Below are 60,008 nucleotides of genomic sequence, written 5' to 3'. Positions count from 1 at the left end.
GGATCACATTATATGGACCAAAATCATGACTTTTTCATCATATACATGCTAACCAACTTGAGAGTTTAGCAAGTAGTCTTCAATTTCACATTGCTGCCAACCCTTCATCACCACCCCACGCATCCATATTACCATTCATCATTTATGTAGATCAGAAGGTATGAAGTTCCTTTGTATATAATAGATATTTAAAAATCAAACAACAACAAAAACATCATCTCTGGGTCATTTGGTCCTTTAAAGGGCATGACACCTGCAGAATAACTGGCCAGCAATGTTGAAAACATACATGCTTACCTTTTTCTCTGATTCAGGAAGTTCCCTCCATACCTCCGCGATTTTTTTAATTAGTTCTGAATTTTTCGCTTCTATGGATCGGAATGAGAAAAGAAGTCACAACTTTATGTCTCATGAATAACTCCTAAAGATTTCCAGGAAATCATAACACATCAGCTCTAAAAGTAAGTTTTATTAGACAACTCTATACCACACACAACTTAATACAATGATTTAGCTTTTCTTTAACCAATTTAAGTAACTTTAACCCTAGCCAGTTTGGCTCAGTGGATAAAGCATTGACGCAAGGACTAAAGGGTCTCGGGTTCGATTCTGGTCACGGGCAATACCTCAGTTGCAGACTAGATCCCCATCCCTGACTCTAGGTTGGGGCACCTGCAGGAGGCAAACAATTGATGTTCTCTCTCTCTGTGTCTCTCCCCCTTTCTTCCACTCTTAAAAATCAATGGAAAAATATCCTCAGGTTAAGAATAACAAAAAATAAATATATAACTTTAGTGCTTTATCCAAATTGTTAAAGTCTTATCTAATAACCAAGGAGTACATCACATATCACCAAAACAGTACTCAGAACTTGATTGCTAGTTTAAGCAGTACAGTAATCAATTTCTTCAAGTTCTTTACTTCATATTTCAGTCAAACATTTTTTTCGAGCCTTTTAGGAATTAAGTTCATAACATCTGAGTAAAGAACAAAATACAGTCTTGATTCATATACCACCATCTTGGATTTGAATTACAGAAATACCAGTTGCAAACAAGCTAAACTTTTCTAAAATCAAGTCATTATTCCCCATGTCCTTCCTCATCTTAACTAAAAAGGGTATAAATACTTTAACAAACCACTTACTAATTTCAACTCCTACATTTTAAAAAGGTGTGAGCCCTTAATTATGTCTCATAAACCAATTCTTTATGAGAATTTTTATTATATCTCATTTGATTTTCAGAAGTGCCCTGTGATGTATTGTTTGTGAATGGGCTTTAGAAAGCATAAGCAAAAGTTAGCTATTATTAATTTAGTTATTATCCTGACACTACAACCTCAAATGAAGGCCCTATAGCCTTTCTAGGGAGTCGTCAAACATTCAACCTGGAAATCTTTCAGTACAAAAGCTCTTGCGTTAGCAGTGATTTGTATAGACTTTTACAGTTTACAGAACACTTCCACAGAAGTTATTTCATTGTCACTCCCATTAAAAATTCCCTGTGGCAGAAGGGGCTAGGCAAGAGATAAAATGATTCACGGTGTCCTCTAAGCCAATGGCAACTAGGCCCAAAATTAAGCTTTTTCATAACTTCTTCCCTAGTTGCTTTGTATTCTACATGCTGGTATTTTTAAAATATCTTTCATTAGTTCTTTTTTTAAAAAATATTTTTTTATTGATTTCAGAGAGGAAGAGAGAGGGAAAGAGAGATACAAACATCAACGATGAGAATAGGCTGCCGAAATTCTGGCATGTGCCCTTAACCAAAATCGAACCCGGGACCCTTCAGTCCGCAGCCTGATGCTCTATTTTCTAAGCCAAACCAGCTATGGCATTAGTTCTTAATTATATTTAAAACATTTCTGCCCTGCTGGTTTGGCTCAGTGGATAGAGCGTAGGCCATGGGACTGAAAGGTTGTGGGTTCAATTCCGGTCAAGGGCACAGACCTAGGTTGCAGCCTCCATCCTGGCCCTGGTTGGGGGCGTGTGGGAGGCAACCAACCAATGTGTGTCTGATCTTCCTTCCTCTCTCTCTGTCTCTCCCCCTCCCTTCCACTCTCCCTAAAAAACAACAACAACAAAAAATCAATGGAAAAATATCTTCAGGCGAGGATTAACAACAAAAACATTTCTACTCGGTGAAAAATATGTTAGACCTGCTATTTCACAGACCCTCAAATAGAAGGTTATGTTCCTGCAGTCAAGGGATGGTTGGCAGTGTACATCAAGTTTACGGCTTAACTGCTCAGTGAGCTCTTTATTACATCAGAGAAGGGCACCAGCCCCCCAACTCCTTACCTGGGTTCCGAGCTTTATATATGGCTAGCTGTTCTTTAGAAAATCGAACGTAAGAAGTCATTGGCTTCTTTGGATAACTACTCAAAGTGGATGAAAACCACCTGGGTATATACACAAATCTGCATGTAAGTAAAAAAAGAAAAGAACCAATGTCAAGGATTTAAGCGCCAATCATATTCACATGTATATCAATCAATAGGCCCCAAATAAGAGGTGATCAAAATGCTATGTATCTGACACCTTCGACAAGACCCAGAGAGCTAGTGACACTGACAATCGTGCCCTAACCAGAGGGAAGAGCCTGCAAAACTGAAGCCGCTCCCCTCACCCCCCACCCCGCCACGAAGGGCAGAGAGTGCATAAAACATGTACTTCAGCTCCGGGGCCCCGCCTCCTCAATGCCTAGAAGAAGGCGGGAGACGGCCGGCGCGATTTTACAAAGAGCGGCTGGGGAACCAGGTGCTCGGCCGGGGAACCAGGTGCGCGGAGGCCGCATGGAGGGGAAGGGCGCCGGAAGCAAGGCGCGGGGTACTCCCCTGGAGTCAGGCCTGCAAAGGCACCCTTCCCTTGGGCAAGGTCGAGGTCTGAACCACAGGGTCTGAGCGTCCCTGACCTCCTGGGAGGGACAGAAGGTGGGAGACACCGTCTACATCCCGGCCCCAGGGCGTCGGGCGCCCGGCCGCCGGGTCCAGGCGAGGGTCCTACCTGAAGGGTGCGCACAGCCGAGTCCCGCAGTCCGCGCAGAGGTCTGCTCCGGACTTCCCCAGGGCGCTCAGCACTCCCCACACGCCCCGAAGAAGCGGCATGGCACCCCGCGAGGCCGTAGCCGGACCCAAGCTCGCGGAGCGCCCTGGCACAGCAGATCCCCCCCAACAAAGGCAACCCGCGTCCAACCTTCCCAGTTTGTTATCAAACCCGGACTCGCGAGGCACTATGGGAAGTTTACTCCGGTTGGTAGGTAGGGGACGGGGTGAGGTAGCATCGGCGCAGGCGCCGTAGTGACTTCCGCCGGAGGGCGGGGCTCCAGGAAAGGGGGCGGTGCCCGGGAGCGGAGCGGAGCGGGGAAGCCGCAGCCCGGCGCGCCTGCCGGGGGTCTCGCCTCCAAGGGGCGCCGCTGAGCCGCCTCGGCCCCGGCCCCCGCCTCTGCAGTCGGCTCCGCAGCGGGGCCAGGAGGTGGTGGAGCGACGGCGGCGGCCTCACCCGGACTGGGCACCGCCGTGCGGCCGCCAGCGCCTGCCTAGGCTCGTGCGTAACAGACGGCTCTGCCCAGACTGCACGGCCTGCGCCCACGCTGCTCTGAGGTCAGATGGGCGGGCGTCGAGCGCCCTGCGGAGCCGCTCGGGGCCAGCAGGTGCCAAAAGTGCCGCCGAGGAGTGGAGGGGAGCGTGTTTTCAAACCTAAAAATGCGTGCTTCCGGACCGGACCGCAGCGCCTGACTCAGTGTGGTGCCCATGAATCTGCGTTTCGTTTTGAAGATTATGATTTATTGACCTTAGAAAGTCGGGGGAGAGGGGCATCGATGGGAGAGAGAAACACCGAATGGTTACCTCCCGTTCATCTCGGGGTTGGAACCCGCAACGTAGGCGTGTGCCCTGAGCCGAACTGGCAACCTCTGGTGCAGGGGAACCGCTCCAGCCCACGGAGCCACACCTGCCAGGGCCGAATCTGGGTTTTTAGCCCGCACCTCAAGGTTTGACACGCTCTGGTGCAGTGGTCACGGGACCACATTTGAAGCCCCCGCTGGTCTAGACCGGCGTCCCATGTATGCGGCTAATGCAGACCTAGTCCTCCAGCCTGGCAGGCCACCTGCTGACTCTGTGGGGAGGCGGCTGGCCAGTTGGCTGACCGAAGGAAGATGCGAGTTCTAGCCCCAGCATTGACTCTTGATCCAGGAGTGCCGCACCCCTGCTCTGAGATTCAGTTCCCCCCACTGCAGATGAGGATCTGTACTCGGCCAGTTTTCCCAACCAAAGCCCCGAGAGCTTGGGACAAGGACACTTGGAGATTTTGATGGATGTGCTGTACGATTTCCTGTATAGGCAATGGCATGAAAAAGACTGGGAGGACCTAACTAAAGATATCCAGGGATCCTTACAGCTTTTACTTTATAGTTACTTCGAAGGCAGCCATCTCCTGAGACAGCCTGTCTTTCCTCTATTGGGTAGCTGCGATGTTTAGGAAATTCTTACCTGTGTGATGCTGAGCTGAGAGCCTGCTTTCTCTCCGTGTTAGCTGTGAAACATTGGCCCTTTGGTGCTACAAAGAACTAAGCTCACTACTTTTAAGTGGTGAGGAACTCACAGCTCCCCTATTCATACTCTCAGGGTTGAAAGGGACCTTCCAGATCATCTCTTTTCAAACCTCCCATCCTGTCGTTAAAGAAAGCTCCCCCCCCCCCCAAGTACACACTATTTACAAGGCCCCAAACATACATAAAAGACACAGCATTTCCCTACTCCCAGTAAGATTTAGTGGCAGAGGAAAAGAAACACACAATTACAACCTAGTGCCAAGAGAGAAGTATGTATAGAATTCCTTATAATTACATTTTGGAAATAACTTGTTTTCTCTAGTTTTGAAGAATGTTTTTGTTCTTTCAGATGTTTTATATGTTAATCTTTTGGATTATAAAATATTTCGTTTTAAAGTGTCATTTTGATAAATCTTGTTGTGAAGATCTTATAAATCTGATTTATCACATGCCTGTTTTTATCAAATACCAATATTCTTAAAACTACATTACAGTGATTTTATTCCAAATGCAGTATTTACAAAGAAAATATAATTCTGCCTACTTTCTCAGTCTTTGAACAAAAAGATCTATGGTTTCATTTATATCAGCGGTTCTCAACCTCTGGGTCGCGACCCCTTTGGGGGTTGAACGACCCTTTCACAGGGGTCGCCTAAGACCATCGTAAAACACATATAATTACATATTGTTTTTGTGATTAATCACTATGCTTTAATTATGTTCAATTTGTAACAATGAAATTGGGGGTCACCACAACATGAGGAACTGTATTAAAGGGTCGTGGCATTAGGAAGGTTGAGAACCACTGATTTATATTTACTTTATAAAACATGAAAACTTACCACAGCCCTTCCCAGGGTCTGTCCCTTTATTTTGTGTTAAAAATTCATCTACTTCAATGACTTCAACTATCAGTTATATATGCTCATGTTCCCCATATTTTTAAAATATATTTTTTTATTGATTTCAGAGAGGAAGGGAGAGAGAAACATCAATGATGAGAGAATCATTGATCGGCTGCCTTCTGCACACCCCCTACTGGGGATGAAGTCTGCAACACAGGCACATGCCCTGATCTGGAATTGAACTATGCCCTCCTGGTACATAGGTTGATGCTCAGTCACTGAGCCACACCAGCCGGGCCATGATTCCCATATTTTATATAGACCTCTCCTTTTAGTCCCATCTATACTAATAAAAGGGTAATATGCTAATTAGACCAGGTCTACCGGACATCTTCCAGTCTACCGGACATCTTCCGGTTGTCCTGCCTTCCTTCTGGACAAAGCCACGGTGGTGGGGGCCAAGGCAGAGGTGGTTAGGGGAGATCAGGCCAGCAGAGGAGGGTAGTTAGGGGTGATCAGGCAGGCAGGCAGAGGGGTTAGGGGTGATCAGGCAGGCAGGCAGAGGGGTTAGGGGCGATTAGGCAGGCAGGCAGGTGAGCACTTAGGAGCCAGTGGTCCTGGATTGCGAGAGGGATCCCGGATTGGAGAGGGTGCAGGCTGGGCTGAGGAATGCCCCCCCCCCCCGCCGCCCCCGCACGAATATCATGCACCAGGCCTCTAGTATCTATATAACCACTATCTTCCGGACATCTATACCATCATGTCCCACAGATACTTCTTTTTCCCTGAACAGAATTCACTTTCCCCTATCTTGAACTCCTTCTGTTAAGAGGTACCAGTATCATTTGACTCATCTTAGCCAATCTATATATATAAAAGGCTAATATGCTAAGTGTCCGACCATCCGACTGGTCGCTATGATGTGAACTGACCACCAGAGGGCAGACGCTCAATGCAGGAGCTGCTGAGCTGCAGTGACTTGGCAGCGGCGGTTCTCAGGTGACGCACCCCGAAACCAGAGAGGAGGGAACCCAATTCCTCACAAGGCCATGTGATTCCACCTTCGGCCGTGAGTTATGTTGTTGCTGGGGCACTGTCAGCCCCAAATCTGGTTTACTGCACACTCGCATTTGCGTTCCACACCCTGTATGACAGCAACTTTGCAGAGTGCCTTCTCACACTCCGGGAGATGTCGGAGAGCCAGTTTTGGCCCAATTCTCACAGGCCAGGCCAAGGGACCCCACCTGCTGAAGGGACCCCACTCACTCTGCAAACGTCAGGGAGGGACTGCGGGAGGTTGGCTCCAGGGCGTGTCCGGCCCATTTAGCCCAGTCCTGCCTCACCGGCCACCTTCTAATTAATTTCCTTTCAATGTGCACAAATCTGTGCACCGGGTCACTAGTTTATATATATAAAAGGCTAATATGCTAAGTGTCCATCCAACTGGTTGCTATGATGTGCACTTACCACCAGAGGGCAGACGGTCAGTGCAGGAGCTGCTGTGACGCGCACTGGCCATTTATGGAGAAATGGCACTGTGGACCTGACACCCACAAAGCAATACTCGGCTTCCCCCAAGTGAGACACAGGCCCCACCACCACCCTGAGTAATACCCCACCAAATCACAGCCAATGCTGCCCCCATGGCACAAAATGCGGCCCACAGCCCAGCCCAGCCCAGAAACAGCTGCTGTGTGCGCCAGGTAATGACATAGCAACACCCGGCTTCCTCTCCCTAGTGACTAGCCTCTTTGGAGTTTCTTCAGCCCAGGAACACGGCTTGCTTTATAGCCAGGTGGAAACATATCACACTGTAACTAAATGTCTGTGAAATGTTTTCCCGTGCCTCATCTCATTTGATCCTCACAGAAGTCCTGGAGTAGGTAGATAGGAGACTCGGTGGAATTCTGTTTTCTTTTCATTAGCCAGAAAACAGAGATTTAGAAAGTTTAGAAACTTGACCCGACTGAAAAGAAGAAATGGTGGACCTTGAAAATGACTTCAGGTTTTCTCACTGCGCAGAATATAGTCAAATACTGCTGTAGTTAAATATTTTACCCTTAGTTCTCCCTGCATGATATACAATAATAATCTGCTTCATGTTGATATTTACTGCTGTGTTGCTGACAATTACCTGAAAGAGAAGTTGGGTGCTTCCCTGGGCTGGAAAAAGTTTAGCTAAATCAGAAAGCAGGTCTAATTAAGCACGTTTTTCTCTCTGTATAAAAGGCTAAGTTGACTCGTGCATGCGTGATACATATAGAGCTCTGGCTGGCGCCAATCACACATTTCAATCTGTCATTGTCGATCGTGAATTTGGTTGACACTTCTATTATAGAGAAAGGGCGAATAGCGATATTAAAATATTTCTTCTAATTAATTTCCTTTCAATGTGCACAAATTTGTGTACCAGGCCTCTGGTAACTTGATAAATCATAACCCCCCTTGACACTCCTCCCCCAAACCAACTGATGCTAGGTATTGCTGATTCCGCATGAACCCCTCCAGTAAATATTTCCTCCTTTCCAACCTTTTCTTCAGGCCAAATGTGTTGGTAAATCAGCTCTCAAAAAAAAAAAAAAAAAAAAAAAAAAAAAAAAAAAAAGACCTACTTTGTAGTGTTTGCCAATATCTGTGGCTTAAATACTCCCACCATGGCTGATTTCAAACTATCACCTTGATGTCACTGAACCCGAAGTTGGGCAGATACACATAATTGGTTCTCCAACCCAGTACCAGCCAGCTCCTGTATGCCACCAGTTCAGGCTCTGCCATCTTTACCCAAACTCTTAACAGTTGTCCTACTTTCAGTCTTACTTCCCTCCAAACCATATTCCACATTGTCTCCAGGTCACTCTTTCTAAAAGACAAATCCCATTGTTCATTAGGTATGTATGGAACTCACCTCTGTGCCAGGCAGGCGATGATTACATTTCTGTACCTGAAGCCTTCAGTGGCTCCTGATTACCCACAGAAGCAGTTTAAATTCTCAGACATGGCACAAAAGTCTTCCAGGAACTGGTCTTTCTGTTTCCTCTATAACTTCATTCCTTACCTTTGCTTAAAAAAAAATTATTATTTAAAGACCTACTTCTGATTTAATAAACACATTGAACCACTTCATTTGGCTCAGAGTTTACCATTGCATTTTGTGTGATATTCCCAAGTCATGGGAATTACTGGTTTAGAAGTTAGGCAGATTTAGGTTCAAATCCTGCCTTGCTACTGACTAGCTGTGTGACCTTGCCAAATGACAACCTCTCTGACCCAAGTTTTCCCCTCTGTGAAATGGGAACAATAATAGTTGATTCTTAGGATTGTTGTGAAGATGAAATTAGAAAATGCATAAAAATCTCTTAGCAGAGTCCCTGGCATATAGTAAAGGCTCAATAAATAGTGGCTATAATTATCCTTACATCATTCATAACAATTATTATTAGCTTCTAAATAATTATAGGTATAGTATGAATTGTCCCCAAACAAAAAAGTCAGATTTGTATCACAGCCCTGTCATTAATTTCCTCTCCCTATTAAATAATATGTATCCATGCATACTATATGTCAGCATTGCTCCTCTCTTCCTATTGTATTTTCAACATTTCTTAGTGTTTCAGCATAAATACTATGGTATTGTATTGGCCTGTGTTGCTCAGTGGTTAGAGTGTTGGCCCATGCACCAAAGGGTCTCAGGTTCGAATCCTAGTTAAGGGCATGTACTTGGGTTGCAGGTTTGATCCCCGGCCCAGATTGGAGCACATGCAGAAGGCAACCAATCAATGTTTCTCTCTCTCTCCCTCCCTTCCTCCCTAAAAAAAAAAAAAAATCAATGGAAAAAATATCCTCGGTTGAGGATTAACAAAATAAAAATAAATACTATGGCACCCTAACTGGTTTGGCTCAGTGGGTAGAGCGTCAGCCTGTGGACTCAAGGGTCCCAGGTTCGATTCCCGTCAAGGGCATGTACCTTAGTTGTGGGCACATCCCCAGTAGGGGGTGTGCAGGAGGCAGCTGATCAAAGTTACTCTCTCGCCCTGGCTGGTTTGGCTCAGTGGGTAGAGCGTCAACCTGCAGACCAAAAGGTCCCAGGTTCGATTCCGGTCAAGGGCACATGCCCGGGTTGCGGGCTCGATCCCCAGTGGGGAGCGTGCAGGAGGCAGCCAATCAATGATTCTCTCTCATCTTTGATGTTTCTATCTCTCTCTCCCTCTTCCATCCTCTCTGAAATTAATAAAAAAATATTAAAAAAAAAAGTTACTCTCTCATCGATGTTTCTAAATCTCTATCCCTCTCCCTTCCTCTCTGTAAAAAATCAATAAAATATATTTTTAAAAAAAATAAATACTATGGTATGTAATGAAAAATTAAAACAACACATCCGCCGGAACCGGTTTGGCTCAGTGGATGGAGCGTCGGCCTGCGGACTGAAGGGTCCCGGGTTCGATTCCGGTCAAGGGCATGTGCCTGGGTTGCGGGCACCTCCCCAGTGGGAGATGTGCAGGAGGCGGCTGATCGATGTTTCTCTCTCATCGATGTTTCTAACTCTCTATCTCTCTCCCTTCCTCTCTGTAAAAAATCAATAAAATATATTTAAAAAATAAAATAAAACAACACATCCTTAGGTTGTAATCATATTTTAATGTTTTCAAAAGATTTTATATCATTTTATTTTATGATTTACATATTGAAGTAAAGCAGAAAAGATATCATCATCATGGTTCCCAATTTACATCCGAGAAAAATTAACTTCAGAAAGCCCAAGTCATAAGGTTACAATAGTTAGCATGGGGTGGTACTGAAAACCTGGTCTTCCAATTCATTGTCTTGCACTTTCCCCATTATATCAAACTATCCCTCAGGCTCAGTCAAGAAACCACATAATTCCAGTCCATAATATCTTCCTTGGATCTTCTATAGTGTATAAGCGTGTATTATTTACTTGTGATATATCATATACCACTCTGGGTTGTAATGCTTTTTTAAAAATAGAGTTTTATTGATTTCAGAGAGGAAGGGAGAGGGAGAGATAGAAACATCAATGTGAAAGAGAATCATTGATCAGCTGCCTCCTGCATGCCCCTTACTGGGAATCGATCCCACAACCGGGCATGTGCCCTTGACTGGAATCGAACCTGGGACTCTTCAGTCCGCAGGCTGATGCTTTATGCACTGAGCCAGACCGGCTAGGGCTGTAATGCTTTTTATGTGTACATATTTTTTTCTCAATAGATGGTAAACTACTTGAGGACAAGACCGAGTGTTTTATTTCTTTCATTCTCCTATAATACCTATCATGCTACATTGAGCATGACAGATGGAGAGAGGGAGGGAGGGAAAGAAAATATGAAAAACTAGTGGCCCAGTGCACGAAATTCATGCACATTAAAAGGGAATTAATTAGAGGAAGTATTTTAATATTGCTATTTGCCTTTTCTCTATAATAGAAGTGTCAGAGATGAAAGAAAATTAGTAAAATGTATATGAAAATCTCCCTCCTGTTAGAGTCTGGGGTGTGCCGTGGGACCCAGAGTCAAGTCCCCGCCTACCCACGCGCACCTAGAAATTGCATGAGACCCAGACCCAGCCAGTCCCACCCCCTTTAAGCCCTGCAGGGTGGGGAGCACAGCCTTAGGTCCCCCGTCAAGCCCTGTTGGGCAGGGGGCACAGCTTCAGGTCCCCCAGTGCAGTCTCAGGTCCCCCGGCCCTGGTGCTGGGGCGGGGGTTGCAGCCTCAGGTCCCCTGGCCCCGGTGCAAGGGCGTGAGGACCATTTGCATATTAGGTCTTCATTATATAGGATTGGTTTCTGCACAAATTAGTTATGTACAAATTTGACCCCACAGAAAATAGCAACTATCTATTAAAAGTGTTATTTGCCCATAGAAAGCACAGTTATGTATAAAGATGGGAACCATGTGAATTTTTGGAATATACATATGAAAGTAATGAGCATGGTTTATTGATACTTGCACATTAGTAAAGCCGAAGGTAGCACCAATACATAGCAGCAGTAGTCAGAGACCAAGGTAATTCCCTGCTGAACAAACGAGTTAGGTACATAGATGCATAGCTATCACTGGGAGAAAAAACATTCCTAAAAGAAACCAGTAATGCTTTTGTAATTACAATGGATAAATAATTCAGCTATAATTGAAGCAATCACCTAATAGGTTTAATAAGAGGAATATATGTAATTATGAACTCCTAAGTAAAATATATTTCTAGAAATAAGATTATACTGAAAACACCATATTTAAAGACAATTTACACATCAGCAATTAAGTAGTACTGTGATAGGCATTGATTGAATAAGCACAAAAAAGTAAGACATTGTTCCTGTGGGAACAAAGAATAAACATACAAAAAATTACGAAAGTATAATAATTTATTGCAGCAATAGAGGGAAAAATTTATAATCTGAATATTTCCTACCTGATCTTTCCTGTAAATTTTACTAAAATGTATGATTTTTCCCCTTCACTTAAGGTCTGTTATCACTTCATTGGAGTTTGCCTTTTAAATAAGTATACAAAATAGAGGGGAGGGGGGGGAGAAAAGAAATAAAATCCGTATACAAAAGGATGGAAGGGAGAGAAAAATTAGAAAGAGCTATCAGATGTTAATAGTCCCCAGATATTCAAATTAGTTTGAGTGATTTCTCAATTAGAACAAGTCTGCATGCAGCCTTAATTATTAAGAGCATGTCAGTTATTTTTAGACATTGCTGGAGCAGCATTATGCAAAATAAATATAGCTCTCTATTTTAAAGCTGATTCTATGAGTCAGCAGGAGGTAGGACAAGCAAAAAGGGTAGCTATAATTTTATGCAAATTTATAAAACCCAAATTCATGTTGCTGGATATTCCTGAAAGCTGACTTAAAGAATGGAGAAATCCAGAATTATATTGATGGAATAATGCTATTAATAAACAGTATAACCTACAGCGTTTGCCCTCATGTTACTGTAAAACACCCGATCAATACAAATAATAAACTATATTTTATTGCTCAATTGCATGCCAAACATTTTAGTACATTATCTTTAATCCTTTACACATCCTATGAGGATAAATTATTTCTATTGTAGAGATATGAAAACTGATATTCAGAGAGATGTAGAGGAAGAAGTAACTTTGTTGCACCTTGTTAAAAATGTTTACCTATGAATCCAGTTTGCAGCCTTGAAATTATATTTAACTCTATGTAAGCATAGCATAGAGAAATCAGCCATGAAGTTGCAGTTTTGTTTTTCTAACACTTGCTCACATTATATTATTACTTTTCTATTCCCATAAACACTCTTTCTTGACTTTAATGAGTAGATTGTTTAAATAACATCTTAAGTTCCTTCATTCATTCATTCAAACACTTAGGCTTGAGTTTTTAAAAATTACACTCACATATGCATGGGTGTGCTTGCATAAAAAGTGGGCAAGGTAATATACACAAAATTAGGTTTAATGGTGATTATACCTGAGTATTTCAGGAGTGATAGATGGTATTCATCTTTTACTTTATATAGATCTGTATTGTTTTAATTTTTTTCTAAAATAAAACAATAATATTCATCTTTTGTCATGAATTTTAAAAACTCAGTTCCTAGTAGAAGCCAGCACCATAATAGATACTGTAATACTGTTCTAAAAATACAGGAATGACTAAGGTCTGATCCATCTGCTTGAACCTGCCTAGGAGAGTAGAGGGTGGCTTCATAGAGTAGGTAACATTTGTACTGGTTTGTGGTTTTTCTCAAATGGGGAAGGGTGGAGGTGCTTTTCAGAAAAAGGAAACAATATGTGCAAGTCATAGATATATATATAAGAACAAGGTGTACATATACATATATGTACATATTCATGTGAAAAGGAGTGATACAAGACAAATCCAAACAGGTTGGGTGGCATTAGGTTGTGAAAGGCCTTGTATAACATGCCAAGGAGTTAGCCAAGACCAGTAACTTTTTAGGCAGGCTAAACTTGTTTTCAGAAAAATCTTTGGTAGGAGCACAAAGAGTGGGGGCGGAGGAGACTGTTGAGAAGATGAGTTAGGAGGCTACTGCTATAATACAGGGAAGAGAGGCTGAAAATCTGAACTAAGATACTGGTTCACACTCCAAAAGCCTTTCTAATTTTAATCAGCAGAATTTCATTGACCAGTTCAGCATATGGAAGCCAAGAATGACTCTGAGGATTTCTAGCATGACAGGTTATTTCAATACAAATTCTCTGCTGAACAAATATCCCTAAACAAATGCTGTCCTCTCATCACTTTGCTGGTTAAAAATGTACTCTGAGAAAGTAGAGGCTATCAAATCAAGATTTCACACCCAGTAGATCTGCCTTTTCCACCTAATCTTTTCTTTCATTAATTGCACACAGACCTACCAAGGCTATTTTTACTTTTCTTCGACTTTATTATCTTTGTGTGGTTTCTCTCATTTTAATTAATGTCTTCCCACTTCAGATCCTTTTTTTCCAAGGCCTAGATCATTCATTTATTTATTCAATAAATACTTGAGTTCTTATGTGCCAAATACTGTGCTAGGTCCTAGGGAGTCAAAAACGGGAAATGCAAAGGATCTCACAATTAACGATACTGACAATACAGCATGGAAAGGGCAATTACACACACGGGGGGTAGAGTGACATCAGTGTTATGAGAGAATAAGCTACCCCTCGTTCATGCTCCACTCCCAACAACCTGGCATCCATCCTCAGACACAAATGCCTCTGTGAGAGCCATGGAATCCAGCACCAGCTGCCAAGGACCCAGGAGTCTTGCCCACCCACACATCTGGTCATAGGCATACAGGTTTTGGTCCTGCAGTGGCCCGTAAACCAGTTCCAGTCCCTCTTGTCCAAAGTCCAGGAACCCCTGCAAAACACTCACTGTCTTAGACAATCATTTACAGATGAAAGAGCCGTTGTGGAAGTCCATGTTTCCAGCAGAGAACTCCAGGACAATGCTGAAGCAAACTTAAGTTTAGACTCACTGGAGAAGTAAGATGAACAGTTTGACTTTACCCATGTCACCCATCTGCCCAAATGGCACAGCTTAAGGCCGAGAGATCTTCTGAGGCTGTGATTTCTCCAGTGAGGAAAAGCGAGAGGGTGGGAGTGAGCACCCAGCTTCCCCAGCTGTGTGGGACACTGCAAAAGGGGCCCATTTCTCTCTCAGCCCATCCAGAATGTCAGGAAACGGCTCGAAGAGGGAATCTTATAGTGATAAATGCATATATTAAGACGACAGAAAGACTTCAAATAAACAGCCTCTCTCAGGGAACTACAAAAAGAGGAACAAACTAAGGCCAATCAAGATACACTGTCAACACTCAATGAGAATCGAGAGAAGGCATACTAGCTTAAGAATTCTGCCACGAGAGGGAGCAAGAAGCATGGAGCAGGTGTGCCCAGAAGGTGGGAGAAAGCCTCAGAATCCCTAGCAGAGCTGATGAAGTTTCCTCTCTCCTGAAGGCAACTAGTCAAGACTAGAGGAGGTGCTACTTTAAATCAACGAAACATGATGCCATCAAGGATCACATCCTTCCAGGAACCCATCTCCAAACATAGAGATCTGAAATTTACCTGATTTCAAAATAGCTGTTTTAAGAGAACTCAGTGTGCTACAAGACAATTCAATAGAGAAGCAGCGATAAGACTGTCAAACCTCAGAGGGAAAGTAGGGGAGGGTTGGGGTAAGGGGAAGAGATCAACCAAAGGACTTGTATGCACGCATATAAGGCCAACCAATGGACACGAACAACAGGGGGGCGAGGGCATGAGTGAGGGAGGGGGTTTTGGGGGGAATGAGGTCACATATGTAATACCTTAATCAATAAAGAAATTAAAGATTGAAAAAAAAGACAACTCAATAAAACCAAAAAAACAATACATTTTCAAAACAAACAGCTTAATATAGAAATACAAATATTAAAAAAGACTAAAACGAATTCGGAGCTAAAGAACTCAACAAATAAAATACAAAATGCAATAGAGAACATCAAGACAATGGAACAAGCAGAAAAAAGAATCTGTGAGTTAGAAGACAAGAACTTTGATATTACCCAATCAGAAGAGAATAAAAAAAGAGAATGAAAAAAGGAGTGAAGAAAGCCTATGTGATCTACAGGATAACACAAAAGAAACCATATTAAATTATTAAGTTCTCTCCCCCTGCCTCCCACTCTCTCAAAAATAAATGGAAAAAAAAATATCCTCAGGTGAGGATTAAAAATAAATAAATACTCTAAATATAAATGGATTACATCCAATTACAAGTAAAAGACATAGAGTGGCTCAGCCAGTGTGGCTCAAAGGTTGAGCATTGACCTATGCACCAAGAGATTGCTGGTTTGATTTTGGGTCAGGGCACATGCCCAGGTTGCAGACTCGATCACCAATAGGGGTTGTGCAGGAGGCAGCCAATTGATGATTCTCTCATAATTGATGTTTCCATCTCTCTCTCTCTCTCCCTTCCCTTCTGAAATCAATAAACATTTTAAAAATAAAATACATAGAATGGTTAGATGAATTTTTTTTTAAAAGACCCTACTATATGCTGCCTAAAGAGACTCACTTCAGCCATAAGGATATACATAGGCTCAAAGTGAAGGGATCAAAAAAGATATTCTGTGCAAGTAGAAACCAAAAGAAAGCAGGGTAGCTAGTTATATCAGAGAGAAACTTTAAGCCAAAAACTGTAACAAGCGACAAAGTCATTGTATAATGATAAAGGGGTAAATTCATCAAGAATATATAACAATCTGAAATACATATGCTCCCAACACTGGAGTATATAAATATATTAAGCAAACACTAACAGATCTGAAGGGAGAAATGGACAATACAAAGATGGTAGAGGAATTCAAAACACCACTTTCAACATAATAAATAGATCTTCCAGACAGAACATCGTCCAGAATAGATCACATGATAGGTCACAAGATAAATCTTAGCAGATTTCAGAAGACTGAAATTTTACCCAGGATCTTAGACCACAATAGTATGAAACTAGAAATCAATAACAGGAAGAAAGCTAGAAAATTCACAAAGATTTATAAATAAACAACACACTCCTGAAAAACCAAGGGTCAAAAGAAAACAAACGTGAAAATTTAAAATATCTGAAGTTAACAAAAATGGAAACAGTTCTAAGAGGGGATTTTATAGTGATAAATGTGTATATTTACACAACAGAAAGACTTCAAATAAACAACCCATCTTTACACCTCAAGAAACTACAAAAAGAGGAACTAAGTCCAAAGTTAGCAGAAGGAAGGAAGTAACAAAGACTAGAAGTAAATGAAATACAGACCAGAAAATAATTTTTTTTTTAAATCAATGAAACTAAAAGCTGGTTGTTAAAAAGATATTAAAAAATGACAAACTGGCTTGGCCAGTGTGGCTCAGTGGTTGAGTGTCGAGCTATGAACCAGGAGGTCATGGTGTGATGCCTGGTTGGGGCACATGCCCAGATGTGGGCTCGATCCCGTGTGGGATGTGCAGGAGGAGCTGATCAATGATTCTCGCTCATCATTGATGTTTCCATCTCCCTCTCCCTCCATCTTTGAAATCAATAAAAAATATACATATATTTTTTAAAGAAGCATTCATGGCCATGTGTGGCTAAGGGAAATAATCAAGACACAAAGTATCCTGAGAATGTTAAACTGCCCAGAAGCAGCCTCTTTGAGCCTCTAAGTATGTCTGGATGATCAGGTTCAATGGAAGGAAATGCCCATAATTATTATTGTACATGATATTGAGTTGATTCAGCTTTCATTTGGTGGGCACCACAATCCAAATATTTGCATTGTGGGTCATACCACTTCTCTCATGAACATAGATGCAAAAATCCTCAACGAAGTATTAGCAAATGCAATCCTAAAATACATTTGGAATAGTCGACACAATATCGTAAAAGAACAAAGTTGGAACACCCACCCCTTTCGATTTCAAAAGTCACTACAAAGCTACAATAATCAATGCCAGCTTGGTACTGGCATAAGGTGTAGAAATCAATAGAACTGAGAGTCCAGAGATAAACCTCTATGAAGGGGGTTTATAAACCTCATTGAAGGGGGTACCAAGACCTTTCAGGGGGAAAGATTTGTCTTTTCAACAAATGGCGCAGACCTGACCTTTAGAAGGCTTTGCTTCCCAGGTTGGCCCTCAGCTGGCATCTAGGAACTTGGCTTTTGTCACTTTCCCTATGTGGCATTGTGTCTGCTGTGCTGACTATAGATGTTTTAAATAATATGACTTATGAGGAACACTTTTCTTCTGAAAGATTAGAATTTTGAAGGGCAGACTATCTACATGATTTAGTCCCTCCTTGCCCGGACCGTCCCCCTGCCCCCCCCAAAAACCACCAAAAAACAAAACCTGGACTTAGCATCTCAAACAGACTTTCCTGGACAGAAACACTGTGCTGTGTTATTGCATTTCAGAGTCCCTCTCTGTGCCTCTTCGGAGAGAACATAGGAAGCCTGCACATGGATTCCTCCAGACTCTGCCTTATCTCCGTTCCCGTTACTGACCCATCCAGCTGTGTGTCTTTGCTGTGTCACTACAATAAATAAAACTGTGAGTGCGACCATATGCTTAGTCTTGCGAATTCTTCTACGGACATAATGAATGCATGGATGGTTGTGGGACGGCCAAGACAAGTGTATCTGAAGTGATAACACAAGTGGTGTTATCTGTTCCTCACTTTACATATAAAATATTTCATACAAACTCACAATGATCTTTTGCACTAGGGGGCTTAAACAATCACGTACATGATATGGGGAAAGCATAGCTCGGACCTTGTGCCAATAAAAACAGCTTCCTCCCGAGGTAAGAAAGGCACGTCCCTCCCTCTAGAACAGTAGAACCTAAGGGAGTGTTAAAATAAATTTTTAAAGAAATGTATCTTATTATACAAAAATACCCCCAAATGCTAGTAATTTTGGGTGAATATTCCCTCTTTTTATTAGTTCAGTTCATTTATACCTTAAAAACACATTCCTAACATAACAGGACAATGGGAGCAGAAATTTCCATGTGACATAAAACCACCACGACTAATACATTACAATTGATTTCTACAACCAAAAATATCAGCTGCCCACTCATGTCCAGTTACCACCACTCCCAAAAAAACTCCTGGTGAAAGTGCATCAATTACAGTTTAAGGGAAGTTTGTAGCTATCACTCCATATCAAAAAGAGTAGAAATGACAATGCATAGGATTTTTCACAAGTGAAATGAGATGAATCTCTACCTGCTGCCTTATGTTTGTATCATACAACTGTCATAACAGGAAAAGAGAAGCCCTATAAAAAACGAGAACTTTCACAAATAACCTGCATTACATTTTAGGGCTTTTAAATTGCAATTAAACTTCTGCTTTAAAGAAAATATTTTTGAAAGTTCTAGTTTACAGTTAATAGTTATAGAACTGAACTCTAAACATTCAGATGTTATTGTTTTAATAATCACTTGAAAGTTGTAAATAAACTTTTTTTTTAAAAAAAGCAGTGCTCTGTTATATCTTAACAGACCAAGGTCAACAGTTTGAATCCACTGAAGCCCTGTTTATATGGTCACGGCTAAAGCACTAATCACATTTTCCGTGGTTGGTCCTAATAAGAATAAGTAATAGGACTGATGATTCTACTGCAGAACTCAAATTTTAAATCATTCACTGGGCTGGATTTTGAGTCTATTTCAAGTTGACTACTAATAAATAAACATTATATAAATAGCTTGAAGACCAGGAATTTCTTTTAATCTTAGAGAAAAGAATTTGCCCATTTCCTTTTTCTTTTCTAATCCTCGCCCGAGGATATTTTTCCATTGATTTTTGAGAGCATGGAAGGGATGGGGAGAGACAGAGAGAAACATAGATGTGAGAGAGTCGCATTGATTAGTTGCCTCCTGCATGCACCCCAACTGGGGATTTAGCCTGGGAGCAGGGATTGAGCCTGGGAGCGAGGTATGTGCCCTAATGTTTCCATTTTAAAATGGTGTCAGATAGGTACTAGATTTACTAGAGTGATCACTTCATAAGTTATTTAAATGTCTAATAACTGGGCTAAACATCTGAAAATAATATAGTAGTGTATGTCAACCGTAATTGAAAAATAAAAACGTTATTTAAAAAAATACAGAACTGTGAGAGGGCAGGATCCTGTGAAACATCAATGACTGAATAATGTACAAAGATAAATGGATCATCCTACCTAATAGACAAACATGGTAATTGACCGTACCTTCGCTACGCTTCCCATTGGCTAATCAGTGTGATATGCAAGTTAACCACCGACAAAGATGGTGGCTAATTTGCATACTGCAGGCAGGGCAAGCCAGTGCTAGCCGCCATCTGGGCCCTGTGTGCCGCCTAAGCCCCACCCCCAGCCGGGACCCCTGTGTGCGGCCCTGGGTGGCAGCATGAATGGGCTGCCTAAGCCCCGCCCCCAGCCTGGACCCCCGTGTGAGGCCCTGGGCAGGCGGGACCCCCATCTGTGTCCCTGGGCTGTGGCGATTGGCAGAGCGATCGGCGGGAGGAAGCCCTATTCTTGCAGGAATCCTCCTGCAATGGGCTTCTAGTTGTAATAATAAGAGCAATGAAAACGATATGTAGTACTGTTTCTATCAAGTTTTTTTAAAAGTCACTCATAAATATTCTTAGGGTTGCCTTGTGTACTATTTATGTGTGTCTACTTAATACCTGTTGAACCTTTGAAATTGATCAGTAGCTGATTTAAAAATAAAAATTTTAATTTTCCCTAACAAAATTAATAGTAGGATGGGCAGTTGGGGTGGGGATGGGTGGGTAATTTAAAGCAAAAATTAGTAATACATGGTTTACATAGGCATGTGTAAAACCCATATTTCAGAAATCATATGCTTTGAAGATAGTTGGGGGATGAGGGTGAGGTTGCCCTTACAAACTGTCTTGCTGATTGAGTGTATGGGTCAATTACAATTTAACTATAGTTTCCTTTTTTTTTTCATTTCAATATATTTTTATTGATTTCAGAGAGGAAGGGAGAGGGAGAGATAGAAACATCAATGATGAGAGAGAATCATTGATCAGCTGCCTTCTGCACATCCCCTACTGGGGATTGAGCCTGCAACCCAGGCATGTGCCCTCGTCCAGAATCGAACCCAGGACCCTGTTCAGTATGCAGGCCGACGCTCTGTCCACTGAGCCAAACCAGCTAGGGCTTAACTATAGCTTTCGACTAGATCGCGGAGCATCCAGGACTTCGAGTAGGATCCCAAATCTCCAAAAGACTACTCATTTCTTTCACTCTAAGGAGGTCCTTCAGTTAATGGTTTGTGGAGGAAGGCCCCTGGCTTGGGGTTTACGGTTATAAACGTTAACTGGTGTACTCTTTGTTAGAATTAAGCAAAAGCAATGTACCAAATGGTGATTTGACTGATCATTATGCCACCGATGAACTCCGAACATTTTAGTTAAGAACTTGTGCTCACTCCTCAGGAGTCTGGCTGTACCATTCAGATGTAAGCAAAGGCAAACAAGAGTTAGGCAAGTTTCAAAAACTTTAATAAAGAAAAAAAAAGACACTTCCAAAAATAAATGCCACACAAATGAAAGTTTATAAAAAAGTGTAAGATATTCATGAAACAAAATCCCTATCAAAATATCCTAAATACTAAAATCTAATGATGTTGAGTGTTCAAATTTTGGGAGAATGCAGCTTATAATAATATAACTGGGAGTGTTCTTCATAATATGCCTGTTTCAAGACATCACTTAATATAATTACTTTTAAACCTATATTTTCTTAAACATCCATTTCACAATTCATTTAAATATTTTACATTCATTTATAAAAACACACTTTCTAACAACGGGTTATTCTGTGTTTTAATAATAATGAACCATGGTAAAATACTTCAGTGATTTAAATGTCTTGCTAATGACTACATCCGTCACAGATTCTTGCACACTTATATAGCTACCGCATAATCAGAAGAGCTATCACTCTTCTTAAAAATGACACTCACCCAAGTTTAGTAAACATGCTAATAATTAGAGGTGTATTTTTCCCAAGTTAAAATACTTTCAAGCTTTCTTTAATATCTGCAAAGATAACCTGCTTATTTAACTACTTTTTACTGGCAATTTATAAAGCCAGGAGAAGCATCATTTTAGAATTTTTGCCCTAATTTCTATAGTAAAAAAGAAAAAGAAAAAAAAAGGATGCTCTTTTTCAAAGTGGATGGCACTAAAATTCTATTTTGGAAATTATAATTTTAAAATGTGAAGAAATGCAATGTCAGTTACATCTAGAGTGGTATTTTAATGAATTAACCTACTTATTCTTCAGGTCTATACAGATTTTTCTTCAGTGTGGGTGACACTATCTTATACACACACATCTTAGTACTTCAGTAATTAATCCATTTTAGTTGTGATCCAAGACAAACCCTAACTTATTTTAAATTCTCTTCTATAACAAGGGACCAATCTATATCACCTTTAGACTGACAATTTAGTGAACAGATAAAAAGCTAAAGCAATAAAATTTATATAACTAATGGTGGTTAATTAGCCAAATCAACAGACCTTAGTCTCACAATTTGGAATTAATTTTCATGCAAAATTTAACAGAGTTTTGATCCTTTACTTATAAAGTATTATTTTATCTTTTTAAGTAATCAAGACAAGTAGTAGAAAAAGCATTTTATTTATATGGAAAAGCTACATTAAGATCTGTAAAAGGTGTCATTATAATATTGCCTATACAGAAAAAAATTCAAATGTGAATAACAACAAATAAAAGTTACACATCTTCCTACTTAGCAGTGCAATTAATTCACATTGCAATAAAGTTAAGTCAAGTATAACAAAATCAAAACAAGTGTTTCTCCATAATCAGTATACTGAGAATTACAGTGTAAAGATCATTCAGGTTTAAGAAATCTGCAATTGATCTACACAGAAAACCCTAAGACAAGGGAGACAGACAGTTAATTCATTTAATTATCAGCTGTTCGGTTTTTTTCAATACTGTTCACAGGAAAAAAGTAATGAGTTGACATACATGTAAATAGAATATATTTAGTCTATACAGTAAAAAAATACAAATTATAAAGTGAGCTAACAAAGAATGAAATCTGAATAGATTTATAAAACTGACGACACAGACAACACATACAGTATTTCTCATGTAAAAACATCTAATTTCAGCAAAAAATAATTTGGTTACTTTTCAGATGTTTTGTAGATCTTGTAAGCTGAAGATGCAGATGTCCAAGTATCTTAAAATCCATAATAAATGTCTTTCTCAATGCATACAAAAAGACTTTCATCACAGTCTTAAGGGTATTTTTGGAAGTTTGTTTAGTCTTGCTTCAGAAATACATTTAAAATGGATAAAAATCAAAAGATTTCATGATACAATGAAACAGTAAACAGTGCTCAATTTACTGTTAATATTGAAAAAAACCTAGATTTTACAGTACTCTGGTATATATGAAATTTATTTTTATTTTACATTGCATATTTCTGAGTCCATTCTCTTGCGTGTCTGTTGTATCTGTAGGCATACAAAAGGGATACAGTAAAAACATACAAATTGAATCTTGTAGAAGATCTATCTACATAAAACAGTATACTCTACCCTCCCATGCTTACTTGCAGTAATCATACTTATACCAATTATTGGTTCAACGTGACTTCGCCTTATGCATAAATAAAACAGAAAACTTAAGTCAAATTTTTACCTGATGGATTTGTCTACAACCTATATGAAAACATACCTAAATTATAAATAACAAAATGAAAAAGAAAACAATTTATGGTAATAATCTATAAAGGGCAATGAGCATTATTTGTAAATTGCAAATGAATCAATGGTATCAGTAAGATGAAACAGCTTGAAAACTAGGTCAGTTTGGGTGGGTTAGGGATAACTTCTTTTCCTGGGAGATTAGGAATATAATATCCAACACTTCCCAATCACCAAATTCTTTCATTTTTAAATTTACTCCCTAGAATTATACATCATTCTTCCCTACCAAAAACATAACCTACTGTGCAAATACAGAATGTGTACTCTTAAAAAGTAAAGGATTGAACAGTATGTGAAAAAGAACAAGATTTTATTTTGTAAAAAAACAGAGTTTAAAAAGAAAGGTTTACTACACTGGAAAGAAAAACAAAATCAATGTTAAGTATAATAAGCATAACTAAATGTACTTATTAAATATATTGGTAATACTTACTTTTCTTTGTCTGATTTATAGATTTGTGCAATATCTGGTACTAAGGGGTCATCTGGATTAGGATCACAAAGTAGAGAACATATGGACAATAAAACTATATCGAAAAGAGAATACCATATTAGATAATGATCTTTCTTCTTTATACAATTACATATGTGGAAATAATTTCATTGAATATAGACAATTAACTTACAAAGAAAACAAAACATTAAATTACATTTTAGACTATAGCTGGTAGCAAGTATTTTTAATTTTTAAAATTATAAAATTACCGTATTGTATACATAATATGCAAAATTATAATTTTTAAAGGTTTAAATTCTATTTGAATTTCTATTTATTTTAAAAATGTGGACCTCTAAAGTAGCTATTATAATCTTTAAACTCAAGTGTTTTCTACAAAAATATTTTGGTAACACACACATACCCCAAATGATACATAATAAAAAACTTTTCAGAATAGCATCCTAACTTTAGATGTCTCTTAGAGATACTTCTGTAGAGAAAACTGTCCATTTTATTCTATTTTTAATACAGAAAATCTGTGTTCTAATCAATTCAAGGTAAATCAATCAAATTACAGTTAATAGTCCAAACCATTCGGACATTGTGCTCATGTACTTTTATACTCTGGCTTAGTGATATACAGTGTCCACAAAGAAGGAAGATTTGTAAGATTTTTCTCAACAACTCTTTTATTCCACGTATATTATTTGTATCGCATGCATGGAAAAACAATGTGAATAGTTACTCTGTAACTTGTATATTTTTAAATATAGATGAAAATTTTAAAAGTAGTTGTTTCTTGCCACATTACATCAAATACTAATACAAATAGCCACACACACACACAAATCTAAGTATCTGAAAAAAGAGGGAACAAGACTGGTTCCTCTTTTGCCTCAACTGCATGCCACCACTTCTGAGGGGGTCCGTGGAATCTTTGGAACAACCTTGCATCTTCAGCCTCCTCTACTATGCTCCCTTATCTTTTCCTATTCTTCAAATTCCACAGGTGAATGTATAAAGCAAAGCTGATTCTTACATGACACGCAAAGTGGGTGCTAAGAGCACTAATATTAAAACTAATATTTAATTTATCTTCCTTAGCTTCCATTGTATATTAAACCTAGGCTAATGTCTCCAAAAAGTTTCCAGATAAAAATCAAAATAAGACATTTAAAATAAGACATTAAAATAGCTGTATTTTAGGTAGCAGGTATAAGCTACCTTACAAAATGAGCAAGAGGCAAGTTCCTCATCTCCACAGGCCTGCTGCCCAGACATAAGCCCTGATTTCACTATTATGCACAAAATCAAATGTTTTAAGATAAGTAAAACGGAATGTTGACACTCATTGTGTGCTTACTGTGTGTCAGGTGCAGAGTGACCCTATATTATTATAATTCCCACTTTACAGATGAGGAAACTGAGGCCATTTGAAACTGTTACTGAAGACGGTTACCAGAAGGCATCAATACTAATTATTATTATTATTTTTTTAGTTTGTGCTAAATCATTTTTAAAATGTGTAGCTTCAGGACATTTATTATAAAAAGCTGTTTTCATATACATGATTAACAACTTAAAATTCACCATACATTTACTTCATTTTTTGGCTTGACCGTCTAGTAAATCTTTAGCTTCATTGATTTTGGCTGCTATATAAGGAGATCCTCCCTTGTCTGGGTGATTTAAAAGCATAATTCGTCAGTGAGCATCTCTTATTTTTCCTTTATTGGCAGTAGGGCTCTGTAATAGCCACCACTGGAGGCAGATTTTGGTAGACTTTGAAAAACTTGTTTCACTTGAGGCTCCATATGCTTCATGGCTTGCAAAACATAACGGCCTGCAAATCCTGCAGCAGCAATGGTCAATCCAATTGCTATCACAGTACTGGCCATGGCTCCGGCTCGGCCCTCCTGCCTCCACCGAGAGCGCGGTTCATCCCAGCCCGAAAGGCCGCGGCCACCAGCTCCCCACCGCTACCAGAAAGCGAGGGCACCCAGAACACTCGGTAGCAGTCAATACTAATTATCCTATCTAATAAAAGAGAAACATGCAAGTTGACCGTACCTCGGATACACCCACAAGCCACACCCACCACCCAATCAGGAGTGGGTATGCAAATTAACCCAACAAAGATGACAGGTTAATTTGCATATGCAGGCACCCAGTGGCCTAGGTCCTGGGAACATCCTAAGGACCCAGGCAACTCAGAGCCTGCAGGTCCCAGCATAGGCCCTGAGCGACCTTGGTCCCAGAACACCCCTGGCCACTCCTGGCCTACTGACCTTGGCGCCATGGGGGTGGGGCAGCAGAGGCTTGAGCAGGGCCAGAGAGGAGCGGAGGGCCCTGCCCAAGCCGCGGCAGAGGCTTGAACGGAGCTGGGGGGAATCCTACCCAAGCCCCGGCAGAGGCTAAAGCAGGGCCTGAGCAGAGGGGAGGGGAGGGAAGGTGGTCTTGCCCAAGCCTTGGGCAGAGGCTTGAGCAGAGCTGAGGGGCCCTGCCTAAGCCGCATTGGAGGCTTGAGCAGTTGCGGAGATAGGGGATGTGCCAGCCTAGGCTTGCCAGCAGTCCTGCCTCTGCGGGTGAGCTGCAGGGGAAATACCTTTTCTGACAGTTCATTGGCTAAGCTCCCTGTACGCCACTGGTAATGCTCTTGGTAACTTGGGTAACAAGAATCCAAAAAGGTGATCTAGGGTTTTTCTACCTCACTCCTAGAGGAAAAAATGAAGGTCTGCTGCTGGAGGGCTATGAAATGTCATGTACTGCCCTAGCCAGTTTGGCTCAGTGGACAGAGCCTCAGCCTGCCCACCGCAGGGTCCAGGTTGATTCTGATCAAGGGCATGTACCTAGGTTGCAGGCTCCTCCCTGGCCGGGGCCCAGGTCAGGGCTCATGCAGGAAGCAACCAATCAAAGTGTCCCTCTCACATTGATGTTTCTCTCTGTCTTTTCTCTCTCTTCCACATTCTCTAAAATTCAATGGAAACATATTCTCAGGTGAGGATTAAAAAAAAAAAAAAGAAAGAAATGTCATATCCTATGAAAGAAACATCTTGAAAATGCCTAAAGAAAGTTGTCATTTTTTTCATGGTGAAGGGACTGGAGTCCGTGTTGATGAAAACACCTTGGCAGCTGCAGTGGCTGACAGTGGCTGCAGCAGCAGGGCGATAGGGCTAGCACCTTCCCCTAATCAGCCAGGTCACCTCCCATGGAGGAAGGTCAGACTGCGGCTTAGGCCCACTTTCAACGGGCCTAAGCCATCATTAGGACATCCCCTGAGGGCTCCCAGTCTGTGAGAGGGGGCAGGCTGGGCTGAGGGGGAACACCCACCCCCAGTGCACGAATTTCATGCAGCAGGCTCCTAGCTCTTTATAAAAAGCTACCAATATCAGAAGATAAATGTTCAACATCTGGCAGTCTGCCATTTCTTTTACCAGTATATGTGTAAGTGTTACCTGCTTATGCCAAATGAATTATATTTTCCGATACCATTCCAGGAAAGAACATATGAATTTGAGTAACCATTTGACATAGACTCTTTCCTACATCTAGTGCATAACAGCTACACTACCATGTGTAAGATTTTTTAAAGGACAATGGAATCCATCAACATTTTATACAAACATTTTAGGTCAGAAAAACTTCCATTTACAAATAACTAACTGACATAAAGGGCTATTATTTACCTAATACTTGAAAAAATTATGGTTGTAGACTCTGTTTCCTATAAACCTCATCACTTTTAAAAACAAGTCATATATTCAGATAGCATATATTTCTTTTGTTTTAATTTTTAAATGACCATGGATCTCTCCGTGAATCCTTCAAGAGAAACAATTTTCTTGAATTTTATAAAAGGAAAATCTACCAAGTTACTTCAGAGGCAGATGCTTCTAACTCAAAACAATATTTGCCAACTGTCAGGTGCTCTTCTGTTTAGAGAAACAAGACTTGAATTAAGAGGATTCACACAGCAAATAGTATTTGCTAAAAAAACAAAAAGGGCTTCAGATGTACCCATCTGATAATTTAGCAAAGAACAATGTTACAGATTACTTTAAGAATCTACATGGCGTATGTATTAGTCATTATGATAATGCTATTGATTACTCAAAGTTTAGAGCAGTGATTTTCAACTGGTATGCTGAAGAATTTTAAAACACACAATACCAGACTATTTAGTCAGGGGCACTGACATCTTTTTCCTTAGACTATCAAATAAAAAATGACAACAGCCAACACAACAATATGTTGTGTTGAATGAATCAAAATTATATGTATTTTTTCTCAGATCAGGAAAAATAATATTTTTTGGTGTGCCACAGGATTTTAATAATTAGTGTATGTGTGTCGTAAGATGAAAAACATTGAAAATCACTAGTTTAGAATAATGTTAGATGTACTGCATCATTCTAAAATGTGAAATATGTCTTAAATCATTTATTTTATCAACCTAATCTGATATTTCTTCTTAGATGAAAACAAATGTAAACCTTTAATCATTATGTCAGTAATTCCATTTAATAAATGGGACAATGGGCCCTAGAATCATATATTTACTTCTCTCTTCTTAAAGATAAGCTAAAACTAAAGGGTAAAATGTCGAGAGGCTTATCCCCAAATTTCGAGCTCTAACATTTTAAATTTCTCTTACTTCATCATTTAGATTTGCTTACCAACACCACCCCCACTAAATTAACTGTTAAAGGCTAAAGAGGCCTGGCTGGTGTTGCTCAGTGGTTGAGCATCAACCTATGAACCAGGAGGTCATGGTTTGATTCCCAGTCAGGGCACATGCCTGGGTTGTGAGCTTGATTCCCAGTAGGAGGCATGCAGGAGGCAGCCAATCAATGACTCTCTCTCATCACTGATGTTTTCATCTCTTTCTCCCTCTCCCTTCCTCTCTGAAATAAATAAAAACATATAAAAAAAGCTAAAAAGAATACATATAAGAGCTATGAAAGCAAAGCAAAATCAAAGCAGGATAAAACACAGTAGATTGTTTTGTTTTTTTTAAACTTTGGGCCTTAGATACTTCTGTATTTTTCCTGTTTCGCTATTATCAGTTGTCATATATCTGATAAATGTAATTACCTTTTGATACAGTCAGAGCTGGTGACCATTGTGACCTCAGGATATCAAGACAAATACTTCCATTACTGTTTATGTTTGGATGATAAATTTTTGTTGTGAAAGCAATCTAAATATAACACAAAACAAAATAAAAATGTGACAATCCATGAACAATGAGCAAAACAGAGCCAACTTACTCTAGGGTAAAATGCCTTTAAATTTTAGCACCCTAGTAGAGAAATGTATTCAACACAAATTGAAAGAACATCCACTTTGTGTGCACAAAGTTTTAGCTACTAGGCATGTGAAAGCAGATAAAGTAAGTTTTCCCACTCCCTCGCTTCCCGCACCGCTCTACCCCCAACCTCCAGCAAGAACCTGAGAAGTATTTTGGAGAGTGCAGTATGAGAGCTGGTATCACTGCTGAGTAGCAGCTGAAGTAATTAACCATGGCTTTGATGATCCCCCAAAGTAATCCTTTTCTTCATTTGCTTATCAAGGATACCTGGAAGTGAGACTAGGGTCTAAAAATAGGGTGCTGACCCTGTTCTGGGGGAAAGTGGAGGGGCCTGAGTTTGTAACCTGTCCTAAGAAATCCACCAGGAATCCTAATCTCCCACAAGACTTTTTGTTATACCGTTTCATGTGTATATAACGCTATTCAGGTATTTTTAAAAATCTAAAATAATTATTTGCTCTTCCTCTCCGGAGCACACTGGCGCCTTTCCCTGGCCCTTCCGCCTCCCCCAGGTGCGTTACATCTGCCTTTCTCTCTCCTAAGCTCCACGGGCCGTCTTTTGCTCCTGTAACTTGTTTCCCAAGCCTATGCAGCCTGGCTGGCTCACTTCTACTACCTCTGTAAATTTTCTAAATAAGCTTTTCTTATAATTTGAAAAAATTAAAATAAATTGAAATAATTGTTTCCTGAATGACAGAAGTTGTTAATGATTTTCTCCCTCCTGATATCCCCATCATTTGTTCCCTCTTTAGATCTAATTTAAATTAAATTGAATAAGAACATGTTTTTATCCCTCCCACCACACTAAATAAAAGGCCTGTGGTCTTTTTTACTTTTGTATTCTCCAATGTCACAGAACATGGTAAGTGTTCAATAAATGCTTGTTGAATACTTAAAACTGAAAAAAAAAGTCAACTTTGGAAAGATAATTCCCTAAATGAAAAAGTCTGATTCCTGACCATAAAACCCAAACTACAGAGATCTAATGAAGAGGAAAAGAAAGGAACCTAGTTTACAGCATAACAGACACTGCCTTTTGTTTTACAAACATAATACAATTGTTTGAGTAAGAAACATACTTTAGACTCAGTAGTTTTACAGAACAGTTGAACACGCTAACCTGTCTTGGACATAATAAAAATGTCTCTGGCTATACCCCTTTTGTCATCAATCACAAAAATAAAAATACCTTTGGTGGTTTAAAAGGATAGTCTGTTGGAAAATGTACAGTGAGAAAGAAGACTCCGCCTTGATATGCGCTATCAGGCTGAAATCACAAAACATTTGCATCAGTGTTTGATTATTACATTCATTTAATAACCTCAAATGACCCCCCTCCCCACCAAAATATGTCAGTTTGAAAAACATGCCATCATTTTGTCAAAAGTTCAAATCATTTACCTTGAAAACAGACTTTCTTTTGCACGTATGAAGGAGGATTTTCCAATTATCATGTCAACATCATAGAGTTAAAGCAAATAAAAAATAGGACACACACACAGTTGTGTGACTTGCCCAATCAAATCTGTTTACGAGTATAGATTTTTAAATATCAGTATACACACAAGACTGCTGTAAGAAAAGAATAATTTTCTGTGGCAGTAATCAGTATGAAAAAAAGGGCTGGGGCTAGTATTTACCTTCTAATTTATGAAACTTAAGTCCTAATAGTCCTCCAAGGGGCAAGAATGGAGATGAGCCCAGCGGTGTGGCTCAGTAGTTGAGTGTCAACCTATGAACCAGGAGGTCATGGTTCCTGGGTCAGGGCACATGCCTGGGGTTGAGGGCTCGATCCCAAGTGTGGGGCGTGCAGGAAGCAGCCGATCAATGATTCTCTCTCATCACCAATGTTTCTATCTCTCTCTCCTCTCCCTTCCTCTCTGAAATCAACAAAAATATATTAAGAAAAAAAAAAAAATGGAGATGAACTGAAGAGAACAAGTTATGAAAAGGATAGGCTAAGGAACAGCATTACACAATTTAGACCGCAAATCTTCACTCAATAATAATTTGTAAAATAATGTGAAAAGGTTCCAAAGAAAACTGATAAATTCAATATTCATGAAATTATCAAATTAGGAATCAACAAGAAGAATCTACATTTGGCCAGGAATCTTTATGGCAATTAGAAAATATGCTACAAGCGAGGGAAAAAAGATACTTTTTTTTAAAAGGTAGCAAACAATAGCTAATATTTTATTTTAATTCCCTTATATTTAATTAAATTTATCATGTTATACTAACATTTTGGTTATAATAGCAAGCCTATCATTACTTCTTCCTTAATTTCTGCATATATATTAGAGGACTGCACTGTATAATTATTCTTACTACACGTATTGCTTAATTCTAGTTCATAAAAAATAATAAGGAATGTAGAAAACATAAGTACATTACAATTGACAGTCATGGTCTGCTTAGATTTTCAAGTAATATGACAGAATAACATGTTTACATTACTAAAATAAAGGGACTATGAGTAACATAATTATAACCATTTGCTACATGTAATTCACTTAAGAAATATTTTTGAAGGGCTATAATTCAAGTGGTAAGAACGGGTCTTTAAAAGATAGTATTTTGAAGGTTCTTAGTAAGCAATGGAAAACAAACAACCAGATTCTTAAACGTTGTTTAAATAAATATGCTGCATTTTACCCTTTAAAAAAGGCAAACCTAACAATTTAGCAACTGAGATACTTGCCCAGTACTCCTTCTCTGAAAAATCAGTAATTGTTTTGGTTTTTTTTTAAGTTAAAGACAAGATAAAGCTCTTTGGGGGGAAGAGAAGAGAGAAAGATGTTCATGGAAACATGTTACTATGTTTCCCGGAAGGCATCTTTGAGCTATCAGTGCCCATTCTTATGCAATCGGATTTTTGCTCATAGAAAGGAAAGTCTCTTTCTAGTCATAACTGCCTCTTGGATGTAGAAACAAATAACCTTAACAAAAGCAGTTAAGTGTTGAGAAAGCCATTCATAAAATAGCAGGTAATTTTGACTTCAGGATAATCCAAGAAAACTGAAAGCAGCAAACTCATGAGGTGGCAAAGACAGACCCACTACAGTATTTTATCAGTTCTCTCTCACAAATAGGAAGTGATAAAACTTAGCACAAACTGGTATTTGTTACTTGTAGGAATTCATTATTGGGTTACTTACACTTATTTCTGACCTACTAAAACTGTTGATGTGAGAATAATTATGCTTAGTTCTGAACCACTGTTTTTTTGTGTTAAAAAAAAAAAAAAAAAGACAAAGGAAACACACAGCCTGGTTACAAATTGTGGGTGATCCAGAACTATACGTAACTGATCAAGGATTTGGCAACGGAAAACACACGACAATGATCCTAGAAGTATTCGCCATCAGTGCTGTAGACAATTACCATAAACCCTGTGATTACATTTTGCTTCCTGGGTGATTCAGATACAAGAAAATTCAACCTGAGCCACAACTATTTGATCAAAGGTGAAACGGCAGGAATTAAGTATGGCTGAGGGGATTAATTTCATATATAGGAATCATACTTACAGGTCCCATAATAGTTGCTTGCCAGTGGAACACTGAAACAAATAAAGGAGTTTTGGAGTTATTAGCAAATGTTGGAACCTGTATTATTAACTGTAGCAAAATGCTAGCAATAAAGCAAAGCTTACAGTCGTCTCCCACAGGTCCGGCGGAGCAGTGAGCGGGTGGGTCACGCTGTAGATCACTTAATTCCTGAAGCGAAACAAAATAGCTAAGGTTAATTCTTTTTCCAGTGAAACAGCATAATAATCCATGAAGACACAAATTATCAACCTCACTATACAACCAGTTTAGGCACCTAGTTCAATTCAAAATATAAAAACAAACTGTGGCCTAAGCCCGGGGTGGGGGGTGGGGGGTGGGGGGTAGGGGAGCCCTGGCCACTGAGCCTCCCGCTCAGTGTTTCCTCTCTCGCCCCTGGGCTCCGGGGTTGGGGGTCCGTGACTGCGCAGGGTCTCCACACTGATTACCTAAAGTCACAGAGAAATGGTGGAAAATTCACCGTCCCATTCCCAGAAAGATTAAGTTATGGCTTTGTTCTTTTCTTAAGCTCCGAATTTGGCTTCATACTATATCTCGTATGGGCTTTTATTCCCGAATCTTGGCCAAATTCCTTAGGTTGAACCTACTGGCCTCAAAAGTATTGGGCAGTTGCACTGCCCATCTACCTCCTTATTACTGTAGTAATCAGTTATGTACTCTTATTTGGAGTAAATATGATGAGTACCTGGCCACAACTCCATTCAAACAATCACACATAACTATGCCAAAAATTAAGAGCAGAAGAAATACCAAAAGAGGCCATCCCAGCATTAAGAGATATTCCTATCAGTGAAGTAAACCAAATGTTCTATCTTACAGTCAAAGAACTTTACATAAAAGTATGTAGATTAACATAATTTTTTAGAATTTTTGATATATTTTTGAAATATGTTGAAAATGTTAAGCTGAACTTCTCTTAGACTAAGTTCCATTAATACTGTAAATGTTCTCAAATATTAGTTATTAATGGACAGAATAAACAAAACATTGCATTAGCATAAAAAAGACAACAAAATGTACTCTGTCACTCATGGGAAGAAGAGTAATTCATGACACAGCTCCAAACCTTGAAAAGATTAAATGGATTAAAATAGTTCTTCTTTAATGAGTATCTACTATAGGCCAGGTAATTTATATAAGTACTAGGTATATAATCTATATGAAATAGGTCTTACTTCAACAGGTTTGTAATCTAATGTGGGAGAATGAAGGCTCACACAGAGATGGCTATTAAAGGAACAACCCACAAGTTAAATGAAAAGAAGGCCACATTTTGAAGCCTAGCACACTGATTCATACTCTCTTTTTTGCCATCCAGGAAGCAAAGGAAGGACCATGGAGATAGCATAGCTTTAGGTCGGCCAGTCCTGGATTGGCATTCCAGTTTTACCACAACTAGCTCTATGACCTTGGAGAAATCACCTCATTCCCTTACCTTCAGTTGGGGAGGAACTGATCACCCCCAAGTACAGAAAGCATATATACATTATAAAGAACTATGCGTTATGCCCAGCCGGCGCGGCTCAGTGGTTGAGCATCCACCTATGAACCAGGAGGTCACGGTTTGATTCCCGGTCAGGGCACATGCCCGGGTTGTGAGCTTGATTCCCAGTAGGGCTTGCAGGTGGCAGCCAATCAATGATTCTCTCTCATCATTGATGTTTTTACCTCTCTCTCCCTCTCCCTTCCTCTCTGAAATAAGATAAAATAAACATTTTTTTTTTTTTAAAAAAGAACTATACATTAGGACGGAAGAACCTAATTTAATTTGGAAGATCAAGGAAGAGGGACCTAAGCTGAAATCTAACCGAGTGGGAGTTTTGGGAGAAATGAGGTAGAGTGGCATAAAATGAGGCTGAAAGTAGGCAGAGGCCAGGTATAAAACTGAGAACAGTATACCCATGTTAAGTACTTGGGGTTTTATACCAGTGCATTGGGAAGGGTTTTAAGCAATGGCATGATCTGATTTAAAAGATGGCTCTAGCGGTCTAAGTACCTGAATGGATTAGAGACGGGAAAGAGTAGAAGCTACAAGATTAGCTACTACAGGCAAGAAAAATAGGGGCTTGGACTGGAGAAGTGGCAACAAGTGGAGGGATCTGAGATACTCTGAAGGGCCTACCTACCAGAGGGTGTGATGATGAATTAATTACATGTGCAGAGTAAGCAGAGAGGTCACAGATACATATGACGGTCAGGGGCAGCTAGCATGCACTCGATGTTTTGTTGTCCTCACGATCAATCCTCAGAGGTAGGGTGATAAGGCTCCCCACGTTACAGATGAGGAGCACGGTGACTCCCTCCACCCTGTGTTCACAACACCGGTCTGTACGGGGTGGAACTGGGATTCAAACCCTGGAGGCCGAACTTGTGGCTTTTTAGTTCACAAATGTACTAATGTAGATGCCGTTTTCTGAGGTGAGGGAACACTAGAAGACAAGCTGACTTGGAAAGTAGACATAGAATCTGTGACCCCGGAGACAGCAAGGGAAATTTTATAGGACTGGAGCATAAAACAATACTGGGCTAGAAACTGGAAAATCATTGTCTATACCTGGTATTTAAAACCATGGGGAAGATGTAAACATTTTCTTGGGAACACATGTAAAACAAATACAGTGGGGCCCTGACTTACGAGTGTCCCGACTATTTTTTGCATTGAGTTGACAGAGTAATTTGAGTTAACGAGCTCCCTAACGAGCTCCTTAACGAGCTCAGTCTTGGAACAAATTAAACTCGTAAGTCAAGGCCCCACTGTACTGCATTTGGTCAAATCTAACATGCCACCATAAGTCACATCCTTATTTTAGGCGCCAATAATTAAGGAGGAATGCTGCCAATTAATTTTACGATAAGATGCATAAGGATTCTACTTAAAATAAAAATGATGTGCGCCTTAGAATCATTCCAAGATGGTGATTATTGCAGCGAGTTCAGCATTCTAATAGAGACAAACAAGAGGAGGAGGAGGTAGGGACAGGCTTTCCGGAGAAAGTGATAGGAGCTAAGTAACTGAGCCAAGTGCAAACTCAGGTCTCCCTCTTCCAAGTCCTCCAGCCCACTTGGGTACTTTCATTTTTGGTTTCCTTGCTGTGGTTTCCGCAGCTGGTCAGTGCTTCTCTTCCCAGCAAGAATTAACTAGCAGAGTTAGCAGCTCCTTCCGTCCAGGTATAGTTAAGCAATAAAGGAAGATTTCAGTCTCTGATTTCGCAATAGTGGTTAAGAAGCAAGGCTGTGAAGTTCAAGTCCAGGTCACACACTTGCAGCGTGACCTTAGGCAAAACACCCCCCCCCCCCCCCCCCCCCCCCGCCCCAATCTCAGTTTTCTTTCCTGTAAGGGACACTGCTGCTTTCATCCGTCGTTTCTATGACCAACAAGTGAAATGACACATGTAAAGTGTATAGCAGTCTCTGGCACACAGGAAGCATTCAAATAAATGTTAAAATAATGTAAAATTGGTAAGAACCATCCAATTCTCTTGAAGCAGACTATAACTATTTAACTAGTTTAAATGATTGGGGGAGGAGCAGTTCCCAAGTCACAGCCCCATTTTAGAAGGACTGTGCTTTATTTAAGTTTTCTAATTTGGGTTCTTAAGAGATTGCTTCTAAAAATATTCATCATGTGGCGTTTTATAAACATTAGTATATATGGGTAAATGGGATTTATTTGCCCTTATTTTTAACTAGAAAACTAGTTCATTAGAAATACAGTCTCTAATTGTGGTTTAAAAACTAATGATTCATATATATATGATTTATTCACATGCATACATATATATACACACACACATATACATATATATTACACAGATAATGCATGTGAATAAATCATACATCATACATAAGTAGATACAAATTTATTTTGTTTACTAACAAAAAATAAAATCCAAACCATATTTTAGTTGAATCGTGTTCAGATTTCAAATGTGAAATAGTTCTTGAAATCCCATTGAAATATTGCAGAAAAATACAGGTTATCTTGTTCTTATATTTTTGTGCCCTGATTCTACCTCTTCTGTAAAGAGAAGTTAGAGCTAAGGACCAGAGAGAAAAATCTAACAGTGGAACTCCTGCAAAGGCCCGGTTCTTAAGCTCACTTATAGGAAAGAGGCAGCTGATGGTCCATCAAACATTCTTAATAGTCACATTGACCATTACTAATAATGGCACTAATGCTTTGGTGAGGAACTTATACATCCTAGACTTTTTAGGAGGGTCTCAATTTCTAATATTCTTTCCCTTTGTCAAACCATGCCTGGAAATAAGCCGTTACACTGTTTGGAAATATGTAACTAAAACTGCAGTGCTTAGGTACAGACGGAATGACAAAAAAAAAAAAAATCAAAAAGCACAGTATATATATATATAATACTCACCCTTAAAAATACAGATCTTGAATTTGAAAAAATAAAAATAAAGAATTCTGAGATGTGCTAGGAAGGTAAAAATATAAAACAAACAAAAACTCCAACCAATCAAACAAAACCCCACCTTTTTGGCCCTTAGTCTGCGGAGCAGCCAGTGTATTTTTAGATAAGACTTAAGAAATCAAGGACCACACCCGGCCAGCGTGGCTCAGTGGTTGAGCGTCCACCTATGAACCAGGAGGTCACAGTTTGATTCCTGGTCAGGGCACATGCCCAGGTTGGTGGCTGGATCCCCAGTAGAGGGTGTGCAGGAGGCAGCCAATCAAAGATTCTCTCTCATCATTAATGTTTCTATCTCTCTCCCTCTCTCTCTCTGAAATCAATAAAAATATTTTTATAGTTGAGAAAATATAAATCAGATAAGGTAGATTCTGAAAACCTGGAATAAATGTATTTAAAGGGAGAATTTAATGAGTATAAGTGGTCCCTGAAATCAAACTGTGATCTCCTGGTTCATAGGTCAATGCTCAACCACTGAGCCGCACCGGCTGGGCATAACTAGCATTGTTATTTATCCAATTCTAGCATCACAGATAGAGTATCAAAAATAATTCAGTGATTCTTATGTTATTCCAGAAGGAAATGTTAGGATAGTAATCCCTTCCTCTGTTCCTCTCTCCACTCTCTGTAAGAAATAACACTGAATTACACAAACTGCTCAAGTCCATAGGATCCTTATAAGAGCCAACGATGAACTCCATTCTACTCACAGCTAATGGAAGCCCCTTCCAAAGAACAGTTCATGACACTGACACTCATTTCCTGAACACTTCTTATTATCCCACCACTACCCTGAAATCCAGAATGCACCCCTATATAGCCTCCAATAACTGTTTCGCTAACCTCTCGGGCCTCTTGTCCAGGCCTTCATGGCCATGCTTTTACCCCATGACTGAAAGTAAAAGGTCTGAAAGACAAAATCTTTAAACTGGTTAATTTTTCATTAAGTATTGTATTAGTGTGTGTTTGCTATAAAAGCAAAACCGTGTTTTGTAGGGGGAAAAATTGGAAGAGCAATGTATAAATAGGTAAACACCCACGAGACCACTACCCAGCCAAATCATTGACAACCTATCGGAACACTTCATCCACAGCTCTGGTAGGAAAGAAGCATGCCATGCACTAATGGAGGGAGTGTAAGTTGAGATACAACCTTTTGGAGGGCACTACGGTAATAACTGTGAAAGTCTCTGACCTGGTAATTTCACCTCTTAGTAATAATTATCCAAATAGCCCAAGATACATACATAAGAATGTTTAGTGAGGTGTTTTGTATAATTATGAAAACCTGAGAATAACCTAAAGGTCCATCAATAAGGAAAGGTTTCATGAGATAACCATATTAGGAAACACTGTGCAATCACTAAAGAGAATGAGCAAAATCTCTATATATTGACATTAAAGAATGTTGTGTGAATATCATATAGTTTTTAATTGAAAAATACAAGTTGCAGTAAAGTATGCTCATTAAATTCCATAATATACAAACAGAGGAGAACCAAGATGGCGGCATAGGTTCACGCCGGAGTTTGCTGCCTTGAACAACTACTTCAAAAGTGAAACTAAAAAACGGAAAGGACATCACCCAGAACCACAGGAACGCTGGCTGAGTGGAAGTCCTACAACTAGGAGGAAAGAGAAACGCATACGGACACTCAGAGGAGGCGTAGTGCTGAAGTCAAATTCTGAGGTGCGGAGTGCGCGGAGCGGGCTGGCGGCGGAGGGCGCGGTTGGCGTTTTCAATCGGGAGGGAGTCGCAGACTCTGAGCTCCAGATCCCGGCGAGTCTTTAGGGACCCAGACTCAAACGGGAGAAGCGGGACTGTCTGGCTTTGGTCAGAGCGAGTGCAGCTTTCTCTCTGAGGTTTGCAGCGGTTGCTGGGACTCAGAGAGGCAGAGCCCCTGGGGACAGGACTGAGAGCCGCCATAACTGCTCTCTCCGGCCCACCCTGTTGATCCTGTGCAACCCGCCCCGCCCAAGCCCTGCACAGAGGCATTTGCCGGATAGCCTCAGGCAAAGGCTATATTAGCACCTCCCTAGAGGACAGAAGTTCTCTCACTGCAGACACAGCTGATTCTCACAGCCACTTGGCCTGGAGGTCAAACCCTCCCTGGTATTAGCTACAACAATCAAGGCTTAACTACAAGACTGCGCACAAAGACCACTAGGGGGTGCACCAAGGAAGCATAACAAAATGCGGAGACAAAGAAACAGGACAATTGTCAATGGAAGATATAGAGTTCAGAACCACACTTTTAAGGTCTCTCAAGAACTGTTTAGAAGCCGCCGATAAACTTAATGAGATCTACAAGAAAACTAATGAGACCCTCGATCTTATATTGGGGAACCAACTAGAAATTAAGCACACACGGACTGAAATAACGAATATTATACAGACTCCCGACAGCAGACCAGAGGAGCGCAAGAATCAAGTCAATGATTTGAAATGCGAGGAAGCAAAAAACACCCAACCGGAAAAGCAAAATGAAAAAAGAATCCAAAAATGCGAGAATAGTGTAAGGAGCCTCTGGGACAGCTTCAAGCGTACCAACATCAGAATTATAGGGGTGCCAGAAGATGAGAGAGAGCAAGATATTGAAAACCTATTTGAAGAAATAATGACAGAAAACTTCCCCCACCTGGTGAAAGAAATGGACTTACAGGTCCAAGAAGCGCGGAGAACCCCAAACAAAAGGAATCCAAAGAGGACCACACCAAGACACATCATAATTAAAATGCCAAGAGCAAAAGATAAAGAGAGAATCTTAAAAACAGCAAGAGAAAGAAACTCAGTTACCTACAAGGGAATACCCATACGACTGTCAGCTGATTTCTCAACAGAAACTTTGCAGGCCAGAAGGGAGTGGCAAGAAATATTCAAAGTGATGAATACCAAGAACCTACAACCAAGATTACTTTATCCAGCAAAGCTATCATTCAGAATTGAAGGTCAGATAAAAAGCTTCACAGATAAGGAAAAGCTAAAGGAGTTCATCACCACCAAACCAGGATTATATGAAATGCTGAAAGGTATCCTTTAAGAAGAGGAAGAGGAAGAAAAAGGTAAAGATACAAATTATGAACAACAAATATGCATCTATCAACAAGTGAATCTAAGAATCAAGTGAATAAATAATCTGATGAACAGAATGAACTGGTGATTATAATAGAATCAGGGACATAGAAAGGGAATGGACTGACTATTCTTGGGGGGGAAAGGGGTGTGGGAGATGCGGGAAGAGACTGGACAAAAATAGTGCACCTATGGACGAGGACAGTGGGTGGGGAGTGAAGGCGGAGGGTGGGGCGGGAACTGGGAGGAGGGGAGTTATGGGGGGGAAAAAAGAGGAACAAATGTAATAATCTGAACAATAAAGATTTAATTTAAAAAAATAAATTCCATAATATACAAACATATTATGAATACATAGGAAATAAATAATACGCACCAAATTATTAACAGCAGTTATCTCTGGGAGTGGGTTGTCTCTTTTAATTTACGTCTTCTACGTTGTTTCAGTTTTTTACAATGAATGTTTAACATTTTAAAAAAATAATGGTTTTATTCAGGCCCTTGTGTGTTTTAAAAGAGATGAAATGATACTGCTTTTTTTAAAAATCACATATACTATAAGCATCTTCTCTTTCATTAAAAAAGTTTCATAAGGCAAGGAAAGACTAAGGAATTGTTACAGATTAGAGGATACATGTACTAAAGACACACAACTAAATCTAACACGTGACCCCAAACTGGATTAGGGATAGGGTAAAAAAAACTTATTTTTGCAAAACTAAAATTATTTCAAAATAAAAAATAATATAAAGCTTTATATATAGTTTAAAACAATTCATTATTTTCTTTCCCCAACTTGCTTCTTTCCCTATATCTATTAATGAAATACTAATCTCCCAGTCACCGGCTCAAAATCTCAGGAATTTTTATTTTATTTTATTTATTGACTAGAGGCCCTGTGCATGAATTCGTGCACTGGTGGGGTCCAGCCAGCCTGCGCCGATGGGGTGAGGGGGGGCCTGATCGGGAGCAGGGTTGGCTGACCGGCCCTGCCCCCGGTCGAACTCCTGGTCCAGGGGACAATTTGCATATTGGGCTTTTATTATATAGGATTTTAAGGAAAGGGGAGAGGGAGAGGGAGAGAAAGAGAAACACCAATGTGTTGTTCCACTTATTTATGCATTCACTGGTTGATGCTTGTATATGTGTTGACTGGGGATCGAACCCCCAACACTGGCGTACCGAACAACACTCCAACCAACTGAACTGCCCAGCTAGGGCAGCACTGATTTGATTCTTCTCTTTCTGACTCTTATATAGTCAGATGAAGAGTACTACAATATATTTACTTCAATATCCATTACATTGCTTACCATAGTAAATTAATTATATTTCAACTATAACTGCTTCCCATTACTCTATGCATTACTTTCATAATAATCTTTTAAAAGCACAACTCTATTCATTTCATTATTCTACTTAGAAATTTTAAGTGGCTCATCATTGCATATTAAAGATCAAACTCAACCAACGTTAAGTCTTTTCATTATCTTGTCTCAACGTTACACTTTCAGTTGGGTTCCCCCTCACAAACGTGCCCAGTATTTTCCAAAGAATCCTCTTGGGTTTTCTAAAACACTTTTAGGAGGTCTGTGAGATCAAAATTAATTTCATAATAAAACTAAGAGGTTATCTGCCTCTTTCATTCCCAATATCTCATGAGTATACAGTGGCATTTTCCAGTTTAATGACATGATATAGTAACACTGAATGTAAAAGTAGATGTCTTTGAAAGTCTCTGACCTGGTAATTTCACCTCTTAGTAATAATTGTCCAAATAGCCCAAGATACATACATAAGAATGTTTAGTGAGGTGTTTTGTATAATTATGAAAACCTGAGAATAACCTAAAGGTCCATCAATAAGGAAAGGTTTTATGAGATAAACATATTAGGAAACACTGTGCAGTCACTAAAGAGAATGAGCAAAATCTCTATATATTGACATTAAAGAATGTTGTGTGAATATCATATCAACTGTCACTATAAACCTAATGATGAGATCTGAACAGGTATAAAACAATGCAACTCTACTTTTTTGTTGTTGTTTTGGAAAATATAGTTCTTTTTAATAAAAATGTTATTTAGGTTAATATGTGATGGGTTTATCATTATTTCTAAATTCTAAATATATTTAAATTTGTTTTTAGTTTTCATATGGCAAACATTAATGCTATAACCCATACAAACTCTTTGGGGCCCTCAATACTTTTAATATAAGGGGGGTCCACAGACCAAAATGTTTGAGAACCTTTTTGTGAAGTCAATGTTTCAATCTCACATCTATGTTTCTCTCTCTCTCTCTCTCTCTCTCTCTCTCTCTCTCTCTCTCTCTCTCAAAATAATTTTTAAAAATCTTAAAAATAAAATACATGCTATTGCCACAACTCTTTTCAATTTACAGAATGTGTGAGATTCTGTTAGAAATGTTTGTTTTGGTTTTTCCAGTTTAGAAGACCTCAAGACTCTAAATAGTCCGTCTTTATTGTTTACTTAGGATGCTGTGACCTGCTTTCAGGACACAGCTTTGGGTTGCTTTTCTTAGAGGAGTTAGGGGTTTGTGCTGAGCTGACCCAATCTTCCAACCACCGGCAATCCTTGGTGACAGAGCTGCAGTTTGTGACACAGAGAAGTTTTGTTGATGTTGTTGTTCCATGCTCAGTTTAAGCAGCTGTACTAACCATCGCAGAAGTTAATGAAGCACTTCCAGATCCTTCCTAACAGGGATCAGGATTCTGATTTATACTCTCATCCCAACTCTACACTCCCCTATATTGCAGAGGTTTATTTAATTGTATCCGATTATGATGCTAATAAACATTCTCACAAATCACTGGTCAGGCACATTTTGTTGATGATTAAACTGGACATGAAATTCAAGGAGAACTGATTTGGGGGGCGGGGGTGGGTGGGGCATAACTTTCTAAGATGTGATTTAAAAGGTATAGGAAAGAGGCCCTCTGGATTCTTAGAAACTTAAAAGTAATTGTATCTCCAAGAAAATACATGTAAGAGAAGCTATAAACCCTAAGGGTCATCATTTGAATGTGTTCATTACAGTTCAGATACACTTGGGAATCCAGGAAAGAAAGCTCCCCCTAGGATAGAAATGTGATGCAGTAAAAAACTGGTATAAACACCTCCACTGACACAAACTACCTTCTAAATAAAAAATACACACAAATACGAAACATTAAAAAGTAAAGTTATCAGATATGGTCAATTCTGAAAAGCCACACGGGATGCCTCAGAATTCATTTCCTACTCTACCCACACTACACAATACCGACCTTAAATAAAAACAACCCGTATTTGTTAGCAGGTAGATTGCTGGAGCACAGTAAAAGTTAATAATTTTTTTTTTTTGTATTTGCCAATTATTACAAATAGCATTCAGGGCTGCTGCATTCTGTCACACAGGCTGTGTGCGCCAATTCCAAGGGGTGCCATTCAAACAAACCTCAATATGAGTGGGGCCCTCTGGGGCTCGACAAAGCTCCATTACTGAAAACCACACAAAAAAAGAAGTAGACAACATAACCTTTAAGCCCAACCTAGGATGGTATCACTGTTTTGAATGAACACATAGCACTTTTGATGTAGAAGCAAGTGATAGTGTTTGACATCTGAGTGGAGAATAAGCACTTATTTTAACTTGATTTCATCAATGTGCTGAGAATGGAAAGAAAACAATGGCAAACGTGGAATTCAAAAAGTAAAAGTAAAGACAATGACATTCTAGTGAAGGAAGAAGGAACATTTTTTCAGTACATGGTGTTAGGGCGACTGGGTATCCATATGGGGGAAAAAGTGAACCTTGACCTTCCTCCCTACCTCAAATCATACAAAAAAATCAATTCTAACTAGATTGTAGGTTTAAATATAAAAGGTAAAAAAATAACGCTTTTGAAAGAAAACATAAAATATCTTCATAACTTTTGGGAAGGCAGAGATTTCTTAAAGAGGACACAAAGTACACTAATCATGGGAGAAAAGTGGAAAATGTGGACTTGATTAAGATTCAGAACATCTGTTCATTAAAAGACACATTTAAAGTGTGAAAAGGCAAGCCACCAAATAGGATGTATCTGACAAAAAAGAATTCCTGCACATCAATTTTTAAAAGGCAGACTTGAATAGGCACTTTATAAAAGTGCCTATTCAAATGGCCCATACACAGGGTTTGGCCAAAGTAGGCTTACAGTTGTTAACATTGAAAATAATACAGGAATAGATTGTTTTTGCATACTCTCAACTGTAAACCTACTTTTGCCCCACCCAGTACTTATCGGAAGTGGCTCAGCTTCGTGAGCCATCAAGGAAATGCAAATTAAAACCAAAATGTTATGCCACCACATATCCAACAGAATTATTAAAATGAAGAAGACAGAAGATTTTTGCACAGCAAAGAAAACCATCAACAAAATGAAAAGACAACTCACTAAATGGGAGAACATATTCAGCCAATGACACATCTGATAAGGGGTTAATATACAAAATTTATAAAGAACTTATACAACTCAACACCAAAAAAACATCAATCCAATTAAAAAATGAGCAAAGGATCTGAATAGACACTTCTCCAAAGAGAACATACAGATGACCAAGAGACATATGAAAAGATGCTCAATGTCACTGATCGTCAGAGAAATGCAAATTAAAAGCACAATATCACCTCATACCTGTCAGAATGGCTATTATGAATAAATCAAACAAGTGTTGGCGAGGGTGTGCAGAAAAGGGAACCCTTGTGCACTGTTGGTGGGAATGCAAATGGTACAGCCACTGTGGAAAACAATATGGAGTTACCACACAAAAAAATTAAAACTAGAATTGCCTTATGACCCAGTAATTCCACCTCTGGGACTATATCTGAAGAAACACAAAACACTAATTCAAAAAAATGTATGCGCCCCTATCTTCACTGCAGCGTTATTTACAATAGCCAAGGTTTGGAAGCAGCCCAAGTGCCTATCAGTAGATGAGCAGATAAAAAAGCTGCAGTACATTTACAGAAAGGAATACTACTCAGCCATAAAAAATAAGAAAATCTTACCATCTGTGACAGCATGGATGGACCTGGAATGTATTATGCTAAGTGAAATAAGCCAGTCAGAGAAAGACAAGTACCATATGCTTTCACTTATATGTGGAATCTAATGAACTAACAAACACAATAGAACAGACTCATAGATACAGAAAACAGACTGACAGCTGTCCAAGGACGGGAGGCTGGGGGGCTGGTTGAAAAAGTTGAATGGTTTAAGCAAAATAAAAAAAAAAAGAAAGAAAGAAAAAACTTAAAGACACAGATGACAGTTTGGTGATTGCAAGAAGGGGGTGGGGGTAGGTAGAAGAGGGTAAAGGGAGGAAAAATGGTAACTGAAGGAGACTTGACTTTGGGTGGTGAACACCATACAATATACAGATGATATATTATAGAATTGAACACCTATATAATTCTATTAACCAATGTCACCCCAATAAATTCAATAAAAATTAAAAGAAAAAGACAGTAGAAAGTACATTTACAGAATGGAATACTACTTGGTAAAGATGTAGAGCAACTGGAGCTCTCACATGCTGCTGGTGGAAGAGGAAAAGTTTGACCGTTAACACTAAATGTGAACATAGGGATACTCCATGACCCAGAATTCTACAGGCAGGTACATACTTAAAAGAAATATGTAGAATTCATATACTGTCAAAGATGGCTATCAAATAATGAGACTAGTTCTAAATCCATATAGGAAAAGGACTTGTTATAGTAAACACACTGTGTATATGTACATATATTGTGTGTGTATGTGTGTATCTGTTTTATTTCTAGTGACTTTTAAAATCTAAAATGGAAATACATAGCTGATCCAATTTCTTCTTCTCTGAGATAAAGTAAACTTAAAATCAACCAACCTTATGCCTAAACATAGATCAATCAATAATTATCATCAAAGTGGAGAAAGTATGCCCCAGACAAAAGCAGTCTGTGTCAGAGAAGCAATTTGCTATTCTAACGTGATTAACATTCAAATAAAATAAAATAGAAAACTAATAGGGCATTTAAATTTTAAAATATATATATGATGTAGTAATTAAAAATAGATTATAAGTTATTGTCCCTGAATTAGAACTGGGACCATAAAAGCACTGTCAGTCCTCAAAAATGTGTACTTCATGGACTGTTCTAGCTCAGATTTCTATAACCAGATAAACACAAAGAAAAGTACTGAAAGGTCTGAAACTGAATTTTAAATTGGCACAGATGGCATGTTTATAACACCCCCCACAATATGCTGAGTGTTCTCCATAAAACCAACCTAGACACAGTCCCTGCCTCTGGGGACTTAAAATCTAAAAGTAGATGAGGCAGTCTAATTCAAAGAAAGTAAACAAATAAAAGGAAACAAAGAAGGGAATGTCAGAGAAGAGAGGCCTGCATTAATCTCTCAGCTCCCAGAAGGGTAACAGTCCAATCTGAACAGTGGAGAATGAAAGCTAACAAGTCAGAGCGGCCTTATTTACCATCAGACTTCGTATGACACTATCCAGTAAATATTCTCTAAAAAACTATGCTGACCACACTGAAAATGCTTTGTTGTTCTGTAGCTTCAGGATTCAAAAGGTCTACATCTCTGCAGTAGGTAAGACTATATAGCCCACTGGGTGTGTGGGAAGGACGTTTAACAGCCCATGCAGAGCGAATGATTTACAGTCCATAATCTAAATTACTAAATCCAAAGCACATCAAGGCATTATTTCAAAAATCCTGGCTCAACAGGCAATTAATTAATATGACACAACCATCAAAACTCCTAAAACAAGGCAGTGATTCTTACTGGGCTGCATTTTTTATGTGTCTCTAAAGGGACATATGAGCTATATTTGGTTGTCTGTAAATAAACATTTCATGGGCCTACAGCTCAGACTCTGATCTCCTTATCCAGTTGACTAGAGCTATTTAAATAGAAAGATGTTCAACAATGGCCTGAAATGTTTCCAAACACAGACCCTCTATAAGGCCTTGAAGTAAAGAACATCTTTATTTTAAACCATGTAGAGTCTTCCTGGAAGACTTCAAAATGCTGACGACATCCAATTAATTAAGTTATAGGAACCAAACTCCCTTCAACAAACTGGTCCTGGCAGCTTCACTGCCTCTTTGGATCCAATATCTCTGGAAAAGACTGTCTATTAAAAATAATAATGATGATGATGATGCAGCCGAATTCCACACAAAAGAAAGAAGATGGAGGAAGCAATGACACTATTGAGTTTGCACATCAAATTAGTATCTATTGAATCTGAACTATAGAGAGCACAACTTAGAACAATGGTTTGAGGTTAGGATTAGAGACATTACCTTCCCAATGCCTCAGACCTGTAGCCACTTTCCCCCGGTGCTCTCTACGGCAGCCACGGTGACTTTTCAATTTCCCCAAATACTATCTTGCCTGTAATTTATATATATATATATATATATATATATATATATATATATATATATATATATTATTGATTTCAGAGAAGAAGGGAGAAATAGAAACATCAATGATGGGAGGCTGCCTCCTGCACGCCCCCAAGTGGGGATAAAGCCCACAACCTGGGCATGTGTCCTTGACCAAAATTGAACCCAGGAACTTTCAGTCTGCAGCTCTGAAGCTCTATCCACTGAGCCAAACCAGCTAGGGTTTGCCCGTAATTTAAAACATGGCTTCCTTTTAAAGAGAAGATTCTCAAATTACCTCTTTTTTTTTTTAATATATTTTATTGATTTTTTTACAGAGAGGAAGGGAGAGGGATAGAGAGTCAGAAACACCGATGAGAGAGAAACATCGATCAGCTGCCTCCTGCACACTCCCCACTGGGGATGTGCCCGCAACCAAGGTGCATGCCCTTGACCGGAATCGAGCCTGGGACCCTTGAGTCTGCAGGCTGATGCTCTATCTTCTGAGCCAAACCGGTCAGGACAAATTAGCTCTTTTTATATATAATACTAGAGACCCGGCGCACAACATTCATGCACTGGTTGGGGGTCCCTCAGCCTATGCTGCGCCCTCCTTAGTGTTGCTGTGGAGGTGGGAGAGGCTCCTGCCACTGCCGCTGCGCTCGCCAGCGGTGAGCCCGGCTTCTGGCTGAGTGGTGCTCCCCCTGAGGGAGCGCACTGACCAGCAGGGGGCACCTCCTGTGTTGAGCGTCTGCCCCCTGGTTGTCAGTGAGTGTCATAGCGACTGGTTGTTCCACCGTTTGGTCAATTTGCATGTTAGCCTTTTATTATCTAGGATCTCCATCACAGAAATTACATAAAAATACACCTTACACAAATCCAGGATATTTCAATAAAAACTGTATTTGAGTCTACTTTATTAAGTATTATAGTAAAAATGCACTTGATCCAGTAACCCAAACTCTAAACCTTGGACTCACCATCTGATTCCTTCTTCCTTCCAGGTCCCACCCTGCCTTCCCTCCTCCTCACATTAATCAGTAACCAGGTGTTCAGATTCTCCTTCCATCCAGATCCCTCTCACTGAAAGGGTCTCAGGAGTAAGCCCACCCCATAGAAAAATCGAGGTCTACTACAACCTGGAGGTCACGGTTCAATTCCCGGTCAGGGCACAGGCCTGGGTTGTGGGATGGATCCCTGATGTGGGGCATGCAGGAGGCAGCCAATCGGATTCTCTGTCATCATTGATGTTTCTCTCTCCCCCTCTCCCTTCCTTTCTGAAATCAGTAAAAATATATTTTAAAAAATAAGTATTAAAAAAAAATCGAGCAGCCTAAGTGCCCATCAGTAGATGAGTGGAATAAAAAACTGAGGTACATCTACACAATGGAATACTACACTGCGGTAAAAAATAAGGAGTTCTTACCATTTGCAACAGCATGGATGGAACTGGAGAGGAGTATGCTAAGTGAAGTAAGCCAGTCAGAGAAAGATAAATATCACATGATCTCACCCATTTATGGAATATAATGAACAACATAAACTGATGAACAAAAACAGATCCAGCGACAGAGAAACATCGATCAGACTGTCAAACCTCAGAGGGAAGGTAGGGGAGGGTAGGGGTAAAGGGGAGAGAGCAACCAAAGGACTTATATGCAAGCATATAGGCCTAACCAATGGACACAGACAACAGGGGGGTGAGGGCATGAGTGGAGGGGGAGGGATGGGTGGGTAATGTGGGGATAAGGACACATATGTAATAACTTAATCAATAAAGAAATTTAAAAAAAAATCGAGGTCCAAAGGGCAGAAGAGTCTGAGAAAAGCCAGAGGACACACATTTCAGGCTAAGACAAGACAAAGGTTCAAACCAGAGAGACACTATTATAGTGTCTGGGACAGACTGGAGAAAGAGTCTGAAGAGACTGCCCAGACCACTGAGCCTAGAGACTTGACCTAAAGTCAAGGATTGGGTGGGTCAGGCCAATTCAAAAAGGCTATGTGGAACAAATACACTATTATTTTTCTCACATACCCCTCTTTCCAAATATCCTCTGCCACCATCCTAGCTCACACCCTCTTTAAATCTCACTTGAACAAATACAATGACATCTTCACTGACCCTTTGTCCTCTTATATTTCTTCTACCAACAACATACTGTGGTCAAAATCATCTTCTTAAAGTACCATGTCAAAAACTTTCAATGTTTTTCTTTAAAAAAAAAAATACACACACACACACACAGATATCCTCCTATACAATAAAAGGCTAATATGCAAATTGTCTCCATGGGCGGGAGTTTGACCGGAAGTTAGACCTGTGCTGACCACTAGGGGGGCGGCGTGGAACATGGCGGGCGTCAGCGACGCAATGTGCGGCAGTGGAGGCGTTCATGTCCCATCTTAAACATCATTTCCTTAAGTAGGTTTTCCTTGACCCCCTTCAAAGGGTCCCTGCTATATTACCAGAGTACTATGCTACACTTCCCTTTTCATGGCATTTATCAAATTTATAATCACAAATAGCAAGAATGCATCCCTACACTGTGATTACGGTAAGAATGTTACTTCCTTATTCAAAAACCTTCTGCTGGCTTCCCCAAACTTCTGCATTAAGTTCACATTTCTCAGCATGGATCTTTCAAGGCCTTCCACAGTATAAACTTTTATGGTCTACTATTCCCAAAAGCAGGGTTATCTGTTTCTTCCCAAATAAACCACATACTCTCTAGAGCTGTCATTTCTGTAGCTTTCTCTATGAACCTGGTTGTCCTGTCTTTAAAATTGCTACCCTTTCTTCCAAACCCAATTCCAACTTCTCCATAGAATTTTTCCTTATTTTCCCCAAATAACTTTGTCTCTCCCACCTTTGACTTCCTTCCTGCTCAAAGATGTTGTATTTTCCTTGTGGCACTTTCCTAAAGCTGCATAGTTGTTATGGGACTCTTCTTACCCTTGTTTTCTATTTCTTAGGTAATGCTGGTTATGTTATACCTTACTTTTCTATATATCTCATTTCATTTTGTATAGGCCTTGTATACAAAAAGTGCTCCATAAATGCATTAACTTGTATGGCAGTTGTCTAAATATATGAATAAAACAATCTTTCAAGTAGAAAAGACACCTGTGAAACAGATGGAAGCTAAATGGAATTAGAAAAGGATGTAACCAGTACAAAAACAGAAATATACCTTATTTGCATCACAAATCATTGCTCTTTAATCAGGGAGCAATACATCGTTACGGACTCATTAATCTTATACATTAAGACGTCAACATTTATTTCAATTCTGACATCTCAAAGTAAATAGAATTTTAACTCAAGTTTCCTACAGCAGCAGACACAGTGCCACTGCTCAATGTTTATTTTGTGATCATTTTTGCTGTTGGCTGAACAAAAACAAATAGCAAATAACATTATCTAGGTGTGCCTAAAATTATAACCCACACGAATTATCTAGTTCATTAAATTTCTAGATCAAGAAAATAAAGACAGTGAGTTTCATGACCAAGGTCACAAAGCTAAATCTAGGACAAAGGCCCAGGACCATCTGACTTGCACTGCAGCACTGCTCCCACCCAAAACAATAGTCACCTGAAGGCTATAATAACTAGAGCACATTATTCTCAATCAACATGAGAGCCAACAGGGCTCCAGTACTGAATTACGGTCATTTGCACATTTCCAGCCACGCTCAAGAGAGACAAAAGTGTGATGAGTGAAGGAATGAAAAGGAGTTCTTTTTTATCTTTCCCAGGAGCCTTATAACCTTCTAAAGGGTTAGAAATGAACACTACTTCCTAAGTTCCTGAGGAGTGTGTTTGTGTTCAAAGACCTCTGAGAGGCAAGAAAAACATGATAGGAAATTACATAAAACTTTTCAAAACACATAATAGAATTTTGACACATAACAGAACATGCAGCATACAGCGTTTTGAATGAAACATTATCAAAAGTTACTATTTACTTCATAGTGACCAAGAAAGGTGGTGCTTCAGAAAAAAAAGAGAAAAGAAAACGAAAGAAAAAAAAGCTAACAGGCTATTTCTTTAAACCTACTTAAAACACAAACAAACCTGCCAATATTTAGCAAATATTTGATAGTATCACTTCTTATAGCTCTAGTCCTAATAACTGGCATATAATGGTCATTTATAAGCATAATAAATTAATTAATCTCTCTTAGTATCACCCAGTACTATTCCTGAATACTATAGTTTGTATCAGTAACTGTAAACTACTGCTACATGTAGTAGAAAGGAATTGGCATTGACAGTTTGTATCGAACAAAAATGTTCCTAAGGCCAGAACATTTTACATTAAGCGTATGTATCCATGTAAGTATATAAGTGTAAGTGTGTTTGTGTGTACAAATATGCTCATTTTCTCTCTATATATACATATATGTATAAATATATGGAATGTGTTTTGACAATATTGATTTTAACAAAGGAACTTATGTATGGAACAGTGATTTTCAAACTTTCCTTATAGCAATTCATAAATAACTAAAACAAAAGTTTCACGCCCTAACCGGTTTGGTTCAGTGGATAGAGCGATGGCCTGCGGATTGAAGGGTCCCAGATTCGATTCCAGTCAAGGGCATGTACCTTGGTTGCAGGGACATCCCCAGAAGGGGGTGTGCAGGAGGCAGCTGATCGATGTTTCTCTCTCATCGATGTTTCTAACTCTCTATTCCTCTCCCTTCCTCTCTGTAAAATATCAATAAAATGTATTTTTTTTAAAAAAAGTTTCATGAGATAACACCACCCTTACTACACCCAAAGCACTACTATTTTACATTCCATTTTTAAAAATGCTGTTTGTGATCCACTAAACTGACTTGTCACCCTGTTCTGGAAGCTCATAAAAGTGCAAAAAAGACACTGGGAAGGTGTAAACCTTAGTGTGGCCTTCATTCCTTAGAAATAACCTAGGCCCCATAGACAGCAACCAGAAACTGGTAAGATGAAGTCTAGAAATTATTTAATATTATTCACTCAAAAGCTATGTTGAGCACCTGAAGGGCACTATTATTAAGTAAAAAAATACAGACCAACCCTAACCGGTTTGGCTCAGTGGATAGAGCGTCGACCTGTGGACTCAAGGGTCCCAGGTTCGATGCCAGTCAAGGGTATGTATCTTGGTTGCGGGCACATCCCCAGTATGGGGCGTGCAGGAAGCAGCTGATCGATGTTTCTCTCTCATCAATGTTTCTAACTCTCTATCCCTCTCTCTTCCTCTCTGTAAAAAATCAATAAAGTATATATATAAAAAAAAAAATACAGACCATATTCTGGGCCATAAAACAAGTCTCAAACATTTGAAAGGAGTAAAATGATAACAGATCTTCTCTGATAACAGGAGAATTAAATTAGAAATCAATAACAGAAAGCTATCTGTAAAATCCCACATATCTGGAAAATAAATAATATACTTCTAAATAACCGAAGGGCTGAACAAGAAGTCAAAAGGGAACTAGAAAGTATTTTTAACTAAATAAAAATGAAAATACAACACATATCGAGGGAAGCAACATCACAGGCAGAGTGTTACTGGTTTCCAGGAGAATGGGCCCAGCCACCAGATCTGCTTGGTTCCTTCTAGAACAATCCAAACTGTTCACATAAGGAGGGTGGCCACTTGGAATGAAAACCATCGATTATTATTACTGAAGGTTAAGATGAAAGAACCAGCCCTAGCCAGTTTGGCTCAGTGGATAGAGCATCGGCCTGCAGACCAAAGGGTCCGAGGTTCAATTCCGGTCAAGGGCACGTACCCTGGTTGCAGGCTCCTCCCTGGCTAGGGCTCTGGTCAAGGCTCGTGCAGGAGGCAACCAGTCCATGTGTTTCTCTCACATCGATGTTTCTCACGGTCTTCCCCTCTCTTTACACTCTCCCTAAAAATCAATGAAAAAATATCCTTGGGTGAGGACTAACCAAAAAAGAAAAAAAGAAAAAAGAAAAAAGAAAAAAACAGTCCCCCCACCTCACCCCTGTTGGAAAGGGTTTCCTAAATCTGAAAGGAGACTAGGACTCTAATAAGCAACCTGGTGTCACTGAAGGAGGAGACAGCCACACAAACAGGATAATCTGACTAGAGAGCAGTAGGGGACACATCTGGGAAGAGGCAAGAACAGAAGCTACAGCGCGTGGTGGTGAGCTGATGGGCAGCACTACTCTGCAGGCTTCAGCATGGTGGCCTCCTCCCCACACTGAGGACAACTCCTGGAACACAGTGCCTCTTACTACTGTCTACTTGAAGCTTGTAATTGAAGCTTCATAGAGTCACCCAGAACCAAATTAAATGCAGGAAAACCTCAGCTTCTCAGAGGCCAGCTAGACTAAGACAGGCCAGAAAGAGAACCTCTTCGGCCCTCAGGCAGATGTTCTGAGGTGGCCGGAGGACCCCCCTCCCCAACCCCCAATCTTTCAAATCTGGGTTCTATTATATATCCTAGTACTTTTTATTCCAGCATCACAGGGGTAAGAGAAAGGGCCGTATCTCAATACCTGTTTTAATTAAATAAAATATCAGTTCATCCACTGTTTAGAAAGGGGTTGGGGGATAAGAGAGTGTAGACAACCATTAACTCAGCTTGATGGGGAGTATTAGTCTTGCCATTTTGATCAGTGGCATTCATTAAATATGTTTTCTCTGTGTTTTTTCAGGGAACTAAAGTGAGTAAGGATGCTACTCTGCTCTTCTGAAGGCAATTCCACATCCTGCTAACCTTGGTTTTTCTAATATGTGCTTGGCTTCCTAAAGCAAGCATAAAACAACCTTACTTAGATCTATGCTATTTATTTCCACAGAGAAGGAACCTCAGAACTTCTTAACTATTAATAGGCTATCTCGTCCTTTTACACCTTTTTTATGTTAAAGAAAAGTACGCGGTACAGGGGAAGGGGGACGAAAGACGGAGTTTAATTGCAAAGATTTAAATGCAGAAAAAGTCACATGGTGGCTTTCTAAAAAAAGAACACTTCCTCCCCCTCCTTTTTTTTTTTATCTACCAAGAAGCATAAATAGTATGTTACTCCTTTAAAAAATATTTTTTGAAATTATATCCTTCTTTATTGGAAGACCCTAGAGTCTTAGATTTAACCTTGTAATCTGAAAGTCTTTCTAACATACATGTGCAATCTAAACAGTTGACTACTACTCAAAGCCACCATAGGAACTAAACAGCTATATAAATTCATAAACAGTTTCCTCACATGAAAACCCCACAGAAAATGATGCTTTTGACAGAACATCTTTTCTAAATCCTTTTGGAGGAGAAAAATTTTAAGTGATGGAACAAAGTGAACCAAGTTATATTATTTATTCACCATGTGAAAAGACCCAGTGTACATTACTTCAGAACAGAGATTTACAATGTATAATCAACATACTGAGTGATGAGCCAGAGAGAATGATTAAATATGCCAAGGTCTTAATTATAATACCGCTTTACATCTGAATAGAACAGTCTGCAAAGCACTTACATCCATAAACTCATTTGACTGCATGTCCTTCAATTTAAGTACAAGAGATATAAGTCCATCTGAGTAAGAGAAGTTATGTACTGAAATGTTTAAGAACGTGGACGATAGAGCCAATTGCCTGGTTTGGAAACCTAGTGTTGCTGTGATTCTGAGTACATGACTCAACATCTCAGTGTCATCATCTATAAAATGGGGGTAATAATCATTTCTACCTCTTGGACCCACTAAGGATTAAACCAATTAATATATGTCAAGCACTTAAAACAGTGTCTAGCACAGAGTAAAGATTATGTATCATACAATGTAATTGTACTTATCAGCAGCATCACTGTATGAACAAGGAAACAAGCCAGTAAAGTCACACACAGAGCCAGGAATAGAAACCAGATCTTCTCCTATTTGAAGCTCCATCCAGAGAGCGCTGGGTTTGTTGTTGTTTTTAGGTATCCTAAGGTTTTTCTACACTGATATTAACAGTTTAATGTGGAATTATACTAATCAAAACAATTCAGCAGCTCAAAAAATTTATAAAGTTGTGTTATAATCTATGTTTATGAATATTTTAAGTCAAATTTATTATTTTAAAAAACAAATATTTCATTTTAGGGACAGAACTGTACATTAAGGAATAGTTATATGTTGCTCTATTTGCAGAACAAAACTTTTGCTTCACTTTTCAAAAGATAGACCAAAAAGGCAACAGTCTATCATATCATATCATGGACATTAATTCAACTTCTTTAGCAAATAAAAAATAATCTAGAAGGAAATACAATTAACCCTTGAACAATGCAAGGGTTAGGAGCACCAAACCCTGGGCATTTGAAAATCAAATACACACATGAGTTCTGACTTTCCCAAAACTTACGTTGTCCCTCAATATCCGCGGGGGATTGATTCCGGAACCCCCCACAATACCAAAATCCACTGATGCTCACGTCCCCTATATAAAATGGCATACAGTCAGCCCTGCACATCCATGAACCCCTAACGGTGGATCAAAAACATTACAGTATTTATTGAAAAAGAAAAAGAAAATCCCGCATATAAGTGGACCTACACAGTTCAAACACATGTTGTTCAAGGGTCAATTATATGCTAGGACAATGACAATGTCTGTACTATGATTTCCTTTTTTTTTCCTTTCTGGTTTTCAAAACATTAAGTATTGTGATGTAAAATGATTTTTAAAATGATTTCCAAAAGAGTTTATCAAGATTTAAAAACAGCATTTATAGAACAAACACTTAGAAATTAATTCTAGAAAATAATTGATGGCCAGCTGAAACTGCCTCTTTTTTTCAGACTTGTTTTAGGTATCTTTCCTCAGACTTTGTTTAAACTTTTTCCCTTTAGGGATTTAGGTGACTGTGATAACATGTTCCACTGGATCTAAAAATAGGGCATGGATGTGTAAATTTATAAGCTGACATGCGAAACTGGCACTAGATGTCCAAATTAGAGCGTTAAATCATTTAGCATATACTCTAGTATAAAAATGTACTTTAAGCATTGATACACACATGCTTTGTAGATACTGGATATACAATTTTAATTCAAGCATATTTAATATTTGCTTGTGAAGAGCTATGAAGTCATAAACATTTTAACATTCTCAAATAGTCAAATCACTCCTTAAGAGATTAACTTAGACAAAGTACTCCTCCGCTCCAGGCCTTTGAATAATGTACGTAGACTAGCACATCTCCGGTTCTCAACGTTCTTTCACCCCAACCCATCTGAGGGATGCAACTTCTCTCCATTTGCTGCAGTGGGGACAGCCTGAAAATGTCCCAAAAGTGATCATATACACCACCCTAGAAGCTGTGCCCCTTGCCCCGCCCTCCATTCCACTCCCTTCCTTTCCACTCCACCCACCCCTGCAGAGTTGTCCAAGGTTATGCACAGCTCCAATGTCTGCCACTTTATGTACAGAAAAATCATGCCATGACCTGGAATGTATCTGACAGTGTTACTTTAAAACGCTTATAAAGAAGCGCTAAATGTTAACATGTATCTTCTTTTGTGGGGACATGCAAGGTTCAAACAAGAATCTGTATGCTGATGATATCAAGGAGGGCTTCATCACTGTGCAAATGGCAAACAACACACCTGCCCTGGAATTGGCTTCGAATCAAGGAGGGGGGTAAAGGGAGAGGAAAAGTAGGGTATCAAACAGAATAATGCCCCCTCAAGTTTGAGGAAATGGTTGGAACATGAGATTAAAGGAAAGGCGGTTTGTGTAAGGCAAGTTTTCTGATAACAGAAAAGGAATGCCAAAATACAACACATAGAGATGTGATGTTATATGGTCCCCAATTTCTTCTTCCAAATATCAATTTTTGCAGGACTGACATCAATTCTAAGTGATTTTTAAAATCAGTCACTAATAATAACCAATAGCTATAAAAATACGGTTTGGGCATATGACATATTATAAATACAAGTCAAATCCACCGGCTCAGCATGATTAACAATGAGCCTGTATGGTATTTACAAATAGCGTCCTTTTTCTTTGAAGGTCTACTTACTGTGGACAAAATCTATACTATTTAAAAGCTATTGTATGTGCAAAGTCTTTATGAAAAATTCTCATATCTAGGAAAAAAAGGAAATGGAATTTTACAACTTTTTGGGGAAAATGTGTGTTAAGTGTCAGCCGATATGACATAATCATTAATAAGTATAGAAGGCCTGGCAAAAATTCCGGCTGGGGCTTCGAAATTACGGTTAATTATATGGGGGGAAAAATGTGTAACTGCATCATCTCCAAACCAGATAACATATTCATCAATAAATGCTGATTATTAGCTATGTTTTATAGTAAGAGGACCTTTAAATGGCACAAAAAAATAACACTGATCCACAGGTTTGAACAACAACAAAAACTGACTAGGTCTAAAAGTTGCTGTCCTCTGTACTAGAAGATGCCACCAGTGGTGACTGAAAATAGAACGTATACATCTCTGTTCACTGCGCTATTGATTCATGCCAGAAAAAGTTGATAAAATGTTTTGGTGGGCATCAATTTCTTCTGAAACCACTGACAAAGCATGCTGTCCACTGTTGGCTTAATTCGCTGAACGCAATTTAAAAAAAAAAAAAATTCTCAACGTTCTCCACAGGAACAGGAACTATGAACTGTAAAACCTAAAACTTGTGTTAAGGGAACAGACCGATAACAAGAAATAAAACTGAAGAGAAAGAAAATGCTCCGACCCCACTTTTGTAAGATGTTCACATTGGAAACAGCAGCAATACATACTGTGCGAGAGGACAATCCCTCACACAGAGCTGGAATGGATAAATATTTCTTGAATGAATACATACATTTCTTCCTCATTCTGTGCCCATGTGTCAAAGCATCAAGCAATCTAATTTGTGCCCGTTTCTGTTGTGTCTTGAACTTTATATATAAGTTTTATCATGAGGGGGGGTAGGAAACCTGTTTGGCTTGCCTCGCCATGAATCACAGCCAGGAGGTCATCTTGTTGTGTACCAGCAACTATGTTTTCACTACAGCTATGTGACCTAAAGTGGCAGCAGGAGAGGCACCAAAATAGAAGGAGCAGCAGGCTTCTCCTGGCTTCTCGGCCCCAAACGGGCTTTTCCAGCCCATTCTGGTATCCGAGCAAGAGCCAACCGCAAAGGAGAGAGAGAACAAACCCAACAGCTCCGAGGGAACAGGCTGCAGGCCCACCACACACCTCCCCTGCCCTCCCCGGGAGCCCGGGGAAGCAAGAGCAGAAGGGGAACGGGCTTAATAAGAAACAGCGAGAAGACACGGTGTGACAGGGGCCGAAACGAGCCCCGTGTCGGGCAGAAGCCCAGCGGTGACCGCGAAGCACAGATTCCGGGCAGATCTGGAGGCGAAGGGGCATCTGCCTCCCCGCGGGGGCTGGGAGCGCAGGTCCGGCGCGAGCACAGCGGGTCCCCTGCCCCCGAGCACCTCCGGCACCGGGACCGGGACCTGCCCCTGCCCCTGCCCCTGCCCCTGCCCCTGCCCCTGCTCCCGCCTCACCTGCCCGGCGCCCGCTGGCCCGGCCCGCGTCTCCCGCCGCGGGTCCCGCCCCTGCCCACTCGCCCATCCCGCGCCCTCCCGGTGCGTCGCTGGAGACCACCGCCCGCGCCCGCGAGCGAAGGGGCCGCCGCCCGCCCAGCTGCCCCGGGCCTGTCCCCGGCACTCACTTTCTGAATCCGCTTCAGCGCCATGGGTCAGGGAGGACGGCGGGGACACCGGCCGGCGGGGGGCGGCTGCGGGACTCGGGGGGCGGAGGTCGTCGCGGGCGCGGCTCGCTGGCTCCTTGGCTGGCTCCGCGCGGGGGGTCCCCGGCTCGCCGCTCGCTGGCTCGCTCCGGGCGCCCGTGCCAGTTCCGTGTGCGCCCGAGCGCGAGTGTGCGCGAGTGTGCGGGCGGGGACGCCGGCGAGACTCTTTTGTTTCCGCTTTTGCTTCTGGGAAGGAGCCGGGGCCCTCCCCGCCCGCGCCCCGCCCCGCCTGGCACACTGGGAAGTGTAGTTCCAGCCCTGTCCCCGCGGCCAGCCCCGGGCGGGGTCCGGTGACTCACCGCTGACCGCCACCCCGCAGCCCGGCTGCCCGCCGCCAGGGGCCGGAATCGGTCTCTGCAGGCTGATCCGGGTCCAGATGCTGACCACGGCGTACCCCATCTGTAAAATGGGGGTAGTAAATGAGCTCATAAAGCGCTCGCAGGAATTTGTAATGGGCTGCAGCTGATCTTGTTATTCTTACAGACTCCATTCTCTTCTCAAATATACGAATGTCTCATCCTCCGCACGTGCACGCATTCACCCCTACTCAGTTCCTACTGCAAAAGGCGCCTCCTCTATCCGATGCTGCCCTCGCATTCTGCTCCTCCTTGGAGCTCCGAATTCCGAGCCTCGCCTTCACCATGGGCTCCCTCCCTTGCGTTGACAATCCGTGTCGGAGGCAGTCTGCTCACACTGCTCAGTCCTTCATCCTCAGGAACGTGTGTGCTCATTAAAACTTGGCTTCTGCTTTCAGCACGAGCAGAATCGGTTTTCA

General features: G+C 40.1%; 2 protein-coding genes and 2 pseudogenes across 4 annotated transcripts in view; 1 reads left to right on the top strand and 3 right to left on the bottom strand.

The window, feature by feature from the left end:
* TFAM (transcription factor A, mitochondrial) overlaps positions 1–3,242 on the bottom strand; it is a 14,682-nt gene extending 11,440 nt beyond the window's left edge. Inside the window, exons 1-3 of the mRNA XM_036336792.1 lie at positions 3,008–3,242; positions 2,303–2,421; positions 298–368 (exon numbers count right to left, since the gene is read on the bottom strand). Coding sequence (XP_036192685.1) covers positions 298–368; positions 2,303–2,421; positions 3,008–3,108 — 291 coding nt within the window. The 5' untranslated portion in view covers positions 3,109–3,242. The remainder of the gene's footprint in view (positions 1–297; positions 369–2,302; positions 2,422–3,007) is intronic.
* A 17,864-nt stretch (positions 3,243–21,106) lies between these two features.
* UBE2D1 (ubiquitin conjugating enzyme E2 D1) lies at positions 21,107–59,410 on the bottom strand. 3 transcript variants are annotated; one of them, XM_036336789.1, is made up of 8 exons: positions 59,156–59,405; positions 32,614–32,677; positions 32,489–32,520; positions 30,145–30,222; positions 28,739–28,844; positions 23,639–23,732; positions 23,049–23,095; positions 21,107–22,950 (listed from the first exon to the last, which is right to left on the bottom strand). In XM_036336789.1, exons 1-8 carry the CDS (start codon positions 59,177–59,179, stop codon positions 22,868–22,870), a joined length of 528 nt encoding a protein of 175 aa, XP_036192682.1. In that variant the 5' UTR covers positions 59,180–59,405; the 3' UTR covers positions 21,107–22,867. The 3 variants fall into 3 exon arrangements, with proteins under 3 accessions (XP_036192682.1, XP_036192683.1, XP_036192684.1); XM_036336790.1 differs by lacking the exon at positions 30,145–30,222 and having other exon boundaries at positions 59,156–59,410; XM_036336791.1 differs by lacking the exon at positions 23,049–23,095 and having other exon boundaries at positions 59,156–59,400.
* Positions 23,739–26,381, bottom strand: LOC118670022 (annotated as a pseudogene).
* On the top strand, positions 32,972–33,384 carry LOC118670281 (annotated as a pseudogene).
* Positions 59,411–60,008: the final 598 nt, after the last annotated feature.

The sequence above is a fragment of the Myotis myotis genome, unplaced genomic scaffold, assembly GCF_014108235.1.
Source record: "Myotis myotis isolate mMyoMyo1 unplaced genomic scaffold, mMyoMyo1.p scaffold_m19_p_15, whole genome shotgun sequence".
NCBI lineage: Eukaryota > Metazoa > Chordata > Mammalia > Chiroptera > Vespertilionidae > Myotis > Myotis myotis.
This window is presented reverse-complemented; position numbering and strand designations above follow the sequence as displayed.

Bases quoted from the DNA above. Each gene is read 5' to 3' on its own strand.
- UBE2D1 (XM_036336789.1), bottom strand. From the start codon at position 59,179: ATGGCGCTGAAGCGGATTCAGAAA. The intron at 23,096-23,638 runs GTAAGTATTACC...TTTATGCATAAG, and splicing joins TATAAATCAGACAAAGAAAA to GCGAAGTCACGTTGAACCAA. The intron at 22,951-23,048 runs GTAAGCATGGGA...GTATGCCTACAG, and splicing joins TATAAGTATGATTACTGCAA to ATACAACAGACACGCAAGAG.